This window comes from Diadema antillarum, unplaced genomic scaffold (assembly GCF_040938485.1).
Source record: "Diadema antillarum isolate AM-2024a unplaced genomic scaffold, OU_Dant_1.0 seq00000472_RagTag, whole genome shotgun sequence".
NCBI classification, from domain to species: domain Eukaryota; kingdom Metazoa; phylum Echinodermata; class Echinoidea; order Diadematoida; family Diadematidae; genus Diadema; species Diadema antillarum.
This window is the reverse complement of record NW_027271440.1, coordinates 177,232-235,824: the sequence shown is the minus strand read 5'-3', so window position 1 is coordinate 235,824 and position 58,593 is coordinate 177,232. Positions and strand designations below refer to the sequence as shown.

The following is a 58,593-nucleotide window of genomic DNA, read 5'->3' as shown; positions in this document are numbered from 1 at the left end:
ATCTGTTAACAGTTAGAAACTCTAGGTATCTTAAGTAAGGTTTACGTTAGGCCTATGCTAGGGCCTAACGTTAGGCCTAACATTGAACAATACTAACACACCGTTAGCGTTAGAATGTTCTCCCTAATTTATAGTTTGGTTAAACTTCTTAAACACTAACATTTAATGATACTTCAGTAAATTCTATTAGTAATTTTTATTGTAGATTTAGTATAATTTACAAGACTAGACATCTTCAAGTAAGTGTAAGGCGATAGTACTTAGGATAGGAATAGGATGATACTCGATAGATCCAATTGCTGGACGCTTTTTTTTTGTGTGTGTGGCTTTGAATTCCGTACAGACAATGAAATTTTGGCTAGAGATAACAGTAACTTATGGTATTCACAGACTCCTGGAAATTACGAATTCAGCCAACGTATGTCAATCATACGCTCAACTTCTTAGAATATGCTTCAAACATAGACGTCTAACTGTTTACAGTTAGCCTCAGGCCTATCCCTCGAGAAAAAGTTGCCTTTTTGTGCAGTGCAAAATCAAAAAATTCGTAATCACCCAACACAATTTTTGCAATGAAATAATCAACAGCTTTTGCACGTAACAAAACGTTAGTCCTTGCAGTTTCACCACAATCATGATCTATCCCACAAATCATCGTACAGCACATTTTCACAGAGTGGATGACAAAGAAAAATCGTCAAATGAGGCTCAAATTTCGTAATTTACAGTAAAATATCTTGTCTTGAACATTTCGAACATTTCATGCAATTAAACCTTGTGAGAAATCAACAACTGGTACTGGACTCTAAGTCTAACGACAACGGTTAGACCCCTTCTTCTTAAGACAAAGTGATTTTTCTATTGGAGCTGCACGCGGGGCGGGTGACCAGTTGCTGGCCCCTTAATACTAGCGCACAACTATTATGCATCGTTCGCATTTGAGGACGATAGCTACAAACTTACTTTTTCAATGAGTGAAATTTTGGTTCTATTGTAATCTTTAGCATTTTTGCTATATCACGTGAGTGGGATTGCATAGAATTTCAGTCACGAAATGTGATTCAAACATGCATAAATATTAACTATGACGAGGTGCGGGTCACTTTGAGCGACAAGTAGGCCTAGTTACTAGTAGACATCTAGATCTAGGCGCCCCAGGAGGCCTAGTTTTTTTCTATGTCTAATTCCTCGAAAAACTTCTCACTTATAACAATGACATTGGCTTGGTCAGTTTTTCGCTTCCAATATCATTATTGTCGGATTGATATCATTTATAAATGAAAAGTTTTTCGCAGAATTGGACATAACTATATAAATTTGAGGTAGAATGTGAATTTCTTCGTGTGTTTTTACATTTTTATGTCGCTTTTTTTGCATTTTCAGTCCACCTAAAGTTCTGTGAGGATAATCTACGAAGTCTCACGCGTACAGAATGTCATTAGTACGCAAAACTCAGCATGTTGGCTTGATATCGCTATAAGTTCGCTTGATGTTCGCAGTCAACAAGCACTACACTACAGGGGGCGCTATGTCAAAAAGGTAATTCACATACGACTCGTCATCGAATCGAAGGATCTTTTTCCAGAAGAATGTTTTGTTTTTCACTTTTTAAAACATGTTAGAGGACTCCGATTTCCAAGGTATTTTGACACATGTTAAGTTACATATCTACCTTTCATTTTATACCCAAAACACCTTCTCTTTCGCATGTTTTGCACAACCGAACACTCCTCCCCAGTCCCTTTAATACAACCTTCTGTATTTACCTTCACTCTCCTTTCAGCAAACTATTCTGATGGCTTTCTGCACAAACAATGGTAGCAGTGAATTAAGTTTTGAGTCGGGATTTTTATCGCATTGAGTTTTGGCCAAGCAAGTTGTTTTTGATACCAGGTAATTAACCTACGATAAATTACATACATATGATGTTACTGCAAAATTTGCCATCACAGTATATATTTTCACACAGACTGACGGAAATGAACAATCTATCCATTACACGGTTATGCCTTTTTCTGTTTATATCATTCATGCTCTGAAATAACTATGGATATATAACATTCAGTGACTTAAGTATTAGACACAATCTTGAGAGGGTTGAATGTTGGCCTTTTTACAAAAAGCAAGACATTCACAGCCCAATATTTGCTTGATAATGTGGAGATAAATTAGCTTCATTTTTAAAGGGAAATTTGTGACAATTTATGCTTTTCTTTCAGAAGTAGAAAAAGATACTGGAAGAGGTAGTCATCTGTATCGAAAAGTCATCATTGAAAAATTTGGCGGAGTCAAGATGTTTCTCATAGCATAGAAATGGGAACCTGAGTTTCAACTCAAACTCTGACTTTATTAACTCTTTATGTGCCACGTTCGCACGTCCGACTCAGTCGACGGCGCGCCAACTTTGCATATCCTGCTCAAACCCACAAACCGCCCAAACCAATTGATAAATCACCAAATGCCGCAGTACAATCAAAGCTTTTCTTGCGATTCCGTTTGTCTCACATATAGCTTGCATTTTATGTGGTGATTGACTATCAAGCGGTACTCCCTAATACTAATAGATTTGCGTGTAAATTTTAAGTTCCTGTCACTGTTTTGTGTTCAAAAGTCATGCCTTTACATAATGTAGCTACTGGTCATTTCAAAGAAAAGCAATCAGCGATTTGTAATACAGTTTTCATCAAAGCATAGCTTGGTATTTTCTCTACAACTTTGCTCACTACGTGTTCAGCATAACAGAAATCTATGTAGCAGCAACATAGATTTGAAAAACAGAATGTTTTCTATAAGCATGACTACTTTGGTGTCCTAGAGTAATGTGGCATACAGGGGGTTTCCACCAAGGCACATAAAGAGTTAATATAGCAGGCAAGAAGCTGATAGGATTCCTCTTGCAATGTTGCAAATGTCCTTTGATATATCAGGACATTGAGACATTGTTGGCACATTTTGTAAATTTAGGGCAGATTATTTCGGCCAGAAGCCATGGTGACACGAGAAAAGGGTGTTCTTGAATGAAGTTTCCTTAGAGTATTCAAATATTCCACAGCCCTACATGTCTTGTACGGTTTGCAGTGTACAACCTGTGACCAAAATGCAAGTCAGGTGGATTACCCAATGTCAACAGCATCATTAAGTAAATCACACAAAAAATGAAGACAAGATGATTCTTACACTACACATACTAAGAGAAGACGATCGATAGAAGAAATAGACATCATTTCATGTACACATCCCTGATTTCTATTAAAGAGCACTGTGGATAATCCTAGGCTTACTAACACAGTATCTATTGATGTATCTGTAGTTAAACATTCAGCAATATACACCATGTACACACACATAATGACCATTGCAGTACAGTTTCCCAAAGCTAAAAATTCATGGCGGTACTATTTTTTGTTTTACAAACACAACATTTGCATTGAATGACCATTCAATGAATGAGCAAACATCTGGATTCTTAAGAATGACTTCATGCATAGGCCAATAAAATTCGTCAGATCAACTTGGCACATCCCAACATGAAATATCCAGAATTTTGAATACATGTGAACAGGCTCAGTCTGTATACTTTCATTTGTTGTTTTTTGTACACTATTCAATTCCTGTTTTCCACCAAATTCACAGATGAGCTTATCAATATGAAATACATTCTGCAAAATACATTCATGACCTATTATCTCAAAGTCTATTACAGACACAATTCTTACAGTAATTTTCTATGGCATCAAAGTCGCTCACCACAAAAATATCTATGATAAAGCTGATTTTAAAGGCATATTACAGAGACACATGCAGGAATGACTTCCACTAAATTGTTGGCAGCGATATTCAGATGCTTCGTACATTTCACCAGATTCTACACACCATACTATACATGATTGTCGATAACAAAACATAACATTTGATATACGTATGAGATCACCTCATTTCTCACTTTGCCGAGTAAAATGAACAGAACACATCTGTTTCACATTCAATATTCATCACACACTGGACATTGTAGGCATACAATTTGTATGTCACCTACCATACATGACCACAGAGCAGAATATTCTCACCATCTTTCCCGCTAAAATCTCTTTGTATTAACAGCATTCAATCTGTGGCCCCATTCACACTAAAAAAATAATGCACTCCTGTGGGGTAGTGCCAAGCAGACCACTTCAGTCAAAGTCTGTGGGAATGGAGACTCTTAATGAGAAGGGGGCTAACAGTGAGTTTCTTTGACCTTACCATGTCATTTAATGACTTGAAGAAGGTATATGAAGAATTTAATCAATATCTATTTTTACATGTATGTTATGTATGTATGTTATTCTCTTTATACAATGTATGTCCCTCTGCGCCTCAGAGTAGGCCACTAGATCGATGGCACATTACAAATGGTGCAGTTATTATCATCATTATTTTACATGTATTGTTAAATAATGAATGTATACATTTATATGCATATTTTTAAAAATCTTTATGCTCCATTTATGTCATACTAAAGCTGTAGATGATATTAGTATTATGTATGCCAGTTGAGGGCAAATTTTTGTGCCTTTTATTAGACGTTAATCTTCTTAATAATCGATCAATTTGATTCAGTCAGAACACTGCACACCTGTGATCTTTTCAAATCCTTTAAGAAACATATTATATTGATATCCTTTTTCATCAGCATCAACTCTTCTGCAATTTGATGGATTCTCTGCAATAAATAATGAGACAAGTTAACTCAGTATGAATACTGCTGGATGTTGAAATGGAAATATTTGTGATATAATCTCAGTCTCCAACTATCAGCTGGACAATGTTGAATAATTACTGTACAGACACTGCCTTTCTCTCTCTCTCTGTCCAGTATTAATGGACACAAATTCAGGTGTCTAAAATCAGTATTTCTGATCACTCCAATATTTCTTGAGGAAATGTGGTGAATACCATCATGAACGCTGTATTAAAGGCCATGAGTGTCCATGTGTAAAGTGCTACATCAAGAAAAACACAATTGAAGGTTTTCTTCACTACTGAAGACTTGCACACTCATACTGCTCACTCTCATCCATGCAAGCAAACTCAATCAGGCGATTAGTTCGTTTCATCACTAATTTGAGTAATCTTTGTAGAGCACAGCTTGATTTGAGACTCTTGTACACACAGAGCAAATTGCACTGACACGGAGTGAAACAATGTGAAATTTCCAGAACTATGCGCCTTGTGCAAGTGAAGACTGTTAGCACACTGCAAAGTCGCCATGTAACATATGCTGAGGCCGACAGAGATCTCGGAGCACACTGGAAGCCATTGGATGCGCTGAGTCCTGGTTGGTGTCTCTCAGAAGGGAATTCCCCATCCCTAGCCCACCTGCTCTCTTCGTCAGAAGATGCCGTGTGAGCTCCAGTGCTGGTTCCGGTACGGCGACTGCCCCTGTTTGGAAGGGCTCTGGTAGGCGGAGCCCCCCGTGAGGGGACTGTTCTGGCTGGGACTTCCCCTGGTCTGTCCTCCAGGGGGAATCCCCATCACATTCCAGGAGGAATGCATCACTTTGCTCTGGGGAGAGGTGTAGCTGATGACATAGTTACCCGATGGGTCCAGCGATGTGGTACCAGAGGGCCCTGCCTGCTGTCCATTGGAGATGGTGGTTGATGCTGCATTGTTTGTTATTTCTCTGTTTTGTCTGCAAAGAAACATTGAAATGCCTCCTGTCTTAACCTATGATTCAAAAGATTATTTCAAATGTGTCGTTTTGAGATACATACCATTAACCACTTGGTACAAATTAATCATGGTATCTGTAATGATTTGTTGATGTTTTTCCAGGGAGTTGTATCAAGAAATTCTACTAAAATGAAAGAATAAATACAGAATATACGTTCAAAATGAATATCATATCAAAATTACCAAACAAAGCTAATAAAAATACATTACCTCATCAAAATCTGATGTTTAAAAGCTATGCTGGAAAAAAACATGTCATTTTCTGAACTTCTTGAGTGATGATATGCAAGATGTGTACAAGAATGAAGTAGCAGAATATCCTTTGAAACTAAAAACTGCTGACGTCAAGAGAATTTGCTTCAAAGTAATGGATGTCATCTTAAACAATTTTTACTTAATTAAGGAAGAGTTTGCGGTAACACCATGTGTACATAGTCCTTGCAGGGACCCTTGCTTGGCAGAAGAAGAGCCTAGAAATAGGAGAGCTACAGAGGTAAGCAACAAAGGGAGAGTGTATGAAAGGCAAGAAGTGACAATTAAGGGGCAGGTCGTGTGAGCTGGAAGTTAAAGAAATTGTACTAGTGGAGACAAATAAAAGATCAAAATTTGAAAAATATATATCAGAAAAAAAGTGATTTAGAATACAAAGAGATTAAAGACACTTTCCCATAAGGCTAACCTGTTATTGTCAGCAACCCTAGTACTATTTGGTGAGACCTTCAGATGACCATGCCTGTCCTGGGTCTGTAGGTGGGTGTTGTAGGATGAGAAGGCACCAATGTGTCCGAAGGGGGGCGTGGCATTACCCCCGGTGGTCTTGGTTTGGGTGCCGGGGGCCGTCTCCCTCTGTGGAGAGTCCCAGGAGTTTCGCCGGTACTGTTCACCAAACACCAACCCTGGGTGGTGACACGAACAGAAAACACAGGTCATTCCTCAATCACTTATCTCTATCTGCTTGACAAATCAAATTTACATGACAATGAATAAATTGTGGCATCTATCTATGTTTGACTTAAGGCCCTTTCATAACATTACCATATACCCCCCACCCCCCCCCCCCCCCCCCCCCCCCCCAAGCTGGATCAAGAGGGACATGGTGGGTAAAAACATCTTGTCCAAGGACACAAGCACGTGGCAGGGCTCCCTCCATTTCAAAGGCAAGAGTGCTATCCACTCTACTACAGTGTCCCCACTCATTATTGATGGGACTATGTTATACCTTGTGCTGGGCTGCCTACGATGGGAGAGCGATTCAGCGAACCCCGTCTTCCTCCGCCACCAGCCCTCCCTGGTGGTGTGTTGGATTGAGCGTAGCGGCTGTAGCTGTTGGCTTGGGCACCCATGCCTCGAGAAGATATCCTGGTGAGTTAACACACACATGGTCATTATTAGAGTAGAAGCTCATCTGTATTGGAAATTGAACTGAAATTGGTGTTAATCTTTTGATCTTAATACAATATATTTACCTCCAGAGTGTTGACAGTTGAAAATACCAGAGGTAAATGTCTTCTATTGAGAATAAAACTTGAACATCAATTTCACACATATTGTCATGTTTCTTCTATCTTCCACTGTTGCTATACAGCCTAATATTTCCAAACCTGTCACCACATTTGCATTGCTAGAACTTAGATGCAAAAAATGTGTGAGACATGAGACACTACTATCTCTGTTGGAACAGCAAATGAGTGCAAGTGTTAAAAAATATACAACTTAATAATGCTTTCAGCCATTGCATACATGAACACAATACACTGGTCCAGTGAACATAATTCATTCATTTTCCCCATTTCCAGCAGAAACATAATTATAATATTTTACAGAAGTCGAATGCATAGATTACATCACAAAGTATAAGCTTGCAAAATAATGAAAGTATACAGAAATGCTGGAAATGGGGAGGAATGCAAAAAAGCAATTTTCCACATGATCAATAATGATTAATTACACAGAAAAAATGAATTGGGAGATTAACTTACGAATATGAATGGATCTTCAAGATTCCATTACACCCTGGACAACAGGCAACATGATGATGAGATATCAAGCAATCACACCACTGAATATGTGAAACATGCAAGTAACATTGATTCAATAGCTCAAATACTTGATTTGCTATCATAAAATTCACTTTATAATAAAGATTATTGAAGTTGGAAATAACTCCATATCTTGCAAGCTCATCCATCATGTCACAAGTATTTTAAAGACTCAGTCTTAAAATATACATCACGCCTGACTCACTCTAGTCCAGTCAGCTCCAGACCGACTCCATCGTTAGATCCACCCGACGACAGGGACCCCCTGGAGCCAGGTCTGACCTCCCTCAACACCTCTCGTTCCTTCCTCCTGGTGGTAGGGGAGGAACCAGTGGCCCAGACACCAGCTGTCGTCGCATTCCGGTGCGGCTGTGGTGGAGATGGTTGGACTGAGCGCGCAGAAAGATGGGGGAAAAAAGATGATTGTTGTTAAAACCATAGTCAAAAACTTCCACTGCAGCACAGGTTCATTTCATTAATGATGATTTCTTTTATCAAGGCTACTACTAAAACACTGATCAAATCAGTGCTTACAAACTTTACGTCGATATAGGGCAAATTCTCAATCAGTTGCAATTAAAACTATTTCGACAAAAGAATTTCATGAATTTAAATAATTACACAGTACCCGCTGCATGCTATAAGGAATAGAAGCAACACTTGCTGTCGGGCGGAAGGTCGGTGGTCTAGTGGAGATGACGCCTGTCCGGTGATCAGGAGGTTGTAGGTTCGAATCCTGCTCGAGTATGTATGCCCATGATTTCTTTCATCATGGCTACTACTAAAACACTGAGCAATTCAGTGCTTATTTACGTCGATGTAGGGCAATTTGTCAACCAGTTATTTATTTTTGTTTTCATTGATACACTCATCTTCATGTAGCAGCTTTGGACTACACATTTATATTGTCAGCTCAAACCAGAAGGGTGCTATTGCGTTCTAAGATTTGAGCATGAATAAAAACAAAACAATCAATTTTCATGAAATGAGAAGTTGAGTTAATCAAAAGTGGGTAGATTTTTAAGCATTGTTCCAAATACCGCATTAAATAGCGCTCTTGTGGTTTGATTTTTAAAACTATACTGAAAATGAAAATAATCTAAAACTTACAGCATGATGTAGAGGAGACTGAGCTCTACAATGTGATACCAATAACTCAATACCCCCAATATTGTGATAACTGATCTTCTGGTTCTCAGCCGATGTTTTGTACAATTGGACTCTCACCCATTTTGTGGTTTGGTGGGACTGGGGGCTTCCCCATGCCACGCCTCCTACAGTAGCTGGAGTCTGGCTGGTTAGTGAAGAATCCCTCAAAGATGACAAAGTTGTTCACCTTCAAGAAAGAACAAGAAAACATCTAGCCTTTAAAATTCCTCTCTTTTTTTTTTCCAGGCTTAATGTGACAAAGTGATGATGCACACACACAGAAAATGGGTCACAAAATGGCAATCATTTTGGCTATTATCTGATGTAGGCCTCTGTAACCATAATGCTACTTTTTTTTTTTTCCAGACAGCTCATTCGAAAATGGGTTTACACAAAGCTGCAATTTTACGGTTTTGCTTGGTTTTCCTGTTATTCAGCAAATTTCATCACTTTATTGATGTATTAAAAAATGGGCATACCTTCAAAAAGTAAAATTTGTTCTTGAAAACCAGAAAGACTTTCATATGCTCACTTAACATCTAATTAATGTAGCTGGATTCCATGAAACAAATCATATTTCATATGAAAAAGGTTCCTTGAAGACCTCATTCACAAATACCTTCCCCGTGTTGAATATACATATCACAAATGGAATAGAAACAAAGTCTACTTCTTCATGCTGATTGAGAGGGTGTCTTTAGAGCAGACTCTGCATTAGAAATGGACTAACTGTTTCATCACTTTACTGATGAAAAGGTTGATTTAACTTCCCAATCCACAATGATGTGATTAAAAGTAGTAATACTAACCTGAGCTATGGTTGCCCTCAGATTGTAGTGTTTGGTGAGGAATGACAGGAATTTATGTGATGGACGGTCAATTGCAAGGTGTTGGGGTTTCACACCCTCTGACTGTAAAACAAGCAAATATATAAAATACACAATTTAGGAACTACACATTATTCTTTCAAATATAGTTTGTTTCAAAGCAATGTGGATCAAGGTAATAAAAGCAATTGAATCAATCACAAAAAGAAAATTTAAGAATACAAATAACTGTTGAAGCGATAATCCATGACATACAGTAGGGGCTTTCTATACCCCATTACATACATGTACAGCAACAAGGTTGGTCCTGTCCAAAATCTATGGATTTTAGAATCATGTAGGAATTTGGTAATCACCCATCTCTTAAATACACTCTGTATGGGCGTCAAATCAAGTCCTACCATGTTTAAACACTGATGGGACAAACTAAGTACATGTACTTCTTACATACACATGTGTATATCATACACCCAATACATCCTAAATCTGCCCTACATTTGTAGTTCTAGACAAGTTGTGCACAAAGCGAGAACCAACCAAGCACTGTGGGAATACCTCCCAGGGACTATGGCACCTGCATCCTTCAATATTTCATGGTATTTTAATAGTGAAAAATAAAGAAATATATTTCCATCTTGTGGCATTCATACTATTTTTTTTTTTTTGGGGGGGGGGTTGGTTTATTTGCCTTGTCTCTATCTTAACTCTTTGCATGCTAGACAAATTGCTGCTCTATGGGATATGTGTGTATCATGCAGTGCAAAATGCAACTTTGGCAAGCTAAGAGTTAAAAGGATGGATGGATTTGATCACCTCACCTACCCTGAAATTACCGTGTCATCATCAACTCATAACTCAAACAAAGTCATTTCAAATACATTTTCTATGGTACAATGTACATGACATTGATATCTGAAGTAACAAATAAATGAAGATGTTTTAGAAAGATGGCTCACGGGCAAGTTTTTTTTTTTCTATTTTTTTTTCAAGGCAACCTCTGGACTACAAAATACCCCAGTGATATTCATATGGTCAGAACTTTAATTACATGTGTCATTTTGTGCAAATTCATATAGATCTGTTATTTTTGTTTCACTGATTCAATTCCTTGAAATGAGGAAGAAAGAAATGCTCAATTGTACTGGCTTTATCCATGCAAATACTGACTTGTACTACCAGTATTCAAATTGAAAAAACATTAAGCTGAAGCAGACACTGTATATGCCAAATATTTAGCGAGTCTAAATTTTCCCGAATCGGGACTTCCCGAAGATTTCGCGAGTGGTTAAATTTGTGATCATGAGGTACTGCACTGAACGGAGAAGTGTATGTATACGTGTATGTCACATTCACATCGGAATCAGAGTCGATATTTTCGCGTGTCTTTAATTTCACGAATAGCACCTGACTTGCGAAATTCGCGAAAAAATTAAAACCTCATGAAATATTCACCGTATACAGTAGTTCACTCTCACTCACTGTTGATAAATCTGTTTTTTGCTTTTTAACTCGTTGAGGACAATCTGATTTTGCTACAAGACGCATTTCCCATAGACACCTGCCCGAGTATACTCGGGACTCGTCCTCAACGGGTTAAACTTACAATGTACATGGACTCAATCACACTTGTTGACCTTCATCCATTGTAAGAATTTATAAGCAAAGCAAGTGATAGGGTGATGCCTGACGCCACTGACTATACACAAACAAAACCATTTTTTTTTTAAACTTCCATGGACCTGAACCAAACTCACTGACCTTCATCCCCTATAGTAAGAATCTATAGCAGGAGGTGGCAGGGACGCATGAAGCCATTGACTATACGCAAACAAAACATGCACAATACAAATGGCCCATCCCAGGAAGGGTCTGTCACAAATGAATGTCTACCCTCAGGGCTTGGACAGATTCACAATCTAAATGGTATGGGAGATACCCATCATGTGGTAAAACTCTGAACTACTACAAATTGCACTTAAAATGAGTTTGCAAAAAACGAAATACTGTACAAAACTGGAGACTTTGGCACAACTATTTTTTTTTTTTTTTTTTAGCTGGAGCAACCTCAATACATTTGACTGTTTCTAAAGTCACTGATGACAGTGTTTTGTATGTAATTCAATTTCTCATAAGAAACACCTGTTATTTTTGTGATGGTTCAGTTGGGGGCAAAATTCATGAAAATGTCCACACTGTGAAATATTTACATGTAACGTTAAAAAGTAATGAAGGTTCCTCTGGCTCATTTTTTCACATTGTCAAGCTGTTAAAGCTCTATCAGACAGTATTATCTCTCTGATAATAAAATTTTATTTTTAAACGAGATTAATACAGAGAGTGGTTACTTCCAAGAACCATCTCAACATATCTTAGGGCCATAGTGATTTTGACTGCTTTTTTCCAACCCAGCAACTTTAGGGAGGCGCACCATGAAAAGCCTGGCATCGTATCCTTGTATTTTGCTTGTTTTGTCTCTTTATCTGTTATCACTTGTATTGTATTCCAAATGCTGAATGAATAATAACAATAATAATAATAATAATAATAATAATAATAATAATAATAATAATAATAACAATAATAATAATAATAATAACGATGATGATAATAATGATAATGATGATAACTATTATTATTAGTAGTAGTATTGTCATTATTATTATTATTATTATTATTATTATTATTATTAGTTTTCAAAGCATTGTCGCTGTTCATAACAGTACTCACCTGAAGCATGTGAGTGAATAGCGTCTTCCCGTATCCTTTTCTTTGGCACGATTCATGGACGTAAAAATCAAGGACGCAGACGGGCTGCATCTCTGTCTGGTTGCCATGACGATCCAGGACAAACAAGTTCTTCTTCCCTGTCTTCAGTATCCCAACCACTAAACCATTGCCGCTGTAAAACAGATGGGAGATAAGGGCATAATTACAGCAGATCACAAAAATACAGCCTTGTGCAGCTCTTAAATTCATGGAAATCACTCTAGGTCTATCTTACTATTACAATGTATACTAAAAACCAGAAATATTCACGGCATGAAACTTTCAAGAATTGTCACTGGCATTTAGTGCATTGTATGGACAACTTTTGCATGCATTTTACTTCCACGAATCTTGGCTCCTCGCAAAATTCACTTTCATGCATGCTAAATGTGGTGTTACAGCGTGCAGTGAAAACTGAGTTTAAGTGTGGATTTGTTTAGTGTTTTCTTAAATTTCAAGACTGATGTTCTTGGTTTCTGAAAACCTTTTCATGTTTCTGATTATGTACCCCCAAAATAGCTTTGGATTCATTCCTGCCTGTGGAGATGGCCTATCAGTGCAGCCAACATTCACATCAAAATACCAGAAAAGCACTCTGAGAGTGCAGACCTCCACCAAGCATGCAGCTCATTTCCACCACTGATTTTGTTCTTCCATAGAGATATCAGTGATTTCCACCCATCTAAAGTACTTATAGCATTGTGTACTGAATGCAAAGAGATTTTTCCCAGTGGTGGGGAGGAGAAAAATCTCTTTGACTGAAAGTCGCCCAATTTCCCAATATACAAGCATTAATTTTGTTACATTATAAACCCTCAGCTGCACGGCGCGCATCACCCTAGCAGAAACTAGAGCATGCACTTTAGTGCACGCATGCAAACCTCAAATATGCGCAGCCTGAACTCCCAAGTTCATTGACCCTACCTGCCAAAATATCAAAAATCCTTCATAAATTCCCCCCAAATTCTCGGATCACTACCAAAAGTTACTCGTTTGTTACTTGTGTCATTCTAAACCTTTCCTGCAAGTTTCATCCAAATCCGTTAACTACTTTTTGAGTTATTTTGCACACGGACAAACTAAAAGTAACTAACTATTACACGTACAAACAAACAAACCAACGGTAACGGAAACATAACCTCCTCCCTTGGCGGAGGTAATAATGGAGAGAGTAGATACACATACGAGGGGTACATTGTACATGTATGTGTGTGTTACGTACCGTATGCATCTCAGCAGTTAAAGAATAGTTTCCAAATCAGGATGGCTTTGATATTTCACTGTCTGGACTTGGAGAGATCACTTTTCAGGGATCAGCCTGCCCAATGATCAGGAAAACATGCCAGCTCTGGTTGTATGATACATTAATACATGTAACTCTTGCTAGATTAGGCGAACATTTGTGTTGCCATGGATTTAAGCATGTTCTATGAGTACATTCTACACTTTAAATACATCATGCGTGAAATGTGGTCTGTCACTTGGTAACAATCAGTTCCATGGGTAGCCATTGAAACTCATGATGCTGTATCAGTGGAATGTATGTGCAGAACTGAATAATATGATCATAAAATGTTGTATGTGCATGTATTGCTAATCCAGTGTAATTAGCATTGTATTCTTGGCATCCTAGAGCAATTGTGGTATATGAGTCTCTAATAATGCACCAGGTGAAATTGATTTTCACTCCAGCCACTGTTTGTTTGGGCGTTTTGCTGTGTTTGTTTGTTTTTTCATGAGCATGCAGTGTTTGCAAATCAACATTATAGTGGTGACTCAACGTACAGTGCAGTCATTGTCTACTATTCAAACAAAATATTCAAACAAAATACTTTCCCAAATGTACTTTTAATATTTGTTTTGCTTTCTTATTTTTTCCATTTAATAGTAAACCACATTTTAAAGGACCCCAAATATGAAATAGAAGAGTAACACATTGCAATACATATCTGTACATGGTACTACCTACATGTAGTACAAGTCTTTACTATGACCTACTGTACAAACTGTATCATTGACTGTCGGCATTACAACAAATTCTGAGTAATTCCAGAATGAAAGTCTCACCATGAGACGGCAATTTACCCAAATTACAAGATCATCACAGATCTTCCATGACTAATGCATCATTAGAACACCATCTGATTACACCCATGTCATGCATACGAATCGATCAGTCTGCACTGACAGACTCTATCACCCTTTTCCCTATGTTTAGTAAAATATTCTTGTACGTTCTGTATAAGCCGTTATTTTCACGAGGGTTTAATTTTCGTGAATTCAGTGAATCATTGTTGGACCGCAAATTTAACAACACACGAAAATGTCACAATACACTTGTAGGGTAATTTAGTGCAGCTTACAATAGCCTCAGCATCAATTCATGAAAACAACATCTATAGTGAAAATATCTGTACGCGAAAATCACTGCTTTTTAAACAATACAGTAATAAACAATATATTTTCACTGTCCACTGGCCGGCATCTAAAGCTAGTTTGTTGAGTTACACAGTGTAATAATGCATGAAATGTAGATTTGACTCTTAAATGCACAGTCACTGTAGATCCACCACAATTCACAGGAAACATCATAAATATCCATTCTGAAAAATCAAGCAGCATTTTAATGTCAACACACAGAAGGTGGTCTGGGGACCTACACTACCAAATGTATATTTCTGACTCTGTAACAATCCCAGAGCAGTATGTTTAGCATAATGAGATTATGTTCTGAGTGGAATATTTGATTTGTGGTCATCTTCAAACATGTCACTGCACACACACTGTGTGTTTGACTGTCAATCTTCACCTACAAAATTTGTGTAACCTGAGATTTTAGAGCAGCAGCCTGATACTGTAGTTCTCTTGGCATGCTCAGGCATTAAACAAATCTCACTATTCTGCACGCAAAACCAACATCGCATAGGATTTCTTCTCTTTTTTTTTTCGTTTTTGTATTATCATGCAAAGAAAACTGGAAAGAGGTAGAGCAGATTGACCCCATAAAAGTGCAGCTGAATTCTTAATTTCTCTTCTTAGTCTACATTCCAGACCAAATTGTATTTTGTCAGCTTACATTTCTATGAGCCAACATCAGCTAATTGTATTTGAATACAATGAAACCATGATATTGTACATACTGTATGAGAAAGTTAATATTTCCAACACTATGTAAACTAGGATCTTGTATGGCACAAAAATCATAGCAAATCTATCAATGTTTTGGTCTATTGGGGTATTTTTTTTCTTTCAATACTAGCATATTTCATTCCCATTGTATGACCAATGTTTATCGGTACTGGTAATTAGATTTAATTGATTTGAAAAGTTAAATTCAAATTTCATAAAAGTCCACTACTGTGTATTAAATAATCAAGGGTAAAAAGTATACATACAATGTACATACATCATGTACAATGTACACTGTACCTTTCTTTACTCTCTAAAACACTCACACACACAGACACACACACACCCACACACAACAACGTACATTATGTGTAGGCCCTACATACAAGCTGTATGTACATGTACCCCTCTTTAGTACATGTATGTGGTACAAATTTTTAACAAATCATCATTTTGAGATACAACTTGCAAGCTATAAAAACAAGATTACAATTCAGAGAAACTGTCAAAGTGGATACTTCCTTGCGACAGTATTTTTACACTATACAGCTGTAAGCTAATTTCAGTTTAACCCCGGGATTTTTTTGTTTTGTTTTATATTTCAAAGATGAGAATATTTCTGCACATACAACTGTGTTTAGTTGTATTTCGATACTTCCTGAACATACAATGTATTTGTACTTTCTTATTTTTGTTCTAGTCCGAATGGGCATGAAAGCCACAATTTTTACACTTACCACATAAACAGTGGTAAATAGAGTACACAGTTTGCAGGAGGACACATGTACAATGTATACCACATTTACCATTAATTTTAAAGACTGCAATTTGTATACACGATGCATTGTACACTGTACGATGTACCCACTTCTATAGACTTCCAGAAGGTACGGAATGGTACGAGAGTCTGAAACTTCAGACTAATTTCTGATTATTCACACCCTGCCAGCTAGCCAGTACGTGAGCAAGGCTCCTAATGAGTCTATGCCACACTGACCATGAGTGACCAAGCGTAATCAAGGCTGGACCAAGGGAAAGGGGATGGGGCCGGGGAGGGAAAGTAACAACTGAAAGGAAAAGTGAGGTAATATTGAGCTATCATTATGCATTCAGCGAAAAAGGCTGCCTTGTCATACATGGTAATGAATAACTTAAATACTACAGCTGTATGTAAAATAGGATGATTGAGTGATGTAATCCCAACCCCTCTTCTCCTAGAAATGTCAATACAACAAACTGTACCATATAATATTGCTGATGTTAAAGACCTCAGGTCAGGAGCACTACAGTTGTAGTATAGAGGGCATGGTACACTGTACTATTTTGGCATCATATATTTTGGACACTGTTTTTTAGTAATCCCTAGTGGTAAAGCATGCAATGAGTACGAGTATTTGCATAGAGATTTTCCTCTCAAGATATCACATACAATTATCCAAACAGGATAAAGGTGGGGATTTCACTCAATTTACTTTGGTCAGAACATCATGTGTGTGGACATAAAAATCACAACTAATTAGTGAGATTCAAATAATGATCTACGAGTGCATCACTTTAAAAATGATGGAACGTGGCACGATTTTTTAGGGCAAGGGGGCTGGAAGGTGGGGGGGGGGGTTCAAGGTTCATTGAACCCCTTTTTTTATGATCCCCCCCCCCCAAAAAAAAAAAAAAAAAAAAAAAAAAAAAAAACAGGTTCTGCAGCCCCTGTAAAGTGTGACCATTACAGAATAGTTACCATTATTTGCTGTGCAAAGTGTGTATGAACATTCTGCAAAATCATACCCGTCTCTTTATATATCCCGTAATGAAAGGCGTGCACAGGAGAAAAGTCAAAGCCAGACTAAACCCCCAAGACTCACGTGAGTGTAGTTTGGTCTCACTTGAACTGGTGCAATTAGGATTGCGATTTCTCTATGTAAACCGCTGCAAGTTGGATCTTTCTTTTTTGGCTGTGTACATGTAAATGTGAATATTAGGGCAAAGAAAGCTTGAAGAGCCTAATGCAGTCTGGTACCATTCTACAAGGAACCGCATGCATGGCTGAATAGGAGAATGAAAGCATCAAAGAAACAATACCATTGAAGGGAAATTCTGAGAGGTACAAGGAAATGAACAAACCAGCTCTCTGTGCGTTGAATAAACTCACAACTTATTGACTGCTGAAAATGTCAGGAATTTTGCAAACTGGATTGATGCTAACCCCTTTTGCACTACAAAGGAAAGGTGATACAATCTAGTACAAACTATACAAAATATGAAATTTTATTTGCAAAGAATGGGGCAGAAATAAACTTGAGAGGGAGGTAATGAAAGACCTATTTATAAACGGAGAGAGAGAGAGAGACATCATAGTGTCAATGTACCTCACTATTAACATGCCCAACACCTAAAATGATTGCTGACAGACAACTTGAATTCAGTGTTGACAAATGATATCTACTCTATGGGTTCCACATACAATGTTGTAATACCTACATACATTTGTACATTGGCATGGTTTACTTTACAGCAGAAAGCCAGACACAAACCATCTCACAAAATGTAAAAGTTTTTTTTTTGTGTGTGTGTGTGTGGGGGGGGGGGGGGGGGGGGTAGGGGGGAGGGATGTAATTCATTTTATTTACAATGAGGATGATGGTACAGTGTAGGCAGGTGCAGTGGATAAGAAAAAGCATGATTGTTCGAGTTTGTGCAGCACACAAACAAATCAAGGGATAAGTTTTCATAGATCTGTATTTCTTTAAACATTGCAGTGTACATGACAGGGTACATGAACTCCCAATGGTAGTTCATTCTATGAAAGTTAATTTTGCAATGGACCCGAGATTGAAGTCAAAGTTGAGAAGAAGACTACGTAGTGTGTAACTTACCCATTAGCCTCTGAATCTTTCATGACGTAGAGCCGGTTGTCTGAGAAGCGAAGTCTGTGGGATGTGGTGATGACATGATTGAGACCCTGGGCCTGCCAATGGAAAGCAAATGATTTATTCATAGTGTTTCATCTCTCACACTTGACTATATTTTTAAACTTATTAGAAACCTTTATAATGTGAAGCAGTACTGTAAAAGTGGAAACTTTCGCGGTGTTGAAATTTTTGCACATTTCGCGCAACCAGAAACTAGCGCAAAAATAAAAGCAGGCAAATATTTTTGCTTGCCATACATTCCTGCGCGTGATGTCTTGATTCCGCGGAATTAAAATCACGCGAAACTCTTCTTACCCGGCCAAGCGCGAAAAATTAGTCGCGCGAAAATATCCACTTTTACAGTAACATTTAAGTCCATATTTCTTATACACAAATATTGCTATAAAATGCTTCCAAGAAAAATAATAATAACTCAGGCACCTACACAATAATTCATTTGAACAGGATCCTACAAAATTTATACTTCGTTACTCAGAATCTTATAGAATTTGGGTATAGAATTGTGTGAAAATGTCACACATCTACAATGTATATTTTTACAATACAGTGTAGTTTATAAAACAAAAATCAAGGGTTTTTGAAGACTGGAAAGCAAATCTTATTATAGTCAATCTTTGCTACCCGTTTCTATAGAACACCCTGGATTTGGAAGTGGCCTCATCAATGGAGTCTTGAATTAATGAGTCTCATTTAATGTCACATTATAGTCCCCTACAATGTACTATGTTCTATAATTAAGAGAACATTGTATGTCATTTGACAACATCATTTACCATCGACAGTGCAATCTATGGGTAATGACACCCAATGGAACACTCTCTCCAATTTAGCAAATTTACAGATTTAACAGTCTCTTTGGATGGCAGGCCTTTCAATACTAAACTGTTCTTCATAATTTAGTGTGATGTACTGTACTTTAATACACTAGTGCAATAGCATGGTATTCAGTGTTAAAGGCTAGCATACCAGTTTAATACCAATGAGTACTAAAATGTCAGCTTTGTTGACTTTTATTCCTGTGATGTCCTGCTGTTACAAAGTTGAAATTATTACATTTTGACATTTTCATTGATATTTTTAACAACTCATCTGACAGTTGTCATCTATAAAAGAAGAAATCTATGAACAAAAAAAAAAAAATATTTAAAACAGTATAACACAACAGAATTCGATATGACACTGTCTGCTTTAAATGTGTAATGTACGCATGGCTTAACAAAAAGTATGAAGGTAAAAAAATCAATGAACAAATGCAAAGGTCAAATTTGTATGCTGCAGAGAATGTAAGGCCCATTTTCTTCTTCAATCAAGGCCGATTTTACATCAGAGTGATCCATAGGGCAATTTTGAGATGATTAATGAAAAAAAAAAAGTAAAATGGGGTGACTCTATTAAAGCATTCTGTACCAACACACTATTTCAATGTCTGTCTACATTGTAAGTTCATTCAAGAAAAAAAAATAAGATCAGCTGATATTGCAAATTTTTGTCAGAATCATCCTTGCTTCTTGGAGGAATTCTCCAAGAAAGAGGCAACCAAGCGAGAGAACACATTGGATGGCTTGAATTTCCTTTATAAATGCACTTGTCAATTGTACACCTGTAGTCCCAACCCCCGTGTACCCAGGAATGGCCGGGACTTGCACCGAGATTAATTTTTAGGATGTTAAAGGTAGGGGATACCTTTTACAGACCTCCCAAAATGCAGCAAAACATTAAATATGAACCTCAGGGGACTTGCTTAGGCCACTGCTTAGAAATTTGGAAGTCAACAGTTATCTAAAATTTGAATAATGCACAAAACTCAACTACTCAGTAGTTCTGTGTGTCAGCCACACTTAAGCCTTTTTGTTGCATTCTTCTGTATTTGTGATCTATAAACACAAATCTAAAAGTACAAGAGCTGATGTAATAACATATAGAGTGTGTGGTAAGAATGTATATAGAAATGGTTGTAAGTGTTGATGAACTTTCTTCACAAAATATACATGATGGACACACATGCAGTACATGGGTCTGCAAAGGTAGCCTAGTAATGTACTGGAATTTACGGTGAGCCCCGAAAACAATTCAATTCAAAATCTAACCGTCAAAAAAATGTACTAAATGTTACCTTCCACTTTCAATACTTTATGGGAGTTTCTAAAATGATATTCTCTTCAACATACCACTGTATTTATACAACTCTTTATTTAAGGCGTGCAAATGGGATTCCCTACCTTTAAACAAGTCCCAGTCAAGTCCCCAAAAGGCCAGGCAATATTTGCATAGAAATTTTTGGCCAAGTCCCCAACAGGCAGGGCAATAGTTGAGTAGAAATCCCCCACCAACTTGGACGAAAGTTCCAGCCATCCCCAAGTACCAAGGGGTTGGGACTACCATTCTCAGTACCACCAATACCTTGATGCCGTACGCAGAGCAGCGTTTTAGATGCATTATGGGATAGCTCAGGGGACAAACTTGCCCCGGTTTTGGCTGCACATGCACTTTAGATCAAGGTCTGTCTTTATCATGGGGCATTTTTTGTTGAAGATTTCTTCGCTTTCCATCATGTGAGCAGCACATTGAAGCACTGCAGTAGTGAACCATGACTCTAGTGACTGCAAATCAGTAAAATTTAGGAACTTTCAACTTGTTTTGAAGCTGAATTATAGCCAAGAAAAAAGGAATAACAACAGAAAAACAGACAAATAACTCCATTGAATCATATATACGAAATGCAGCACACGTGAGACAATTGGAAGTGACAATGGCACAGAGGAATCCTCCAGTGCATCTGCAACAGGGCTCCTCAGCGTGCGCAGAAGTTTTCTGCGCATTGGCGATACCTATTGTAGAATTGACAAGTGCATTAACTGGTTACATGCTCACCTTTGATGACGCTTTGCCCATCTCATCAATGACTCTCTGCAGACTAGCCTGGTGGTCTACATGGCTGCATTAAGAAAGGATTGGAGAAATACATTGTCATGATACACTAAGCCACATGCAAGTTGACATCAGACTGGTTTTTCTGCACATATTCATTTCTGGTGTGAGTGGTGTTTAGATTTTGATTCTGGAACCAGATTTTTATCAGTAAATTATGGTCTTTACTCTTATTTCTAAATTGAGTGCCTTACTGAAGTTCAGAATTAACATTAAGTTTACTAATTTTTAGTAGACTAAAAGCTAAAGCAGGCTGCCCATGATTCAACCAAGTTAACGCCATCTAAAATTCGCCCACCTGCTACATATACAAACATATCGTCTATACAATGAGATGTGCTTTTGCGTAGAACCTAGGGCATAGGAGGTTGAACCTTACTTGGTGCAGTTGCTTTAACTTAGTTAAGAGGAGATCTACGTCAGTTAGTTAATACTACGACTACTACTTACTAGACACTAAATAGGTCTACTACTAACAGTTAGTTACATGTAGTACTAGAGTAGCAGACCCAAAGGTTATTTAGTAGTAGTCTGGTAAAACGGGCAACAGAAATTATTATTATTTTTTTTTAATTGGAAGAGGTACCAAAGGCCTCTTGACACTGCATCACAATTTTGTATGATGGACAACTACCCTCGTCATAATAATCAATTTTATGCAGAAAATTTGCAACCACCAAGAGGACCAAGAGGGGGGGGGGGGGGTCAAGTTTGCAGCACCCCACACAAAAATGTCCCCTGATTTCTTCAAACATTAAAATTTTGCAAAAACCAAATATTTTTTGATGGTCCAACTAGTTTTCAGCTTGTTAGAACACATTATTTGGATTCATCATTATCTCGATCCTTCACGATTTCATAGTTTTTCAAGATCGCATGTATTTCATCAATTTCCACCCATTTTGACATGTAAAATAGCACTATGTGTGTAAATCCCATATAAGGGGTGCTGCAAACCGGACCCATCCCTGACATTTTGGTCACTGTTGCAATCCTCAAAACTGACAAAGGAAATGAATTTTAGAATATTTAACACAGTTTATTACACGAGGAATCCCACCATGCCAGGCCTCTTTTCATAATAAGATTTTGTATGAAGATACAAACAAGGGATGATAGTGGTTGCCTAGCAACAGAACAAAATCTTAACGTTTTGTTAAAAAAGTCATACTTTTTTAAAAACAGCGTGACACAGACGGTTTAAATTAAAATCATGAAGGTCATCATCCGAGTTATTTCATGATTCTGGTATCAAAAGAAAGCTCTTCAGTTGCTCTTCAAATAAAACAATTTAGAAAAAAAAAATACCCTTCTACTTTTGAAGATATGGTTAGATATTCCTAGGGGTGCGTGCCACAAACTGGACCCCTGCAGCAAACTAGCGGTTAGTGCCCTGACTCTCAGTAGGGGGTTACTGCTAACATTAGGTCTAATATTTTGCTAAAACTTGAAATCGATAAGAAAGGGCATGTTTTTATGGAACATGCATGGAAGGTCACACATAGAACTCTTTCCAAAGCAGACACTGAAAAGTACATGAAAATTTACTACAGATTACTGTACTGGCTGCAAATAGACCTATAGACCTAACGTTAGTATAAAGGCTAAGCTGTCACTAGTCAGTGTCAACCAAAGTCAAAGTCAGTGGTAGGCGGCGCCGGTTTTAGCTGTAATACAAAATTGTAGTAGCCGCAGCAGCTGCAGCCAACAAACACTTGTCACTACGATTTTGACACCTTCCCGGCCCGCCCGGCCCGGCCCGGCGATTGCCCGAGCGTATCTGGCTGCACTCACCCGTGTGAATGTGTGCGATACGGACGTAGATTCCTGTCCACCACCGTTATTCTCTCACCAAAAAGATGGTTTATATTGAAGGGGAAATTCATCCTCCCTGCTCCCAGAGAACCAAGAGATATTCAGCATTCGAATGTAAGGCAGATGTAGAGAAAATGTCCCCTTATAATGGTGGCACAGACGGCCACTTTGCGTCTAACCATCGGCTGTCTCGGAAGAATTTTCGTCGTGAAGAAACAATACACAAAGTAACGAAAGTGCACTTACTGGATTACACTCACCGCGCCGTGTTTTCCGCGCGCGGCCGCGGATGGTAGCAGAGATGGCACAGCCACATTAAACCTGTTAGATAATTTTGAGTGCAAATAATCTCTATGGTGCATGGTGCAAATATTAATTTATTATCCACTGACTGGGGAAGAGGACATCGGCAATTTTTTTTGCAATGACGCCTGTTGTCAGCAACTGCAGCTCCCATTGATTGTTGTTCTTGATTTTTCAGATATGCTAATCATCAAACGTCATCTTCATCATGTACAGTGATGCTATCAGGCAGATTTGATAGCAACATTTTTTTTTTTTTTTTTTTTGGGGGGGGGGGGGTGGGGAAGGTAACATAAGTTGTGATGGAACATGTTTATGTTGCCCATGCATGGAAGTGAATTCCATACAATTTGCATTTTCTCATCATTACATGCTCCAACAGAGCTTGAAAGGCTGGTTCCTACTGTAAATTTGTACCAATTCCCAGTATCATTTCATTATACTTTGATATTATTTACTTCATGTTACGTGCACCTATCTGTAAATCTGCATCTCTTTTTGTATGTGATTGTGTTTAAGTTCCCCTTTAACCCGTTGAGGACAGGCTAATTTTGCTACAACATGCATTTCCCATAGACACTTGCCCGAGTATACTCGGGACTCGTCCTCAACGGGTTAAGGAGAGTCCACTTTATTTAGCAGTTGTACTACAACATGTACTACAATCCTGTGACCATCGTGTGACAAAAAAAAAAGGACAATGGTGCCAAGTGTGATGACCTCAAGGCGCAGATGGTGGCATTCAACAGCACACACACCATTTCTGTGACAACTAAACCAATAATAAGGCTGCATCACCACTGAACGTTTTGATATAGGAGGAATCGAAGATACAACTTCATTTCTCAAGCGCTATGTGTTTGATCTCTCCCTCTCTCTCTCTTGACCTCTCTTTCTCAATCTCTCTCTCTTTCCAGCAAATTTTCCATAAAGGTGGGTTTCTTTGTTCCATTTCATGAATATATACATGAATTTGCATATATGCATATAATGACACAAGGCAGTGTCCTATGTCAAACCACCTGACACCGTTTCATGAAAATTGTAAATCTCTGAAAATATCAGTAAAATCCCTGGTTTTGTTTTGCTGAGAAGGTCTGGTCACTGACTGTTGCTATGGCAATTATCAGTGACTGACAACTTGTCAGGGCTTAGCTACAACTTTCATGAAACTGCACAAGTGCCTAGCTTAATCTTAATAAGTCCCCTTCTCAACTTTTGTCCTAAGGATGGTGCTTGCTGGGAGGTGGGAATCTGAAGAGTTTGTTTGCAAAAACCGATAAGTCCATATTTGCCAAATGGAGATATTTGCGATTAAAAGTCAAGAAAAATAAAGAGAATAATAAGAAAATTTTGGCTTCTTTTGACCATAACTTCAAAAATGTACCTTTATTATGTAGTAACCAATATATCATTTAAAAGGTATTATTTTGTACTTTATGACAGAGACCGTACTTCAAAATCTTCAAAAATGGACTTATCGGATTTTGCGAACAAACTCTTCATCTGGATGAGCATTCGTTTGATCTCTTCATCTCTTCCCATCTCCCTCATGAAGCCCACCTAGGCGTTCTCATAACATGTTAGAGCTCCAACAGAATGTAATACCATCATGCACAGAGAAAGCAAAAAGACTGTGTTGTTTTTACAGTACTGGCATAAGGTGTATTTATTGCTTCACCTGAAATGACAAATCAACACACACTGATTGCACTTCTTAAAACTACATAAAGGGTTTTGCTGAGCAACAAATCAATCAAATTGCAACCATACAACTCACCAAGATAGCAACTGTAATTCAGCAACTGTAATAGACAAATAATGCATCACAAAAGTATCATGCACGTAATGAAAACATTAATTCATATATGATATGCTAAACATCTTTGCATGTCAGACATGACCTATAGACATCATACAACAAGCATGGATCACCTCGCTGCAATTTCTGAACATTTCACTACCCCATCATTCACATTTGAAAAATAACACCATTCAGACAGAAAGCATGTTTGGGTCTATCATCACTTCCAGAGTCACAAACAACTTAACAAATCCAATTCTAGTCACCCAGAATAATAATGTAAGCATAGGATTATAACAGAGAAACAACTCTGACTGCCTGAACTGTGTTATGTCTTGCTTTGACACTAAAAGAACAAATGACAATCTGATCTTATTTCACATTTCATTCTACTTTAAAACAAAACAAAAATAAGATAATTGAGCATATTCCTGACTGCTTTCACAATCTAAAATAACAGGATCAGAGCATTTTTCAGGAAGATTTATAATTCTAAAATCTCTGTGACAAATTTGACTTTGGAAAATTCCCATTGATACTTGTATCTCTGTTAGCATAACATAGGACAGGATTAACTTGATCTTTGTTTAGTGATAATTGTTAGTGTCATTAACATTAACCCCTTGACAGAACTACCAAATCTCACGCATTCTGAGTGAGACTCAAGCATTTAGGGGTCGTCTCACGATCTCACGCATGGCACCCATTTTCCTCACGCATCGAGCAAAGTCTGCAATTTGGGCCCATAATGCGGAGCATAGCTGAAAGGATTAAAGTGTTAGTTACAATTGAAGGTATATTTTCCTTTTGTCTTTCAAAATAAGTAAAAATTAGTCACTTACGTATGCACCTGATTGCCAAAAATTGAAAAAGCTCCCTACTGTGGGAGGCCACGGGGGGGGGGGGGGGGGGGGGGGGGGGAAGAAACCCCTCCCACACCCTCGCTTGCGCGCACATTCGCTCGCCGAGATGCACTCATGAAAATCTCACTCATAAACTTTTTTTGAACTTGGCATTCCTGCCTTGAGGATGAGCTGATTCCGCTATAACATGCATTTCCCGTAGACACCCGCCCTTGTTTACTCAGGACTAGTCTTCAACAGGTTACACAGTAGAGAGGCATAAACTCCCACCATTGTATAAAACCAAAACCTTTCTGGTTTGAGAGGAAAAATGTTCCTTGCAGATTCAAGAGAAGAAGGCTGTTGTTGGTATTTTCAGCACATTGCCTCAATGGCCTTTTGGCAGTGAGGTCATATTTCACGATGATGCCTAGAACATGCTGAATGTACATCTGCATAGATTAGTTTTGTTCTGCATACAAAGGATGGCCAACTTAATAGAACACATATAGTTTGGCAGCAGCTTTTTATCACACTTTTTTTTTGTACTTTGGATGAAAGCTAGCAGCATTCCACTATAAGTTCTGTATCCATGGTAACAGAAACAACTGCTCCAGTATTGGCTCTTTATCATCAACATGGATTTACACTTGTCCTAAGTGAACTGCCATTGATTCAAACATCAAAGTAAGAAAATGAAATATCTTTTTAGCATTTCACTGCTCCTTCACCAGTTGATTTGAAAAACAAGATGACAAAAAAAAAATGCCATAGAGGGCCGGTGTATTGAGTTATTTTCTGTCCATACAACTGTTTCTGTATAATCATATCCTGATTTCAAGGCTATTGTGGCACTGAAGAAATGACACGGCTTGAATGCTGATGGGTAAAGACAAAACAAAATCAACCAGTAATACCCACTCAGAAAAAAAAAAGGCATGGATTATGTGACTATAAGGATAGCTCATTTCTTCTACCACTAAGCAGATGATTGTCAGTGTTAGTCTACAAAAATAGCACTAGCTGGAAATTTGTGACCAACAAAAACAAAACCTCTGAAGTAATATCCACCAGGATTCATAAACAAGCTGTAGTTTGGATTCTAATTTTCTTATATGTGGTGCATCATCATATTACTTGTATAAAGTCAGAGATCACAAAAGGAAGAAAATGCACATAAAGCTGACTTTGACAATATAGCCTTTAGAGTTTTGTAAATTTCATTTCCTTTTTTTTAAATATTTTCCTTGCAAACAAGAGGGCCAAATATAATATATCAGTTTAAAGCTTATTCTCCTGAAACTGCATGGCTTTTGTGATGATGCTCTACATATATCTTATTCACATCACAAAGCAGAGCAGCAGCTGTTCATAAAAATCATTCTTTGGCTAAACACATCAAACATGTCAAAAAATTAATACAATGTGAAAACATCTAACACATTTTTGTGTGATGCTCACTTGCTAAATCTGTCTGGTGGTCTTGCTCTGGGTTACACGGTTCTTTATACAGCAATCACTATTTTTGCTCCACTGTCCTTTAGCCCACTGCACAGGGATGTTCTGAATTTTCTTACATTATGCAAATCTAGCTTCCACGGCAGTAGCTAGGTACCCATATAACACATCAGATGGGAGTGTGTAAGTTGTTCCCGTGGTAACTGCTACGATCTTAACTTGCAATAAACCTGTGTATGAAAGGGCCCCTAGTCCCCTCACTCTGTGTTACCGGTATCTGAAAATGTCCATAACAAGAGATTAGTGTGTGAGTAGCATGACCTTTGGATAACCTTCCGATGCAACACATACTGCTACTTCAACCGTTCGCATTCTTGCATATTGGACATATGGAAGTGTCATGCTTATGTACACTCAGCATATTAAAAATAATTGTTTTTTACAGTGTGGACTACAATGCATACACAAAAAGGTAAGAGCATATGATCCCCATGCCATTCTGGCTGCAATACTATTTGTCAGATACAGTATTATAGGTCAGGGAATCTATGCCAGTTACAGATATTTGAAACTGGAGGATGATCATGTACCATTACAGTACGCGATTGTAATGTTCAATCAATTGAACTGAGTGACACAAAATTCATATTTACTATGACATCATGCATGCATTCTCCATCTGAGAAACAATCCAATTGTACACAACCTTAGTACTTTAATGTAGTGTAGTTGAAAGTTTGTTGCTACAACTGTAACACCACAGCAGGAGGATGTAACATCAAGATTTTCTATTCAAATTAGTGATACATGCATCGAGTTGTTTTTAAAGCAACTGATTGACAAATTGCCCTTCATCGGCATGAATAAACACTGATCACTCAGCGTTTACATTTTCAAACAGTGCAGTCAGCCATTGTTCACACAATAAAACTTCTGATGGCTCTGAAAACAACCAAACACATTTAGGCAAGTCCATTTCATGTGATTATCAATGCTTTCTACAAAACAAAGTCTGCACAAACTGCATACAAAGTGTACATCACTGTCACATAAAATTCATTAGTCACCATACATATTACAAGTTTGCATCAGAGAAGTTTACAAATGATTACTGAAAAAAAAAAGAAAAAAACTATGCACAACACTATTCTAGTTTAATCTCTCCTTTTTTCCTGATTTCACATTTATCTAGAAGTACTGATAACCATCAAAATAATGAGGCGTAACAATAATGTAATTCAATATGCAACAAATAAAGGTAACATGAGTTAGTATCTACCTGCAACAAGTAATGTCAAGCAATAAGTACACAGCGTGCCTTTATGTGCTTAGCATCTGAATTAACTTAATAATTGACACTTTTATCCAAGAAATCAAAAGCAGGTTCACTCATCTGCAATCACTCATATCAAAAAATTCCGGCTTCAAGTCACTCATTTGTATGTAGTCATCATGACAACAAAAATTCATGTTTCAATCAACTCAATGTTTGACAACAGCTCTCTGTGTGGTGTGAACATGTGATAATGTCTGAAGGTGACTTTCACCACAAGAAGGTCACATTCAGCCGAAGACAAAATCACATTCAGCAAACAAGTTCACATGATGCAGAGGACAATGCATAGTGGAGAAAAATGTCATTTGAACTTGTGCACTAGGACAAGCATTTGAATTCACAGGCGGTGATTGTGTAATTCATCTCTTGAACAAACTATGAACACAGATTTTGAGTGGGGAAAAAAAAATTAGGCTCCCCACGGGAATCCCCTGGGCAGTTTTCAATAGAACTACAAAATGAATTCATTGAAACACAATGTACTATATCAAGTACCTGTTCAGGCTCAGTTCAAACTTGTGTCTTTCAGAAAACGTATAAAGATTTAACTATCATTATCATTGTCCTTATTATCATTATTATCATCATCATAATTATTGATGTCATCATTATTCTATCATTATTTTAATCTCCATCACTGATACTATTACTATGCTGTGAAATCAATTCATTATTGAAATATTTGCTAATAATCCCAATATGACAATTATTTCAAAGATGTTCTTTTAACTGCCAACTCGCACACACCCTTACATCTTTAAATGCATCTTTTATAAAATCATCATGTAAAAGCTCAAAAATTTAAACAAAAAACATACACACATCTGCTGCCTCTTCATTGTTTCAGAAGATGAAGATACCCTGTCCTATCTACACTGATACTAACTGCGTGAATGAGGTACATGTACGTTAATTCATTTCATACCTTTAAAGAAGAGGGCAGCAGTTCAACATAGCACATTATAAATCATAAAGACATACGGTACAGTGGAATTCATAGCTGTAACCTATCACTTGCACATAGCTGCTAACTTACCTTACCTGATGCTTTATATAATAGCATACTATTTTTCTTTTCATAGAAATGGTAGTTACTTTCAAAGGCAAGCAGTCACTATAACAACATTCATGCACCATTTGTATGACAAGAGGCATAGATTTGTATGTAGTCGTTGTTCACATGGTGTACAAGGTAATACTTGGTTTCCCTGCCAACAAATACTTTGCAAAGGTGGTTGATATGCAGTATCACAGTCCTCTTAGTGAACGTCTCTCTTGAAATAACACAGGATCAAAGCAAAGAGTGAGCATTTTTCTGATCATGACAGTGTCCTCATTGTCAAATAAATTAGGTCATCTCGGTCATTCCTAGAAACGTACAATGCCGAAAGCCTAGGCACCGTAGCAAATCAAATTTTCCACTGTGAGTGGGTGCAGATCCTGATACGAGGTTTGTATTCACAAGCTTTTCTGATATGTGTTTGCCTGAAGATCTGACTGTGACCATTGCATATCTACAGACAAGTTTCTTCAGTAACCATGGATACCATACACCTGATGTCTGTATCAAACAAGGACGCAAAGGGAAACAAAGAAATTGAAACAACTAATGATAAGTGCTTTCCCTCATTATTGAGAATAACAAAATGAGTGAGAGCATGCTTGAGAAATATTCAGTATGTACATGTGTATCTAGGAAGGGTTCTAGGACAATATAATAGTTTTGAAAGAAAGACAGAAAACAATATTCTCTGGCAAATATTGCTTGGTGAGAAGTGAAGTAGAACAACTGTGTGGCACAAACTAGGTTTAAAATGCTCAGCAATGATGCCAACAACTTGACAATTAAAACAAGCTCAGAGTAATACTATCTAAATTGGCACATTAAAACTTCATATCTATGCTTTCAACTACATTATTCAGTCAACAGTTAACAGGCATTGACAGACATTGGAAAAAAAAACACTTATATCAAAATTCAGGAACACAGAAATACTTGCTGTAAAATGTGTTGTAGAAAAACAGTTATCTTTCTCCTGTAACAAAGCAAGTCAATATCAAGCATTCTGAATGCACCAAAAGCTCTAAAAGTCTTCCAACAGTGAAGCTAAAAGTTCTCCTTCACTTCCGAACAAAAATCTTTGAATTTCCACCCTTGGGTCTGTGCCCACCTGATACGAAGCTGCTAACATTTTCAGAGGCTGCAAAAAAAAAACAAGGAAAAATACCAAAATCACATTTGTTTCTCTTCTCATCATTCACTTCTATCACAGATTTCATGGCATGTTGCAAAATCCACAGAGTCAAGAGATTACAGGAGTCTATAACCATACTACCCTCAATCATCCATAATTAACAATGATAATACATGTACTTTCATTGAAGAGACAAATTTCACGGGAGACGAATATCAACATTGAGAAATAGATGGTAGTGTTGTGAAATTTTAAGAAATAATCAAAAGTACCACAATATACAATTATTTGCCTTCTGAGATGTTTTAAAAGACAAGAGAACCACAAAATAACAAAATAAAGTCTACCTAAGAATAAGATTACCAAAAAAAGGTTTCATATCACATTAATCATTTCACAAAAGTGGTTAACACATCATTTTGAATTATATTCATTTGAAATAGACTTGTTTGTATATATCCAGAAGTGTTTAGAACATAAGAGTGACCATTTTCAGACAGTTTTTAAACCAAATTCTGCTGAACTGAAGCTTCATATAGTTATACTGCACCAACACAAAGGCACAAATGCATAAAACACTGTTGTAATTACAAAGAACATGCATTTCTAGCGTGAAATATTTTCAGAAAAATGAAATAAATGTATACTTCTCAGGAAAAAAACAAACAAACAGAAGAGGTCATCTATTTCCTTTGCACTTTTCCTAAACACTGCTATAAAATTCTTGTGATCCTTTCTAATCTAAATTTGTGAGATTGTCATCAGCAATAACAAGAGCTTCAATGAGGTGGCATCACTTTGGGAAACAAAGTGACGTGTGCAAATCTAGGCTGCTTATTTTGCTGATAAAAATCATCAAATGGCCAAAAGTTAACGGTTGTATAGCAAAGATTTGCCATGACAAAAGACTCAGGCAATACTGCACTACAGTGTACTTTCTTCAGCATCTTTGGATATCTCTGAAAAAAAAGAAAAAAAGCAACAACAACACAATGAAACTCTAAAAGAAATACTTCTCAAACAAGTTGTCATTAATATGACAAACTATGATATTGATATTACCCTGTAAAATGAATTAAGCTTTCTAGAGCAAATCACTTTCTCAAGGAGAGCTCCAAATCTCTTTTAGAAATGCATTGTGCTCTCTGCTTTGTTTCCCTCGCATTTTTCCCTCAAGGAGAAAAAAAAAATATGAAAAGATCTTTTGAGACTTACAAAGCCCCACTGTGAAAAGGCAAGCCTATATTCTTTTTGGCACAATATGTTCGCTGCTATAAAATTTGAAATTTATATATATGTTTTTTTTTTGCACAACAGTATCATTTTCTGCATCTGATATGCCTTTGATGACGAGGAAAATCCAGTAGTATCAATAAATTCTGTATGACTCATGCACTGCTATGCACTAAGACACTTTTTGAGGCATTGGCAGTAAATCACATGACATGCTGGTTATGTATGTACAATCAGTGGAAGACATATGGAAAACAAAGTAAAAGCCTGCAAAGAACAAGAGACTATGAACATACTCAGGCAAGAATTCACCATAGACACAAGAAATCATGCGACATATCTGTTCTATCCTACTGCTAATGCATTGATTGAGAACGCTTATCTTCTTCTCTGATATGACAGTACATCAAAGACACATAAAGAAAACACATTTCAGGCAAGACAAGAAATAAAACAAACTTACTGTAGTAGAAATTGTGAGTTTGACTTTAAACATCAATAAAGGCATACAGAACTTGGGCTAAAGAGATAAATACTGCTTTGGTTTTTCACAAGCACAAGACATTACATCCTTTTTTCAAGACAGCCACCTTTTTTCCATCAACTACTTTTCATGATTAAGGTACAAGTCATTTCATTTCTCACCTTGTCAAATTTTGCATTGATAAATCGTTGGATTCAATCACGCCATTCACGTTTAGGCTCACACCACATCATTATAAATCCAACCATAGCTGAGCAGAGCTGACTTCATATCAACTTTTGAAAATCATCTTGCGCAACAGCTATCAAAGACGATGAAAAAAACTTCTTTCAGAATCAATTCCTTTCTAATTCCTGTCATCTTGACATAAATTCCATCTCCCTAACCTTTCGCAAACAAGGCCTTATGACCACACAGAAAAAAAAACCCAACAGTTAGAGTGAGCATCTATCTCTATATTGCATCTGTTGATGTGTGTGTTGGGTGTCTGTGTGTAATGCTTTTATCATCCATAAGGTATGGTTGATGAAGAAATTATGTGGTTTAAGCACACTTATACAGCCTCACCTGTTATCTATACTCATTTCTAGCTGAATGCTGACAAACAAGTCATCAATCATACTAATGCTGTTCATTCCTCCTTTTTCTTTATTTCCTACTCCAAAAGAGGAAAACTATCATGCTTTCATACCACCATAAACCTTTCTTTTTTCATTCTTTTCTTCACATTTTCTCACTTTACACCCTATCCCACTCCTCAAATGCCATTCTTTCATATTTTCCTTCATCCTTTTCCTTCTATAGACTCCCAAGTCATATGCTTCTCAACGACTTTCCATTTCAAACTCAAATTCTAACCCCCATTTCTATCATTCTCTTCACAATGTCTTCCAACGAGGATCCCACTCCCACACAGAAAGTGAAAACAGAAAACAAAAGAAATACAGAGAACCATCACGAATCCACCAGCATGTCAAATTTGTTACTTGTTGCGAGGAGACCGGTGCCGGAGGACCGGTCCTCTCCATCACTCCGATGTCCCTTCTTCTTCCTACCGCCTCTCCTGACGTCGGACTCCCTGTCGACATCATTGCTCTCCACATCAGCATCACTCTCCTCCTCGCTGCTGGTAAACTGGTCTGAGAGATCGTCGTCGCGCTCATCCTCCGCCTCGTCCTCCCGGACACGACGATGCTGGTCCTGGAGACGACCGATCTCTTGTGTCTCTGGGTGCTGCTCCCAGAACTCTGCCAGGAGATTAAAAAAGAGACAAACCAGACAACATGAGATAATGAAAGTTAAAGAAACTGAGCTCTGCCACACATAAACTAATGCAGTGTGGACAGGATGTTTTAAACCTAACTGTTCATGAACATAGTCCCTTTATATTTGACACATTATTCCATGTTTTTATTCTTACTTTTTTTTTGTGTACAATATTCATCCCCTGTCCCTGGGAACAAGTGATTTTCCTGCATTTATTACAGTCAATGCATTACCAGAATGGCACGTTGCATGGAATTGCGCGCCTGGTTCAGATGTGGACCACAACATTCAAACAAAGATCTTGAACACTACACTTACAGTCTTTGTCTTGAATAGTATCAAATGCATAAAAGAGGGAATGGTTTATACATTTTACGGAAACCCTTTCTTTTGGCATTGCATACAATGCTTTGGGGCCTACTGTGCCAGTCAACAACCAAGGCACACAAAGGATCAACCATGTTGACAATGTCTATTTCATCCACTACTTCTTTGAGCCAAAGTTCCACCCACTCAGCATACCTTTCTGACCCGTGTAGCTTGGTGGCCTCATACACAGACACAGTCTTCCATCTACAGCCATGCGCAGGAGGTGGTTTGCTGCCCGGTAAACGTCCTTACGAGCGGCCTTGGCGGTCAAGAATCCACGCTTCTCGGCCCAGGCTGGGAACACAACGGGATCCCCAATGAGACAAACACGGAAACAAAGATGGAATATGAAGTATAACGCTCTAATGAACCCTAACTCTCAACAGTGATTGAATCCTATGAAATAAGTACTGCATAAAGTTACATTCATTAGACAACTGGTCAACTCAATAGGAATATGAACTTGATTTCTCTGTCAATTAAATGCAAAGAGTGAACATGGCTTAAACTATTCAGGGCCTGCCAAAAAACAAACAAACAAACAAACAAACAAACAAAAACGAGAAGACAGAAAAGAGCCAAGACACAAAATACTTATCAACAAAAATCATTAATGAAAAACTATTCAACTTCGACAGGGAACTGATATCAACTCCTTGTTTAATCTACTAATCTAAACTAACCCCATCTTGGTGTTGGATTTATAATGTCTATGAAAGAACCACACCCTCGTAAGCCCAGCTCACAAAAAATTCTACAGGTTGTCATTTCCTCGTGAAACTAACCTTCACACACATCATACGCTGACCACTGAGATCCTGAAGCGCCCTCTGGTGAGCCGCCAGCGTCAGGGTGTTTTATCCTCAGGATCTGGGTGAGGGGTATCCTCTGGGCCAGGTAGCCAATGGCTGTGTAGGGTTCTTGGACTTGGGCTACAGGGTAGATGCCTGACAGAATCTGGTAGTAACAAAACATTGCAAAATGTGTCCTATAAATCCTGCTTCTTTGAAAACGTATTCTCCGGCTCTTCAACGTAATTAGCTAATCTCTATGAAGTGACAACAATTTGGGATATTTCTGCCAATCAGCATGCACATCATTAGAGAGGCTAGAGACAAAATGTAATATGTCAAGGTATATTCACGAAATTATCGAGTTATTACACAAAGTAGTTCTTCAAATTGACAAGAAAAAACATTTCTCCATGACAGTATCCATCACTTCATTTCATCTTTGTTATCATATCTGCATTATCAATATCATTTACAATTATCACTATCATTACTGTCATCATCATCATCATCATCATTTTCATCGCCATCATTGTAACCACAGGCATCGAATTAAGCGACGGCCACCGACGGCCATGGCCGTCGGTGCCCCTCTCGTTGGCCGCAGTGCTTTCTTTTCCTTGATCAAAGTTACGGCCAAAAAAAATATGCCCTTTTTCTTGTGGCTGTGGTGCCCTTTTAGAATGAAAGTTACTATTTATGACGTATGATATGCCCTTTCTCAAAGTCTACACTTTAATAAGCTTGAACAACTTTCCTCATCTCAAATATCATACCTTCAGTTCACTCGCGTCCCGATATATCTGATTCAAACTATCTTTCCGAGATACGAGACGACATGTACGTACATGTACGCCCGACCGGCTTTTACTGTCCCGACAAACTGCCTCCGCAGCGCAGCGCGGCCATAGAGTTACTAAGCTAGGCAGTGGCGGGCTGGAGCAAGTGGTCGCAAGCCATGCTAAAAAATGCCAGGCCTGTCAGACGGCTGCGAGCATTGCCATCTCTCTCGCTCTGCATTCATGCCCGCATGCTCACAGCAAAATGGCGCCAGAAGTGCTCCAAAACGAGTGTGGCGTATGCGTTAAGAACGTACTGTATTACAGAACCTACATCGTATTGCGTATGGCCTACTGCCTAACGTCGTCTGCTGTGGAGAGATCTTATGCGTGCGTGCGCTGCTGGAGTGTAGCAGCACGGTGTCGATCGATAGCACACAACTCTATGGGGCATTCACATCACGTATAAACAGTCTACACCCAACATGCCCTTTCCAATGTGGCCTTGGTGCCCCTCTGACTGACCTAAGTGCCCTTTAATGGCTGGCCTCTTGGAAAAAGTGCCCTTTTCTAAATGGCCTTGCCCCTCCAAAATCCTATTTCGAGGCCTGTAACCATCAACATTTTCCAAGGACTTCATGCTCATTATCCTCCTGACAAGTCAAACAAATGTTCCACTCCAAGAAATTAAAGTCTTTCAATACCTGAAGTTGTTTGTCCACCAGGGAGGGAAACACCAGACCAGGTGAGTCACACAGCTTGACCGTCGGTGTGAGGAATATGGTCTGAAAGTGTTTTGTGTGTCCAGGGGTTCTGGAGGCACTGACCACCTTGTGACCACACAGACCATTCATGAGGGATGACTTGCCTACATTGGGGTGACCTATGGCAATAAGAGCAAAACTTTTCTTTCTTTCCTTTTTCTCTACTGAGCGTGATTGAGAAATGACATTAAGGATGTCATTGCATACAGGTATTCTCATACTACTTCAATATCCAAAACAACTGAAACGTAAGTCACATCTCTCTTAAATAATGGCATTAGTATATCAATTTTAACAAGTACATTTCCATATCACCATAACTCCTTCCCCCCCCCCCCACCTAAACTTTGCTAATAGATGTGTTTCTTAAGCAGAGAAATATTGAGATGAATTTGCTTGACTGAGAAGATCATACATATATGTAAGACATGTTGACGGTCTTTATAAGGACTACTAGTATGTTAGGTTTTAAATTAACATCACAGTGCAATGTTCACAGCTAGTGAAACTAAACTCGGGGAACAAAGATTAAAGGATATCAAAGATATGTGTACTTGAGGATAATTCTTGGAGAAGCCCTTTGTCACTCACCAACACAGCCTATTGTCAAGATGCCGTCCTTGAAGGCTTCATGCTCGACGTAGTGCATCGCTTCACTGGGATTTGAATCCACAACCTGCGAGGCCAAGCCCTCCTCACCACGCATCTCAGCCTCAATCTTCTCTTTCCAACTGGTGAGGTCAACTGTCAAAAATGTGGAGTAATCAGAAAAAAAAAATACTAAAAACCCTTTGAGATTGATCTTCCCTTCCTAATTTGTGTAAATGCTTAAATTTTCTCATCATTAGACACTGAGAAGTGAGAGATATAGGCATTTTAAGAATATGTCACTATGTCACAGAATATACAAGTACATGTCAAATAACTATCAGATGAATTTTACTGGTGAAGTATCAAATGAGTAACAGCACAATAAGTTCTATTCTTGATGAGAGACACTGGAGAGATGGTCCCTACGTACATCGAATGCATAGAAAACTTTGGAATCAGCTCATCTGGTTACACAGGTTGAATTGATAACTAAAACCTTTTTCATGCTCATTTTTCATCCTGGAAGTTTTACAGAATACCATCAACTGAGCCAACCGATGTGTTGGCTCAGTAAGTAGAGCGGCTGCCTCACAATCGGGAGGTCGTGGGTTAGAATCCTGGCCGCGTCATACCAAAAGACGTTAAAAGATGAGAGTTGCTGCTACCCTGTTTGCCGTTCAACAGTTGAAAAGGTTAGAGCAACGTCGATCTGGCGCTGCTCAGTGGCTGCTGGGAGCACGATCAATTGGGCAAAAAGAATTTCCATTTTTGGAAAATAAAATTTGGAGTTTATATCCAAAACAATTATCATTATTATTATTATTATCACTTCTAAATTCTTTAATTGAGAAGTCATGAAATGGTTGAAGAGATTTCTTCAAATAACATCCCAGTCGAGCTGTGTTGCAGCTGCTATAGGAATTATTTCAGCAAGACTCAAGACTGCCGTCTTCTGCAATGTCCATGCACATATGTGACCCTGCACCTCAAAACAAACAAAAAGTCGCCAGACATGAATTTTTATTTAAGACCATATTCTGAAAGAGCAGACTTTAAGCTTTAAAATGATGTATAACTCATATCAAATGGACTCTCCTAACCTATCTAAATATTGGAAAGAAAGCACAAACTCAGGAAAAGTGTGAACTGAGAAAAGAGGCTCTGAAGTACAGTGTCTATTCAAGCGCTTAATCTTTACCAAACTGTGCTGGCTGTGCGATGAATGGGACAAAAAACAGGAAGGAAACCACCAGAGTAACCACAATGAAAGGATTATCAGATTGAACTGAAATTAAGAATGTCTCATTAACACATTCTGTCCATAATTAATGCCAACTTTTAAAGCAGTAGCACTATCTTTTCAAAAGTTATAAGAGTTAAAAGTGAAGAGTGTGGACAAGGTTTTTCAGAAATGACAAAAGGAATTCTAAAGACACACCTATTCACACTATTCTACCAAAAATGTTCGAGATAAACTGCTAAAAAAAACACGCTTTCCTACCCGTTTTATGATACCAAAGTTTAGGATAATGTAAAAGAAGACCCGCTCTTTCAAAAAATATGAAAAAGTCAAGTTCGGCTAGGTTGACCCATTTCACTTATTTTCAGTCCTCACGCAAAATCAGTGTGTGCGACTTTATGTTCGTTTTGAGGTGCATATGACTATGACCTCAGACCTTTGTTTTATGATGACCAGTTCGTAAACTCTAACACCAGTCATAAATCCTAACCCTAGTAACTTACCCTTCCCTTGGCAAGATGCTTCACAAGCCTTGTAAAGCTGCATCGGTCCAACCGCTGTGTACGTTCCTCGCTTTCTCCGCTTGAAACCTGCCAAGGAATATCCATTCCAAAATATATAAGACTTCAATGTTTGCGTGGCTGAAATGAAAAGTGCATTAATGTTGCCCTACAATTGTGAAAGCAAAAGTTCTCCGATAGATTTTGTAAAGTTTCACTATAAAAAGTAAATGAAAATATCAGTACTGAAGACACATGTTAAAAGTAAGCTGGGCTTTGAGACGTCTTCAAGGACATGAGAGATAAGAATAAAGCCCGCCACACACTACACGATTTTGCCCCGATTCACTGGTCTTAAGACCTTAAGACTAGACGTGTGACGTCACGGTCTTGCTATTTTCTAGTCGTCTTAGTGCCAGTCGTAGAGATTTGACATGTTGAATTTCTATGACCGGTCGTAGGCTTTCAGCCATTCACAATGCAGTAAAATGCAAGCGCACGCAGTGCGCACTGCACACGCTTTACAGTCGTAAGCCTACTCGTAAGGTTCGGTCGTATAGTGTGCGGTGTCCGGTCATACGACTGGTCTTAAGACCCAGCTTGGCTTAAGACTTTAAGACCAGTCTGATCGTGTAGTGTGCGGTGGCCTTAAGGAAAGGTAAAGTCTGCAGTCAACTTTGCCTTTAAAGACCCGATAGCATTGGGATACCACGCGATGGGAAGGCTTGCCCAATTCAGATATATCACGTTGGGCATCTCCATTGTGGTATACATAATATATGGACTGCTTTTCGGGGCATTGTTGATATATTATTGCCCTGAGGGATCTCAACTCCATGCTATGATGCTATGACTCAAGGTGCTTGCTCCAAGGGTCATAGTGCGGAGTTGAGATCCCGAGGGGCAATAATATCAACCATGCCCTAAGTAAAAGCAGTTCATATTGTTTACATATAATAGAATCAAATAGAATTTTAATTTGGTTGATTGTGATCGTGCTAGTCAATTCACACATCTGCGCTGCCCAAAATGCTTGCATTGCCATTGCATTGGACATGCATATATACATATGATGTGTACTGGTACAAACCAACAGAGGGTGATTTAGTACTATGTGGTGGTTTGGGTACTACAGGACTTACGGAAATTGTTAAATTCATCCCCCCCCTCCCCCCCCCCCCAATTTCACCCAATCACAATCGAGGATTTCATTAAATGAGGTATATAAAGTAACATATTGTAATGTAGTCGAAGGGCTGGACCATACAATTGCTGTCATATTTTGAATAGCATTATACACTAATGTTGTACATGGAAGGAGGTCTTAAGTTTGCAGTTACAGGTAATTACCTGAGACACTATCACTGGTTTCTAGCTCCTTTGGGAAAGAGGTGAAGCAGATGACCAGAAGCTGGGGAAACTTCTCCTTGAAGTACGACCTCCAAGCCACCACAAGTGAGGGCGGGGCAAGGTCAATTTTGTTCAGAACCAGGATCAGCTGTTTCTTGAGATCCCTGGTGACGTAGTCATACAGAGCTGGGGGAAAATGCAGGGCTGGGTGCCGGATGTCAGCAATGAGAAGAACGATGTCCGACATCTCCAGAACTCGCCAGAGTTGTCTCCACGTCTGCATGAGACGGGAAGATTGCAAAACATGTTCATCATGTACAAGAATGATTTGTATCAAACAATTAGGCTTTTGAATAACAAGAGTGACAAGAATAGGTAATCTGGGGTTAAAATCAAATATTTATATAGAAACACATAAAGAGTGAGGAGATATCACTTATGAGTTGAAGTAACTCATACAAAACATGCAGAAGATCAAGTTCACAAAGCTGTTGAGAATTTCTTTTGCCTAGCACAGATAAATGGTAATCTACAGATTGCACTCCTTTCCACTAGCAGTGGCAGAAAACAAACCGGCAAATTATGCCACCCAGCCCAGCATGACACCATGAACCATACAAGAGCTCAGAATTTAATGATAAAATCCTCAGGGTGTCAAATCCTACGACACCAGGACAACATTCTGACATGGACGAGGAAGACTGGGTGACAGGGAACCTTCGTCACTGCCTTTACCTCGAGGTTGATTTCAAAGTAGCTGAGTTGCCTGGAGGGGAACTTCTCATATATATTCTGGAGGTAGCTGCGAAATCCCTGTTCTTCTCGCTGCTCTAGTTTCTCCTTGCTGAGGTTGTAGTCCCATGGTGGTCTCTTTGGCATGTCAAGGACTGAGCCCGGCTGGTAGATGTCATCTAGGTCCACTTCCAGAGCAGTCTGACAGGACAGAATGGCCGTGTGGTGGAGGAAGACAGAGAGATATGACTTTAGTGTAACCTTTGGGGTAATACAATATCTGATTTTGCACTTGACCTCTAACAAAATTTGTCCTGAATAATTTGAATGTATTTTTCAAATAGTTCGGTAATAACAAAAATTAGAAAGAACATTTGTATTGTGCAACTACTGTATCAATATACTCTACTGCACATTTCAAAATAATAATCATGACAAACATAATTCAAACTGAAGTAGCATTTTTGAGATGATGAGTTTTTAACTCATCAAATTCATGGTCATATCGAGCTTGATTGCTTTGTTGTTTCCTTACATAGCACTCCACGAGCTTTCTGAGAAGCACAGAGAAAATTTTATGTAATATGAGATCTTTGATTTGCCATAGGTGGTTTCTAGAAGTAAAAATTACTGATATGTGCACACATGACTGGAGGTAAAAGCCCTAGTCCCATCACCCACCTCTGGCAAAGGTTCATACGGCATCATGGCCTGCTTCTTACGCTGAGCCAACTCAACCTTTGACTCCTTCTGAAAATGAAGCTGGAACCTGAGAGAGGAAGAGACAATTGGCAAGCAGACTCAGGAAATGGTGGTCACACTTAAATGGTAACAGTGCCAAGTTGGATGTACGCACAGATCAGGTAACAGAGTAAAGTTGGGTGTGAGAGCATCAGGTAGCATTAGCATTACATGTAGATAAAAATGTAGCCATATTATCTAGTGCCAGTTAGAGATCATAGTAAAGTACACTGTGGGACACATAGTATATGTATGCATATCATGGAATCATTGTAGATGTAATTTTGTGATCTCTGGGTCTTACATTGATTATAGATTTAACATTTTCAAAAAACATTCAGTCCCGGACACCAAATTTCTGTTGGTTCTCTGCTGTATCTTTCTATGATGATTTCTACAAATCATTGCTAATGTTTCTCAAGGTTATTAGGGGCAAGTACAAAAATTATTCTTTCATTTTAGCTCTTTATTGTTCATACATGAACTGAGATGAATACCATTGCTTCAGTTGCAAAGTTTAAAAGTCTTTAACTGCTCAAATTTGTTTATATGGTCAATTCCAGCGTAACGGACATGACATTCAGACCACTTTTTTGTGATTCAAACCATCACACAATGAAATTGGGAGTCTCCAAAAGATTCTAATTGAGTTTATCAGACACATTTAAGTATATGTAATGTACACAGAAAATTTCATGGAAATTTATCAAGTGGTTGTTGAGAAATTGCATTTTTAGCGAGCGTAACGGACATGACACTAAATGGACAAGGCATTTTGATCTACTTACCATTATGAAAATTCCTGTGAATTTTTGGATAAGGTGAAGCTGGTTTTGGTCTTGATTAAACCTTTAGGTCATGCTTTACTCATAAAGTCCTAATTTAGAGTAGTTTTACTGTTCATTCTTTTTTGATAGTTTAAAATATTGCGTAACGGACATGACACTTCGAGTGTAACGGACATGACAGTTTTGTCCACCTTTTTTAAGCTAAGAGAATTTTTTTATTACAAGGTATAGCAGATATTCAATTGTTTGCATAGTAAGGTTAGAACATAGGGACACACATCATAACTGCAATCATGTAATATTTCTTATATTTATATCATTTTAGGGGGGTTAGTCTTTGTATATATTTACAAAACAAAGAAATATAAAACAAATTCGCTCCTGCACCAGCTAGCTACAATTAGTGACAAATTTCCAGTTACTACCACCCACCATAGCAAAATAGGACATATTACTATCTTATACTATGGTTATTTTTCTCTTAGTGGCCTAATATTTGATACTTAGTATTATACACTAGTCATGTATAACGGACATGACACCCTTGTAAGGTGAACCATATTTTCACTTCTTTGTTCCAAAATAAAAAGATTAAAATAACTGCACACTGCTAACTACATTATGTTCTTGAACAAAACATCAAAAAGTCCTTTTATTGCAGGTTTCAGTGATCTAACAGCTACTCTAAAGCACAGTGGAGTACAATGCCCAGAGTACCACAATGGCATACATGTACAACACAGAAGACCATGTCTCCATATCTGCGGATAGGCAAAGAAAACAGAACGAACCAAATCTGTATGAAATAAAAAGTTTGAATACAACATCATTAAAATGCACTCAGGATTGCATCAACTTTTATGCAATGAAACAGGACCACAAACTGTTTGGTACCATTATCAAATTAGTGTTATCATCTGAAAGAAATAAGGTATGAAAATTTCATTTCTGCAAAGTTCTTTCATTTGGCATTAATGTCATCCTTGGAGTAGAATCATCCTCTGTTATCCAATCTTGGATAGACTATTGTAAAAATTCCACTGCTAGTACCAGTACTTTATCATTGTCAACAAATGCTTTCTTTTCTTTGCTAGAAGTGAATGATCAAGCCCCTATTTTTTTCTGAGAATTTTCACAACATATAATCCATTTCCATGTAGAGTGGTCACCTGGGCAACAAAGTATTTCTTGTTTTCTTCATGGCAAATTCAACTCGTTCAAATTGTATAATCAACTTATTGCTTGCTTAGGCACTTCTTAAGGCTTGCCAGAGTGGTGTACTGGTTACATTATTCTCACCAGCTTGTGAGGTTAGGACTTTTGAAATACTGGATGCTTTCCGTACCAACTAAATGATTATACAGTGTACCTTTCAGTGGATACACATCTTCTCATAGCATCTCAAAATTGTGCTTTTTGTACGATGCTGTGCGCTGTCATATATACCAGTATATCCCTTGGCATAGAGGTACATATAGTTTAGTTGTATTGATGAAATGGATAGCCAGCATTCAGACCGACTTTCTCTGATGATAGAGCTACATGTACTGTCAACACGCTTAATAAAGCAAACAATTCCATTCTCAGCCCTCTTGGCAAGTGATATCTCATTAATGTGCCACTGAAGGTGTGGATTTATATAGTCATAGAGATGAGAGAGTTGATGTATGGATGCAGCACAAACTTCTTTTTTTTTTTGATTACGAGGCAACACCATCATTGAAGACATTGATGCTGGTGACATTTGGATTCTTTGTTGATGTATCATCAGTGATCATGTTCATTGGATGCACGAGGATCCATTTGTGCAGGAGTTCCTGGCTGTTGTGTTGACTCCATGGTGGATATGTGTTAAATGTGGTCTACAATGTACTTATATGTAGAAAGTGCTTATTTTAAGTATTGAAGGGAAGGCCAACAATGAAAACTCCATTGTCTAAATACTCCTTAGAATGACAGCTGCTGTTTATCAGTCAGGATTACAAGAGGTGGGAATGGATCAAACCGGTGTAACAGGGTAGCAAGACCATCTAAAATCAACAGTCTTCCAGTGGCAGAAAGCAAAGTCTGCTTGTTTTTGTTTTATTGAGTGATGTGCGGACTTAATCATTTACTGAAGTATAGAAATGTCCTACTATCCTCAAGCAATTAAAACTAATCACCACCCTGTTTCACTGGGCCACAGTCTTATTTTTGCCACTTGTCTAATATGAGGTGTCATGTCCGTTACGCAAAGTGTCATGTCCGTTACGCCATTTACAGGAAAACTAGAAGTGGTATAGAAAAGTGGTTTTCACACATGCAAGGGGATTCAATCCTAACATAGAAAATGAATTTACAGCAACTTTACACTAATTTCCTCTTGGCTATGAAAACTTATAGTGAAAAACGTAACAGACATGACGCTTCAAATGTTATAGAAATCACACAACTTTGAGGATCAATGGGTCAAAAACTGATTAATGCTAAGGGAGTTGGTTGTGATTTTCCGTTGATATATACACTGGACTATAATTTAAAAGCTGAGCAAGGCCTCTAGGACATATCTGGCCTTCTTTAGAGACAAGAACACTAAACTCTTTAAAAATAGCCAAATTTTTGCGTCATTGCAACACATCATACAGTATTTTCATTGACTGAGAAAAATACAAAATTTTGCAATGACAAAGATGCGACTAGTGAAAAATGAAAATATATATGTTACTTTCTTAGAATATTTGAGAACTTAAGTGAAACTCAAAACTTCATTTTTTCACCAAAGTGAACATTTCTCATGGAATTGCCCATATCCAATACCTATAGTTGGTGGCACTTACTGCAAGATTACCAGAGCCATTATTCTCTCACATGGGTAGATTTTCGTAAATTTACAATATTTTTGATTTTCTGCAGACTTCGTAAATTCAACCATGGCTTGAGGGGTTGTTTGATATATTTTTCACTTGCCATTGCAGTTCTCACATAAAAGACATTGCTTGGATGCTTTCCAACTAAAATTAATTGACATCATAACAGCTTAAGCAGTACTACTAGTCTGGTGATTTGGGATGCATAACTGCATGGAATGGTGTTTAATGTCAGCAATTGCACACACTGATACTTCAAAAAGGCAATCTTACCAGCAACAATGAGCCACCTTGGTAATGTTAGGCAGGCTTCATCATCTACAGAAACTTCACCCAAAAACAAAATGTCATTGTACTGTAACAATCATTGCAATTCAGTTGTATTCGTTTCTTTCTTTCACTAGAAACAAATTCAAATCAAATCAACTCAAACGATGTTGTTTGTGTCACTAGACAAGTTTTCTGTAAATTAAGGTATGGATAATGCCCAGCTGACCTGTTAGGGTCGTACTGCTTGTCGTGAACTTTGGCAGGGTTGGTGGGTTGCTGGTTGAGGGCGTTGACCTCTGGCATCTCTCCCTCCGATGTAGAGTTCATGTCTTCACTACTCAGGAGTTCTTGGGATTGCTGCCGTGATCTGTGGGACATTGCTGTATATGATTAAAGACAGAGTAGCATGTTAATACCAATCCTTGTACCTTGTAGTAGTTATCCCCGAAGACCTCCGCTAGGAAGGGTAACTCAGGGCTGACGAGAGTGGTAGCACAAGTTTCTTTTGTTTTATGAGAGCTTTGACTTTTTTAGTTTGGTTTTGAAGACTTCTGTGCTCTTGGATAATATCATTTCTTTTGGGAGGTTGTTCCAGAGGGAAATTACATCTGGGAAGAATGAGTGTGCTAGCTGGCTTGTGGAGATGAAGGTCGATACGGGGTCATACTGCTTGTCGTGTGTCCGCCGTAGCCTGGTTACTTTCTTTGAGGCGTATTTGTGGAGATCTAGGTCAAGTTCACCATGGATGAGCTTGTAAAAGCTGATGAGGCGTAGATGTTGTCTTCTGTCCTCCAGGGGGATCCAGCCGAGTGTGGTCATCATGTTAGTGACACTAGACTCTCTGGAGTAGGTTCCTGTTATGAAACGGGCTGCACGCCTCTGTACCATTTCAAGTGATTTGGTGTTCTTGGCGGTGCCGGGGTGCCATGCTATGGATGCGTACTCAAGATGGGGTCTTACTAAGGTGTGATAAAGTCGTTCTTTAACTGCTTTGGAGCAGTGATGGAAATTCCTTCTTATGAAGTTTAAAGCCCTTGTACCCTTATTGACGGAGTGTTGGGTCTGTTTATCCCATTTCAGGTTATTTTCTATGTAGATCCCTAGGTCCTGCTCTTAGAAATTATCATAAATATTGCATAGCACTGGCACTTAGCACTTATCTTCCCCCCCCCCCAAAAAAAAGAGTACCAGTATCAAAAGATTTACTCATAAAACCAGTGTATCATTGACATTGTATTTTGTAGGAATTTATAGGCAAGCAATTAATTTTATGACAACAACAGTCCACTCCTTTCTTGGGTAAGAGGGAGCTGAGAGTTTAGCACAATGAGCACATGGAATACAGAGTTTAATTTTGTTTTACCACACAACAAACAGGTAAATTTACCGTAATTAATGAAACTGTGTGTTAGTTGGCTGGGCCTGGGTAGAGATGCTATAACAAAGATTTCATCAATTTTACTGAGACAAATTCATATTTTCTTTCGGAAAAGATATCTCTTAATCGGTCAAAAAAATTCAAGCGTTGTCCACAACCCACTGTCCCTTAGAAGGCCCCTGGATTAGATTGTCCAGAGTCTCTGATCCATAGACCTCCACGAGATCGTGTGTCATGTATTGATATCGCACGTAGACAACACGGACCAACCAGCGAGAGCCGCTCTTACCTGCATGGGGTCCGTGACCCGGTCGGTGATGGCCATCGACCCGCTTGCGATCCCTCTTCTCTTGCAGCTGTTTCTTCTTCTGCTTGCCACTAAAAGGCTTTTTACGAGGCATTATGGATTGATGCCCACCCTGTTTCTCGTGTGAATAATCTACAATGATTAGAGGCAGACGACTAGGAGATCTAATGCTAACAAAACTTCGAAAATATAGTAAAACACCACGGGAAGGATGAATTTTGATGGGTGTGTTTACATGCCCACGACCACAGGATAGTCACATTCGGGAGTGCAATTACATAAGATTGGCGGTACATACAAAATACAGTACTAATAAGAAGATAACTACCCGTGTTAACGGTTTTAAGTGCCTTTAGTTAGAAACGTGTAAAAAGAGTTGTGTCAATATGTTAATAATCCGGATTTATTCAGTGTTATCAATATCATTCTATCAAACAAAAATGTGGGGCAGGAAACGTCTGGTTTTGCTACTAAATCTCTGCTTTTAGATTCAGTCGAGAAGTAGTGTTGACTCGGAAGTATTTGCTTCATCGATATTCTCTGTCTCATTGATGCTGCTCCTTTTAAATTCTAGATACATGACTATGTTCATCTCATCGCTTTCCATTTGAGTAACATAGTCTAAATGCCAATTATGTTTTGCTTTAAAATTCCATAGGTAGTGTGTGGATCCATAACTTCTCTTTGATATACATGTACTATACAAGGTTGCAGTTTCCATCAAACGTAATACTTTATAACTCAATAGGACTTGCAAATGTTTTACTGTAGGATATTAGAGTTGTAATGTCCGAAGCAGTTTATGCCCTCCTAAAAAAAAAAGTACTTTTTTTCTCTCTTTCAAGAATAGGAGTTTAGCAATCACTTATTGTTATCATAAATAAAGGGCTATAATAATAACAACAAGATATAGGTGACTACAAGCAATTCTACACTCATATCTCAACTATTTTGTAAAAAAAAAAGAAAGAAAAAAAAGATGAAGATATGGTACACTAAGTCTTATTGAATATAAAGAATACCAGCAATCAAATCTGGGCGAAAGGGTTTTGCTCTGTACCAAAAGGATCATTTTTAAGGTATTGGTGTTGGGTTTTTTTTTCAATCTTGTTTGAGCTTAGTGGATGATTGCAATATTGTCCTATCGTATAATTAGAATCATAATAAAAGGGAAATTCCAGTTGTACAGTTATAAGTTAGTCTGAAAAGAAAGATTATTCCAAGCACTGACAGTGAAATCTCATTATACAATCAAGTAAAAGTTATGGAATTCAGGGTAATTGTATAGTTTTGCTAATTTTCACAGGACTGTAAAGTTCTAAAACAAAATGTTATTAGGCCTAGCTGATGACGTCATCACCTCACAACTTGTCATTTAGTTTGTGCATAGAATCTGGACATTTTCGTTTGCTTTTTTAACGCAGTTATGCCCCTGTCTCAAATCCTATCTATACATCTAACTGATTATTATCTTGAAGTTTATTCAGCCATTAAAACGTTGACTATTTTTACTATCAAAAGCAGAGGAATTAGATTTTCATCCAAGTCAAAGTTGTTTTTGTCATGTTCAATGGAATATTGTGAGGTGATGCCATTATTAGCTCACTCATTTGCATATTCATATTTCTTACACTGTTTAAGAATTGTTTGACATAATTCAGCAAATCTTCACAATTTCCTAACTTCTCTTGTTTTTAAACGATTTACACGAGTTTTCTTTATATTGTGCACATAAAATTTTACTCTGTCTTTTCAGACTAACTTTTATTAATCCGCTATGTATTTTCTATTAGATTTTGCTACAAGAGTAAAATCAAACTAAGGAGCATTTCAAACTTCACTTAAATCAGACGAATTATGGTATCTAAAATTGTAAAGGTTGGCAAAATTCAAGGAAACGTGCAGTGACATCGGTCGCAAGCACTGTAATCTGTTATGCAAATTGAGGTGATGACGTCAGCGCATTAAATTTGTCTCTTTTGCCTTGACTTGCTTGACCCACAGATTTTTAAAACTTTAGTTATTTTACATGAACAACGTGAAAGTGTATTTGTCATCCCTCTAGATATTCTAGAAAAGTGATGATTTGCTTTCCAGGAGATGTGTTGATATTTACAAAGTTATCGTGATTATCGACAAAATTTAATTTTACGATATTGTCCACGTACAAACGAAATAATGTGAAGGTTGTGAGACAATGACATCATCAGCCCGTCTAATCTGCATAATAATTGCTGCATACATCAAACTTTGACATTTGATATCGCTCAATATACTTTACCCATGCAGATTATGAACCATTTTCACAATTTTGCTCAATTCAATTCACTCTTCTTTCTTAAATTCAAACTGAACAAGACAGGGCTGTCTCTCTTTATGTTAAGATGGTTGTAATTTTGATTCCTGTCATCACCTTTATAGGCTCCTTGAATATCATAGATAGTTTGATGAACATCCAGTCAGTTTTCATTTTTCTTCATTTTCTTCTTTTCTTCTGTCATGTCTGTTGTAGTTATTGACGCAAGCCTATAGTTCCGACTCAAGAAATGCAAAAAAAAAAAATATTAACACATCAGTAAAAGTATAAAGAAAATTGTACAATCATTTCATGAGTTCATGGACTTCATTCTAGAAATCGACAGAGCCTAGAGGCTTATCTACAATAATGTTACCATAGAACAATGACTTTAAGGAAATGATTTTCTATATAACACTGCATATTATACATAATGTCTGGGAACATTCTGTTTTAAAGCTATCGGATAGTATGGAGGAATCTCATCGCTGTACCTTTGCTGCAATAAAAGAAAAAACAACAACTAACAATCTCTTGTGTAACAGAAATTCCAGACCCGGTCATCCGTTCTTCCATGAGGACAGTTGTAAGGTCTGTTGTGGATACGTTTACGACTCATCGCAACTGATGGTAAAATCAAACGCAAGCAACCAAACCCAGGGGCGAATCCAGGAATTCCGTAAAGGGGAGGCGCTTGCCCCCCGTTTTTTCTTTGCATTTCTTTCGTTTTGTTTAAAGTAATAATAATAATAAAGAGGGGGGCGCGCCCGGACGGTGCGCCCCGCGCCGGATCCGCCGCTGAAACCCGTAACTCCGGTTGACAGCCTGATGTCTTGCATGTCATGAGTGATTAGTGTATAGGTTCTACGGTGTATAATATAATTAGTGTATAAGGTGGTGTACCATAAGGGAAAACAGTGCTTGATAGAGCAGCTTACTAATGTTATGTAAAGAAGTGCAGTGTAGTGTTGAGTGTATAATAATGAGCAAGAATTACAAAATGTAACCGTAGTATACACTTTTCGGGATTATCTAGTTATCAGGGAGGAGATATTATGCAGGTTGCCCATTACGTATTAGACCGTGTTGAAACACGAGGTCGAGGATGTTTAACGCGTGAAGTTATTCGAGCTGGAACTAAGACGAGACGCATGATGGAGGAACAAATGGTGTATGTCTTAAGGGAGAGTTCGACTCAAATCCGTTGAGGTATTTGGTTGAAATAAGCAGTCAACACATTCATAAAAAGGGGTACTAGTCTTTGCAAGCAGAATGGTTTTGCACATTGTCCGCAATTAAATGAAGCATCGGAAGATTGAAAATTGAACAGCAACGTAACTTTCACCACTATCTTGAATATCAGAGCTGTTTATACCAGTTAAATCTCATGACTTAACAGTCATTCAATATAACCTGCTTAATGATATCTCACTGTGTAGTTTAATAATGATCTCGGAAACAACTTTCCCATTTACCTGATACATAAATACACACACACGTCAGGCACACACAATTTGACTTGACTTTCAAAGCGAAATAACCGTCAACCTTGGAATTCTTTGGATGGTAGTTTTATAGCGGTAATCTTCTCTTAGATTGCAAAATAATACCACCCGAATCGGACGATGTTCGTTATTCCGAAGGCTAGCTAAAATCCAAAAACTAAATAGGTTCGTTATTCCGAAACTTCGTTATTTCGAAATACACAAATTCTTTGTATACCTATTATTGACGTGAATCGTTGATTAATATGAAACAGGGTTCAACTGGTCCAAACATTAAAGTTGTGGCGTTTTTCCGAGGGTTCTCCAATTCCAAAATGAACTAATATTCGTTATTTCGAAAGTTCGTCAATCCCCAAATGAAGAAGAAGAAGAAGAAGAAGAAGAAGAAGAAAGAAAGAAAAAGAAGAAGAAGAAGAAGAAGAAGAAAGAAAGAAAAAGAAGAAGAAGAAGAAGAAGAAGAAGAAGAAAGAAGAAGGAGGAGGAGGAGGAGGAGGAGAAGAAGAAGAAGAAGAAGAAGAAGAAGAAGAAGAAATGCGTATACTAATGAACCTTCGGAAAAAGTATTACGAACCTTATTTCGATTTCTGATTGAGGAACCTTTGGAATAACGGACGTCATCCGATACGTGTCGGGTGATGTAACTTAGATGGGATATTATTGCTTTATTATCCAGATAAATCAAAAAATGATTAAAGAAATAAAGTACTACGAACCTAATTTTCATCACCCTTCAACCTATACCGTACAATTTTATTGCACGCGGTGATGCGGTGATCCTGAAAGTAACTAATCTCACTAAACGTTTCGTTCCTGTTAATCTTCATGAAAAATGTGATCTTAAACCAAAATATTTCAGTCTGCCTTTAAAGTATAATCTTGTAGTCTGTAATGGATATTAAATCGGTCAAAAGCAGCGGGACATCATGGCATTTTGACATCAAAACATGATGATTATTAGATGTTTATTCAGTTTAGAAATAGGTGCAAAATATAAAATGCAATTGTGCATTTAAATTTCCATTCTTACCCTAGACTATTGAAATTTGGACAGTGATTTGATAGATAGTATTTCAAATCAAATCAAAAGATAAAATCGATTATTAATTTCCTTACTACACAGGCTGTCATAGACTTATCATAGAAATCAACTATATAATTAATCATAACTCTTTATAAAACAGGGCATCGATGTCAGATCAAATTTGACGAAATACAGTGCAATGATAATGATAATAAATTATCAGTTAGGCCTATATTGTAGCTTTTGTGGATTTTTGATTTAGTTCTTCCGTTTTCTATCGAGGAAATGATAGACACTTTCCTTAAACAAGAATCTATTTTTTAAAAGTAGGACGTTTTCATTTAATTTGGTTTTGATCCGAAATTTTGAAGTATAACAGCTGTTTTGAGGTCGTACGTCCGAGAACATAATTACGTGACGAATATCATCACAATCCTGGAGTTTTGGTGTGGCGTGCAAGTTGGGAATTTTTGCCTTCAAAATTCTAAAACTGCCTTTTGGTGAACTAGTTTTTGCATGACCAATATTCTTCGCGATTTTGTGTCATCGGCGATGACCCAAATTCCTTGCCATAGTTCTACTTATGGATTTCTTTTATTCTTTATTCTACTTTTTTTGGGAAAAACCGCAGGATCAGGATGTAATTACAACATCCTCTTTTCTTTTATATCGCCTGTAAAGCTTAAACGATGGACGGATTTATGATCTCAAAATTGTGTCAAACAGTCGGACACTTCCATCGCTGTTACCGTCACAGAACGGTAGTGTAGATCAAGATTAGTAGCCCGACAAACGCGCACCTTGCCCAAGCCCGTGTCTGCGTTCGTTAGATGCCTGGAGGCGCACGCGATGCGTCACGTGCAATTACGCAGTCGAAATCTGCATAATTATCTATGACGTACCATTGTGAAATAAGTTTCCGCACAAGATATCGAAAATAAAACATGATGGGTAGTAACCAAAATACATTTGTAGTAGCAAATGTAAGTCTCATGAGAAACAATTAAGAACAAGATTTTTTATTTTTTATGTTTTTTTTTTATTTTTATTTTTTTTTTTTTTGGGGGGGGGGAGGGTAGAAAAACAATCCCAGACAATCTATACTTGAGTCATTATCAATGAGGACTTGATAATCAATATGTCACCCGATGTATAATGTTATCAATGGTCATGTAATTATTATCAAGGGATAGAGTAAAATCCATTGTAAGGGTAGAGATTTTATACAACCACATTGTAATGCAATATAACGAGCTAGTGTGATGATCCATAAAATTGGAGTAGAACGTAATATCATATATTAGTCTTATACGATTAATGTACTCATGTACTAATGTCAAATGATAGGATAATTTCACTTGTGATTTTGATATGATAAACAAACATGCTTATTTACATATCATAGAAAGAACTTATAACAGAAACATGATACAGAGAGCAATTAATGATATCATCATGTATATGATGCACTGTTAAGAAAAACCTGGAAAATGAATTTTCAAAAAGAAACTTAAGAAACTTAAAGAAACTTAAAACCCAATTATTTCTAGAATAGAACTGATGATTATCTATAGTTGATTATTTGTAATTGTATTCGTAGTTGATGATATGTTTGGTTGTTTGTTTTTGATAATTGTAAAGCGATTCGAAACATGAATGTATTAAGCGCTATATAAATATGTCATATTACTATCATTATTATCATTATCATTATTATTATTATCATTATTATTATTATCATCGTTATTATCATTATCTTTACCATTATCATTATCCATTAAAAAATAGAATGGAAATAACTATAGCATTGAGAGAGAAGACAGACAGACAGAAAAACATGCAGGCAGACATAGGAGATAGTTGGAGAGAGAGAGAGTATACGTTGATACTTTTTTTGGCAGAATGTATAAATAATGATTATGTCTGTATGAAAAATGCCTAAATTTGTAATGATTATTGACAAATGTTATCCTTTGCTATCTATGTATCATTCCTTCAAACGTATGTCGAATCTATATTTTTTTGTACATTCTGTTGAAAGAAGTGAAAATAAAACCTTTGAATTGAAATTGAATTGAATGAGATAGGGAGAGAGAGAGAGAGAGAGAGAGAGAGAGAGAGAGGGAAATCTTGGGGTACGCGTGGGCGAGAGAAAGAAAATAAAAAGAGATACACAGACAGATAGAACGGCAGGAAATACTTTGTGAATGATATCCATGTTTAAAGTACATGTATACAAAGCGTCCTTTATTTTGACTGAGTGACAATAACGCCTACCTTCTGAATGAAGACAATATTACGCTAGTTTCTGAGAAATACATTCTGCACGAAAAGATGGTTCACAATCCATATGTGCCTTTATTGACCCCTTTTCTCCGAAAATAGGAAGGTTCGCAAAAGAGTTTCTTTCCCTTAATTTCTACATTTTCTGTCTATACGATTGCATAACGCACTATAGACGGGATTATGCAGATGATCTTGGGGAGATGATCTTTGAAATTTGAAAGGCTTGCGAATGAAACGTCTCTCCTTTAAATTCCTCATTCTCTCTAATGATTGCATAACCAATCTAACAAGAAAAGACCGATAAGCTCAAAGACGATTTACCTGGATCATTGAAGTGTGTGTGTACTCTGTTTTGACGACGCGAAAAGTTTGCTCTCTCTCTCGATATTATGTCTCAACATTTTATCAAGATACCAAACTCCTATACTTTCTCTTCATTTATCAGTCTATCTATCTATCTTCCTGTCTGAATACCTGCTGCATATAGTCGTTTTCCAAATTTCTTGATTTCTGCTCATAAATTTCCCATTTCCAGTGTTGTAATATTCATTGTACTTGTTTGTATATTCGTCAATCTGTTCGTTTTCTGAGTGCGTCCGTATATGTTATCTGCATATCAATCTCAGACATCAGCTCTATCTATCTCTCTGTTAGTTATCTGTCTCTTTCAGTCTCTCTCTTTCTGATCTATCTGTGAATTTTTGTTCATCTTTTGTCTTGTTCACAACAGTGATGGCTTGGAATTCTTTTGTGTTCCAGAAATCCTCTAACTCTATACAAGCTTTTTCTCTCGCCACATCCCCTGGCGCCCGTTTTTCATTTCCTTTTCTTTCTCCTTTACCCCATCAGTGAGTGCAAAGGTTTATACGAAGGAATATTTAGAACAGCATTCCAGACACCCTCTAAAAGTGTTAAGTATACACTGGCAAATTTCTAGACATGTAGCGTTGCGTCTCACACGTTAAATACGATATCATTGAAAATCCACAACGGAAGTGGATGAAACAAGGCCTTTATTGAAGTGGTGCAAATATTTGGACACTTCACATCTCCTACAACTTTTAAGGACGCTGACCCGAGTATAGGAACGGAAACAAAAGCGATGGCATAGAAAGATCCATTGCTCTTTTGGTCTTTGTCCACGTTTGTGTGGCTTCGTTCTCTTTTCAGGGTTGTCTCTAATGGTCTGATAGGGTCATTTCCCTTTCCAAAGGTCAAATCTGTAACGGTTGTTACGGGAAAAAAAAGAAGCCCGAAAAATGAATGGAATATTCACGTTTTCTTATTTAACTATGTTGTGACGCGGCTGGGTTTTATATCCGTGACTTCCAAACCCTAACACAAAAAGGATACATGTAGCTGAATACCGGCGGCATCTATCTAATATGACAATGTATGTAATATAATAATGTATGAAATATTATGCATAATATGTTTTGATGTGATAATATAAGGATGGGACAGGATAGGATAGGATAGGATAGGATAGGATATTATGATTTTTTTTTTGATAAGATTCTGATAAATGAATATGATAATGGCATGATATGGTATGGTATGGTATGATAATATCATACCATACCATACCATATCATGCCATTATCATATTCATTTATCAGAATCTTTTTACGATACGATACGATACGATACGACACGACACGATACGATACGATACGATATGATATGATATGATATGATATGATATCATATGATATGATAATAAAATCATACGATACGATATGACTGTTACATTGACGAGGTTATAAGCAAGGAAAATATTGAGGGCGCTGCAGAAAGCATGTCATTTTTACTTTCCTGGAGCAAATACAATAACGATTTCACGGTGATACGTGATTTGATATCATTTCAGAAAAATGGAATCACAATATAACATGAGGTGGAATTTTGGTTGCACTTTGATGTCTAAAGATTAACAATGATTTTCAAACGCTAGAGTAATATTGGGCGACTGGTTGACCGCAGGACGGAGAGCAAGTTTACCCATATTGTCACCACATACTTATGAATGGTGTTGGTCTCTTTTTAGCGTTGTATACCGGTGCGTGGGTTTCGGAAGATGGTTTCAATGTTGAAGGAAATCCCACGCACTCTGAACAAGCCATAATTACCCCACACCTCCGCATTCAGTGTGTGTGTGTACACTGAGATTATAAATGCGAAGCCTACGACGGCGGAAGCTCCTCAGCGGCGGGCTTACCCATCCGGAGCGAGGTAAATATCAGCACAGGCAGGACCATTCAGCAGTGACGCAATTTCTCATATTTCCCACGCGCCCGGTAGGAATGTCGTAGCCGGGAATAGTGTCCCCTTTCACCTGAAAGGCGCCACCCGAAGAAAGGATTTTGTGAATGAAGGGATTCTTCCAGACTATTTAAAAACACACATATACGATGCACATAAATGCGTGCTGAAAAGGCTGCTTACTATTGATGAAGTTGAATTAGGCCATAAAGTAACGCGAAATAAGTCAAGCTGACTTCTCGGAAATAGTATGAATAGATTTTATAACCAAGTATAGGCCTACGGCAGAAACACCGTGGCTTCAAAATGTTACAGTAATACAGGTCAACAAGAGCATCGGTGACTTTATCAATATGTATAAGGGACAGAAAAAAACTGGAGGACAATTTTCTCTATGATATTGTCACCCCTCCAAGATCAAATCGAATTCATTCAGACAAACACCTCTACGTGTACGTCTGGCGGTTAGAGCAAGAACCCCAACAGACGATTTGCGGCTTTCCTCTTTTCAGTCCCTTTTCTTTTTCTTCCTTCTCCCCCCGACTAGTTGATGATTTAAACGAAAAATTACTCGTTCGTTCCGCGTTATTCATGGTAACCAAAGCAACCTCTTTAAATCAAACAGACAGAATAGTCTAGTTTGAGATGTAGACTGCACTATAGACCCTTTTAAAGGTGGCGAGCATATCTTTTATTTTTATCATTATTATCACTTTGACTGCCTTGTGTTGAAGAAAAAATTTTAAAGGGTGACCATGCAATGATGGTGATGATAGTATTTGAACAACTAGACCGTGTTAAAATATCACTTGTTGGATCTTGGGGAAAAGGGGAGAGGGGACACCGTTCTAGCAGAAATAGATAAGACAATAGTCTGGAAGACATATACACACAGATCATGATATACACACATGGTCCCAGTATGCATGCACGCAAACTCATGCAGCTGGGAGCAAAGGAACATACACAAGCGAGTTATACGACATCCATTCATGTAGTAGTCCGAGAATGTTTATCATTGCAATTGGCGAAGAATGTGTCACATTGTTGGTGCGTGCCTACCTTTGTAAAGATCCTTTCAAGCAATGTCTACATGGGAAATTCATGAATAGGGCTCCAGATTCTTGTTCACTGCTCTCACATTGCCACGCATTCCATTACCATGAGCAGTATGCAAAGTGAAATTCAAAGTTTTGTTATTAAGCTAATAAAAAAAAGCTAGATTGATGTTTACTAGTAGTTTATGATTACGATGCATTAATCAGCAGTGACGTAAAAGGGTGAACCGAAGTATGCTACTGGACTATATCAGGGAGAACCATAATGCAACCATTTACACGTGGTCGTCTGGGCGAAGAAAAAGTCAGTACGTGTACACTGATGTATACATTATGAACACACACACACACACACACACACACACACACATTCATCAGCAAAATGAAAGAGAAATGACACAGACTATGACATTTTATATTTCATCATGTTTTTTATTCTTTTCCCTTACATTTTTACTATACAAACGTATATAAATGAATGTGTTTGCAGCTCGATAATTTGT

General features: G+C 37.8%; 2 protein-coding genes across 2 annotated transcripts; both read right to left on the bottom strand.

Moving 5' to 3' along the window:
* Nucleotides 1-5,370: 5,370 nt before the first annotated feature.
* Nucleotides 5,371-23,409, bottom strand: LOC139733341 (alpha-tubulin N-acetyltransferase 1-like). The gene is made up of 10 exons (XM_071644177.1): nucleotides 23,275-23,409; nucleotides 21,424-21,487; nucleotides 18,496-18,587; nucleotides 12,455-12,626; nucleotides 9,710-9,811; nucleotides 8,979-9,087; nucleotides 7,957-8,140; nucleotides 6,932-7,071; nucleotides 6,392-6,608; nucleotides 5,371-5,671 (listed from the first exon to the last, which is right to left on the bottom strand). The coding sequence occupies exons 1-10, from the start codon at nucleotides 23,364-23,366 to the stop codon at nucleotides 5,371-5,373; spliced, it is 1,473 nt and encodes a 490-aa protein (XP_071500278.1). The 5' UTR covers nucleotides 23,367-23,409.
* A 9,619-nt stretch (nucleotides 23,410-33,028) lies between these two features.
* LOC139733339 (guanine nucleotide-binding protein-like 1) lies at nucleotides 33,029-47,756 on the bottom strand. The gene is made up of 11 exons (XM_071644176.1): nucleotides 47,645-47,756; nucleotides 46,204-46,357; nucleotides 42,014-42,101; nucleotides 41,336-41,533; nucleotides 40,601-40,877; nucleotides 39,254-39,340; nucleotides 37,511-37,663; nucleotides 36,860-37,038; nucleotides 35,371-35,542; nucleotides 34,739-34,879; nucleotides 33,029-34,197 (listed from the first exon to the last, which is right to left on the bottom strand). Exons 1-11 carry the CDS (start codon nucleotides 47,754-47,756, stop codon nucleotides 33,905-33,907), a joined length of 1,854 nt encoding a protein of 617 aa, XP_071500277.1. The 3' UTR covers nucleotides 33,029-33,904.
* Between the last annotated feature and the right edge of the window lie 10,837 nt (nucleotides 47,757-58,593).

What these genes read in the sequence shown, in the direction of transcription:
- LOC139733341 (XM_071644177.1), bottom strand. Translation starts at nt 23,366, where the DNA reads ATGAATTTCCCCTTCAATATAAACCATCTTTTTGGTGAGAGAATAACG. An exon ending in TGGGCAAAGCGTCATCAAAG is followed by an intron (nt 18,588 to 21,423) that starts GTGAGCATGTAA and finishes TTCCATTGGCAG; the next exon opens with GCCCAGGGTCTCAATCATGT. An exon ending in AGGGTTGCTGACAATAACAG is followed by an intron (nt 5,672 to 6,391) that starts GTTAGCCTTATG and finishes GTTTCTTTGCAG; the next exon opens with ACAAAACAGAGAAATAACAA.
- LOC139733339 (XM_071644176.1), bottom strand. Translation starts at nt 47,756, where the DNA reads ATGCCTCGTAAAAAGCCTTTTAGTGGCAAGCAGAAGAAGAAACAGCTG. An exon ending in AACCAGTGATAGTGTCTCAG is followed by an intron (nt 39,341 to 40,600) that starts GTAATTACCTGT and finishes ATTCCTTGGCAG; the next exon opens with GTTTCAAGCGGAGAAAGCGA. An exon ending in TGGTGGACAAACAACTTCAG is followed by an intron (nt 35,543 to 36,859) that starts GTATTGAAAGAC and finishes TGTTACTACCAG; the next exon opens with ATTCTGTCAGGCATCTACCC.